We start from the raw sequence: 72,089 nt of genomic DNA, 5'->3' as shown, positions 1-72,089 counted from the left end.
ACAAGGTCCCACAGAGGAGATGGGGAATTAAAGGAAAGAAAACACAAACACCATCAGAGAAAGGGGAAAAAGAGACAAAAACAGAGGAAAGGAGATGACAATTGCAATATAATAATACGCCATGGCATTGCTAGCTATGGTCCAATTCTTTATCAGGCTTTTAATACCCTCTATAATGTCACCTCACATGAATTTCCTGTTGGAATGACATCCTTCACGTCCGTCAATTTGGAAAAATTTAAATTAAAGCACCATCTTGGAATGGGAGCAGTTTGGAAGGAAGTACCTCATCCTCTTTGGCATCCATATTGGCAGGCTTTGTAATTGCAGTGCTTTTATTGCGATGGCATGCACTGTGAGGAGAGGAAGACCTATTATGAGGACTGGATGAGTAGGTTCACCATCATCCACCCAGAAAATTAACAGCCATTTGTGTACATAAATTGATGAAGACTGATACTACTCATGATCTTAGACAAAAGGCCGAGACGCGATACGGCATTTGTTTACCTTCTGCTGTTCCGGAAGAACCTAGAGTTGGTAGGTGAAACATATTCCATATAAAATCCTTTCTATTCTTTTGTAACTTGAATGGTATCCCTTTTGTTGCTATAATAATTATATAGACACAGTTTAGACAGTTCTCAAATCATTTTCAAAAGGTTTATATTTTGAAAAGAGAAAAATAGCTCCTTTCACTACTTTTCCTAATTACTTTAAGTGTAAAGGACATAAATATACAGGTCAAGGCAATAACATAGCTGCCCAGTGTCAGCCTTAGAAGGTGGTGCAGGTCTCCTGGATATGACCATTATGATGCAGGATCTCAGATCTAATGCTGGCTATCTGAAGGTCACATAGCTGTTGGAAATTGGTTTAAATGACGGACAAAGCCCATGCATGAGAGCCAGTAGCATCTGGTTGCCATAACAGCAGTAAACACAACCTCTCTAAGTTGCAGGAGCTCTACTAGAGAGGTGAGCTCCTCCATTTCACCATCCAACTGATGCACGGGGAAAACAATGACATTTGTCTATTTATGATCTGACTTGACAGCGCCGATATCCCCATACAATTATATGAGAACCACCAGGAGAGGGGCTTTGGCCCCGCCTACATGTTGGGAGTCAGGAGTACATGTTTTGATTAAGCAGATGTGTGCATCCACAAGGAAAGTGCTTGCCCTCCACTAAGCTCTGTTCATTTTGTTTATTTATCCAGATGCTGGAAGTTGAACTTTCAGGGGAACACACATGATCTCTGCACACATACCTGCACATGTCCTTACGTTTGTGAAGAGAACCGCCAAATCAACCTCCTCTGTTTTGTAGCCCCAGTTTCTCTGAGCCCTAAACAGCTCAGTGAGCAAGGACGAAGGGAGTTGATAAGAACACAAACATTTTGTTGTGTTTTTGTAACTCTAAAACTGTTCTTTTCTTCTACCCAAGACTGCTTAAATTTATCTCATGGTTTCCATTCAATTTACACCTTTAACACAGCTGTTTTCTTCAACCCGTAACTGTTTACATATTTCTCATAGTTTTCCCCTAAACTGTGCTAATGTGATTACATGCGATTACAAATGGACCATTCCTGGGAAAACTAATAGAAAAAGCAGCATTTACCCAGATGTTGCAATTCATTGAAGATAACTCCATAATCTCTGACTTCCAAACAGGATTCCATCCAAGAAGAGGCACAGAATCTCCCTGCATCACTATCTTGAATGACCTTCAAAACACAGCAGACAAGAACGGGGTCACTGCACACTTCTTTTGGACCTTGCAGCTGCCTTTGACACAGTTCATCATGGCTCTTTAATCCAACGATCCTATGAAACTGACATAAAAGGGGACTACTCTCATCTGGATCACATCCTACCTTAAAAGTAGAGCAAATGTCAGCCATACTCCACTTTTTATTATACTTACCATACTTCCCAAAAGCAGGGGTCCTTCAAGGCTCTATCATCCCACTCATGCTTTTCATCATATACATTTAGTCATTACCAGCAGTGATGATTGAATTTCATGTCACATGCTACAACTACTCAGATGACAACCAAATGCTTCTTAAAGTGAAAACATTTGACAGCATCTCTTACCAATCTTTATATATTGTATGTCCCAGAGTATGAGGCTTGCTTGTTCATTCTGTGTGTCTTTAATATTGAATCCCCTTTCTCCAGACGCTTTATGGCTTTTCAACATGCTATTTTGGCCATTTTTGGTCAGAAGCAGCTCCTGCACATTGCTTGCACGTGTTATATGCAAAACCGCCTCTTTTAGGCCAACTAGCACCTTTCAGAGCCAGAAAGACTTGGCCTGGGTCTGCATGGCTTCCATCCTCAATCTTAGCCTCTGATGTCCTTTTCTGGCCTGAGCATGCCAACTTTGGCACTTTGCTCATTAGGATTGGGGCTGGCACTGGGCATTTGGTCGGTACCTGTATCTGTACCTCTGCCAGATTCAATTCTGCACATACTCAAGATTATTGATGGAGAGTACTTCAATCCCCTAAACTCAACAACAGTCTTCTTCCGGACTCTCATTCTGATAGAGACTTCTAGTCGCAGATTCCTTGTCTTTTGAATATTCCCAGACACCAGACTAGATCTGGAAACGTTTACCTTGATGCACCAGTAGGTTGCATCATGTGGCTCTGCACTGACGCCATTCCACTCCACGGATGTAAAGGCACCACCCCTCTGCTCAGTTGTCAGTTCCTTTCTTTCCTCACCACCAGCAAATTAATCTAAAGCTCTATTGCATCTTTCAGAGACACATTGTTTAAAAAACATTGTAAACAGCTTACAGGGTGCAAGGGAACATTGCCCAAAAAAACAACGTATTTTTAAGCCCTGTCGTAAACAAATGTCTGTGACAGATCCCCTTCAGCTATCTAGCTCTGGGGATGAGTCATGACTCTAAGGCCTGCAGAGGCTGTGTATGGATGAACCTGAAGACAATGCACGACGCAAGATGAAACTCCACATCTCCAAACACAAGGAAAATCCGCAATGAGACCTGTACAAGTGGAATGTTTGGTCCCGGGTTCATTCTTGCTCCAACAGTCAAATAAGCGTCCCAGAGGCTGATCTTCGTCAGGTATCTAAATCAGCAGGTAAGTCAAATAAAAAAAAAAACTTGGCCCCTTCGCACCGCTCAGCTGAGAAGACATGGGTGTGGCACCAGGGCTCCTGATCTTCCTCCAGGAGTCAGTCAACTTCAGATGTGATCCCACAACTCGTCCTGGCACAAACTAAGTTTCAGTGCCTGTGGAACACTCCAAAACAGATCAAAGAGTTCTGCAAGGCCATGCTTTGACTCTTCGGATCCTTGCTAACTCCCTCTGGTGTGCATTCTGGCCTCAAGGAGCCGAGAGACCTTACATCGGGGTTACTGCCAGCTGGTTTGCACTTGGTACAAGTTGGTCCCTCCAAACCTATCACGCTGGTTACTGGGACATCAACACCTGTGCCAAATCCATTGACACCAGATGAGTTGGTACCTATAGCACTCTCCAACTCAGAGTTGCCGCTGGTTTGACCTCAGCCGAGGCCACACCTAATCACTGTTGTGAAACTGCTTCCCCCACTTGATCTTCTACCCCACAAGAGAGAAAACTAATTATACACTCTTTTTCAGCAAGGACTCAGACACCGGTTATGATGCTGGTGATATGTTCGCTAAGCCCTGTCTCAGGGCCAATTGTTATGATGACTACAGGGGGCCAGTGGTATCAAAACCTCCCCTGAAATGGGTCTTCTCCCACCCCGTAGACCACCCATCACAAAATCTGCTTCCTATGCCATGGTAATGCTTAGGTTGCCAACGTCCTTGACCTCCCGACTTTGGAGGTAAAAACAAATGCATTGCCTGAAGTTCCACAGCTGGGATACACATCCTTTGAGCCCCCTCTGCCACCCAATGGGGCACTAACTGATGCCTTGTTGAGGAACTGGGCCATACCTTGCTCTTGCCCCCAGTCAACAAATTGCCAGATGCCATCACTGCAACCCAGGTGATCCTGTGTTCCCGTCTCAGCAGCTCTCCCCCCAAAAGCTTGGTGGTGCAGGCAAGCACCAGCAGATCTAACCGCATCACTTTTTTGGCTACTTTCCCCCATAAAGAGTCCAAACTGGTGGGGATGTTTGAGAAGAGTGTTTTCTTTCCCCACAAGTGTGTCTTTCTGTCTCCTGGGACGGAATTCCCACTCCGTTTGGGACTCAGTGGCCCATGTCCTGTCTGGTGTTCCTGAAGGTCTCCTGCCTGACCTTACCCAGGCAATTCAGGATAGATGCGATGTGGCCAAGTTCACAATTCGTATTTGGCTTGGACACCACAAGTTCCATAAAGTGGGCTAGTGGCAACAGTATTGCTGTTTTCTGCAGTGCGTCGCTGCAATCTCATGTGATGCCCAGTCCTCCTTTATGGACATGCCCTTTGACGGGACTCACCTGTTTGGGGAGAGGCTGATTTCACTTCAGATCGATTCAAAGAGAGCAGTGCCACTGCATGCTCTCTGGGATTATTCTCCCCACCTCTCCAGCTGCACTAACCCTACTGTTCCTTTTGCAGCCTTGGTGGACCAGTCCCATGCCGCCATCCTGTCAATCCTCAGCACTATTCCCAGCAGTTTTGTAGTCAAGGCAGTGGTTCACACCGTCTCCTCTGTCAAGGTCAATAGGCCACCCAATCTACTGCCCCATGTGCTGCTGCTCTAACAAAAGTCTTTTAGCGTGCATTTAGTGGAGCACAGCCACCCAATGTGAGACAGGAGTCAATGATTATTACAGGACGGCAAGCCAATACATGAGTCAAGTGGATCCTGCAGATAGTTTAAAAGGGGTATTTCTTACCCTTCCTCTCCTCTCCATTGCTCCTTCCACCCACCCAGCAATGACTGAGGGGGACCACATGTCCTTTTTGCAGCAGGAAGTACAGACCATCTTGCCCAAGGGGGCTATCAAGAGCATGCGTGCACCCGAAGTAGGTTGTGGTTGCTATTCCCTCTACTTTCTAGTGCCCAAGTAAGGCAGGGGACTTCATCCTATTTCAGACATGTGTCCTCTCAAGCTGTCACCCTAGCCCAAGTTAAGCAGCTGTTAAGGGGCATTCTCGGACCCCTTGCCAAATACATTTTTTTTTAGAAATCTTTGTTGTTACCTTCTGGCAGAGTAATTCTAGACATCTGTCAGGCAGCTATGTGGGCATCCCTAAATTAATTCACAAGGCACTGCCATTTGGGAAGCCAGATTATGCTGAGAGTGGCATTTTACCTGCCCAGTTCTGCAGGACGTTTTGGTCTGGGTCCATTCACAGATCCACCTCCAAATAGGTACTGCTTTGGTATCTATTCAAAAAGTGAGGAACTAGCAGTGCAAAGTCTCAGAAGAAGTTACTTACCTTTGGTAATGTTTTTTTTGTTAGAGACTAGTCACACCAGTTTGCTATTTGGCCTCTGCGTCTGGGGAGTGGACAGCCTCGAAAAAAATCAGCTGATGTTAGCGCATTGGAGTTCTGTCCATGTGGGTTCCACGTGTCACTTCTGGAGCCGAACGGTGTCAATGCAGAGGTACACGGCACCACCTACAAGCACACAGATGTCCCAATTAAAAAGTTTCCGGATCCATTTTGATGCCTTGTAAGTATTCAAAAAGTGGGAAATCTGCACCTAGAAGAATTGCTGTGTTTGCAAAAACTCAATGTGGGTCAAATGAGCATAGATCCCAAAACAAAATGCCTACTTTCAGGGAGGCGTTTAACTGTTTACAGAACATCACAGCAGTGGCGGCCCGTCCTTTAGGGCGGAGGGGCCACGCCCCCCCACCCCATGAAGAGTGTCTGTCAGGCTGAACAAAGGTCAGCCTGACAGACACTCTTCATGTTCAGGTCAGGCAGCCAGGAGCAGACATGCGCGATTTGCGCAGACTTCTGGCTGCCTGAGCTGAACTTTGCTGGGCTGAGGAGATCACAGCTCCTATGGGCGTGACCTCCTCGGCCCAGCAAAGGTGCCTCGAGGCCCTCCCCTGGGTGACGAGGAAAGCGTCACCAATTGACACTCTCCCTGGGCCCTTCAGGTTTAAGCCCTGAAGCGCCCAGGGCAAGTGTCAATCAGTGACACTTAGTCACAGAGTGGGGTGGGGTCAGCAGTCTCACTGACCCATCCCACTCTGTGACGAGGCTGTGACTGCTGCCTTCCCTCATTGGCTGACCTCTCAGGTCAGCCAATGAGGGAAGGCAGCAGTCCCAACCCTCCTGGGACCTGGAGGCTAAAGGTAAGTGTGTGTGTGTGTGTGTATGTATGTATGTGTGTTATGTTTTACATTGAATGTTTGGTGCGCACATGCATGTTTGAGTGTTATGAATGTTGTTAATGGATGTGCGTGTGTGTGAAAGAATGAATGTGTGTGATCTTGTAAAATGAATGTTTGGTGCGTGCGTGCATGTTTGAATGGAATGAGTGTTGTTAATGGATGAGCGTGCGTGCGTGTCTGAAAGAATGAGTGTGTGTGTGTGTGTGTGTGTGTGCCCTGCCCGCCCCCCTCCCAAAGCTGCTGGCCGCCACTGCATGACAGGTAAAAAAAAAATTTGCTGGTAGCCACCAGCTATTAAATTATGACATTAGACCCTTATATAAAAAAGCCCTGATCACAAAATATCCAAAAGGTAAGTAATCTCCAGCTAGATAAAAGTACGTTAATGATGAATAAGTAAGTTTTTCTTTGGGTCATGCTTGTGTTGTATTCTAGGTGGTTCTCATTTCTCAAATAGCCAAGGTGCCTGTGATAACCCACAGAAATAGGTATGTGCATTAAAAGAATACTGTTTCTTTTTAGGAGACTGTTTTGTTGCTGGTAGATGTTTAGATCCGTGGCAGAGGTAAGAATAAATTTTTCACTTTTACAATCTGGTGCAGTATTTGAAACAGTTTCTCTTTAAAGTTTTCAGCAATAACACACACTGTTTAAAATATGTGATTTTCTCCTTTCCTTCTTCCCTATACCTTTGTTTTTCTGTCAACATTTGTTGCATGTTACCTTGTTCTGCTGTCATGCATGTTTATGAATATCCCAGGATGGAGAAAAAACTGCTATTTTCTGATGATATTGGTTCACCTTCATATGTGCTTTAATTCAGTTCAGTAGCACCTTGCTAGCTCCCTGAAAAGAACCAGCAGCTTTAACATGGAGAAAACCAATGCTTGAGTCACAAATGTTTGTTGTGTGAGTAGCTGCAGATATCTGCCGATTCGCCAGGAGTTAGCCAAACATACCAGGGAAAAATGTTTGTGTAAATCAAGCCCTAAAACCTGCCCTTATGGATAGCTGAAACAGTTAAGTGAGATACCCTGACCATGCACTGGTCTGGGAATCAGCCTCAATGCATTAAAGGGGCAGTGTCCTCTTTTCCACTATGTTTCCTTAATTATTTATTTACCCCCTTCCTTCAGTAGGGGCCTTGGAAAGAGATTCATTTGGCACGTTTAATCTTTACCCACATTCTTTGTCTTTCTGTTTTTTAGAAACTTTGTTTAGATTTGGAAAGCCTTAGATAGCTGTTGTGGTTCATGGACAAATCAGTTGACACTTGATTCAACTGATAAGTATCACATTTCTTCATATGTAGAGTTGCAGAAACTTTCATTTTCTTCATACGTATGTGTAAATGGGATGCATAAAGTTATCATATAGTAGGCCCTCCTTGTACTATGTTGTGGGAGCATTGGCACCACCATCAGTTGAGGAGACATTGCACGTATTTAGAAATGGCATACAATGTTGAACATTATAGCAGGACCTCCTCAACACCTCAGTTCTTTCCATATAGATAACAATTGAGAGCCATACTCTTTCAAGCTCATACACCCTTTCGTAAATATTAGCTGATATGGTTTCCCCTCACATAAATGGGACATACTTTTCCACACCATAATTTAGTTAGGGATCTATTGGTTGTTTCCACGTATGAGCCAGGGCTAGTCTGTCTGCCAACAGGAAATGTGACTTTAGACTCCCCTCACACCCTATCGGGATGGTCAGCGGGTATAGATTGATCTCTTCTTGGTCCCCAATTAGGAGTATTATAGGTTGAAGCAGCAATTACATTCTCGTTATAGACCACATTTCCCACAAACATGTCTGGATGTGAACAGAAGACCAGTGCTTACAGAGCAATGTACCTCGCTCCGCATACACTTTCCAGCAAGTATCAGATCCTCAAACATTGCCTTTAATCATGTGAGGGGTACAGACCACCTGTCAAGAGGTGAGTATATAGCAATTTTCTTAAGATGTATATATATCGAGGTTATAGCAGACCTTTACCAGTTTGCTTTCCACGTTTTCTCAGAGACCCCTAAATCTCCCTCATATCTCAATATGTACTTGAGTTTGCTTTGTGGTCTATGCTCCTGTCTATACCGGTATGTCCATGTGATCCCTTTACACCTTGCTCCGTTGAGGATCATGGATTGTAGTTGCCTTTTGTATCTAGCACATGATCCCTGAATTTCTACTTTGCTAGTCCAGTCTCTCACTGCTAAGAGAGAGGATATTCCTCTTGTTGAGTCATTGAGAGATTCTATTTACTTTAAAAAATGTAAATCCAGAAAACCATCACTGTCAATCTTCTTTTAAAAACATAAATCTCTCCTTTAAAGTCTTCCCCAATAATGCACATAAGTGGTGATGATCAAAGTCCATAATGATAAATCAGATTTACAGGTAAATTACTTTTCACTGTCCTCAGGATATTCTTCTGATTTGTCCATTTGCTTTCAGTTGTCCATTTTCATAGATCATTTCATACCATGCTTCCAGTTGTCCATGATCATAGACAGTTTGATGTGATTGCTTTCAGTTGTCCATGATGATAGACGGTTTGATGTGGTTGCTTCCAGTTGTCCATGATCATAGACAGTTTGATGTGATTGCTTTCAGTTGTCCATGATCATAGACAGTTTGATGTGATTGCTTTCAGTTGTCCATGATGATAGATGGTTTGATGTGGTTGCTTTCAGTTGTCCATGATCATAGACAGTTTGATGTGATTGCTTTCAGTTGTCCATGATCATAGATGGTTTGGTGTGGTTGCTTCCAGTTGTCCATGATCATAGACAGTTTGATGTGATTGCTTTCAGTTGTCCATGATCATAGATGGTTTGATGTGGTTGCTTTCAATTGTCCATGTTCATAGATGGTTTCATAGGTTTAAGTCCTGGTTATAAGCAGTAACATATTTTAGATAAGATGTGTGGAGGTTTATTAACGTACCCTTAATAGTAATGTTGGTTCGCTGCACAAACCTCAGTTTTCTTCTGTCTCACCATTCGGATCTTATTCAACACAGTATTTGTCCACGTTTGGTTAAGGTATTTCAGTTGCACTCTATTATTTTTTATTTGAATGATATTAGCTAAACATAAAAACAACAAACAGAATCTATACAGCTCATCATTAAAAAATGCGTCATCTTATGGCCAAATCAACATCACACAATTTTCTCTTTCTGAAGTGCCAACTTCAGAAAGCTTAATAAACAAAAAGTTATATAAACAGGCCAAGCCCCAATCAACCTACTTAAATGAATGCTGAAGAATGTTTAGCACTGTGCACTTATGTGTCAGATCATAAGGCAGAAGGCATCCTTTTTTCATTCTTTTATTACCTGAGCCACATAAATAATGGGTACAAACCTACATGGTTTATCTCCCTACTCAAGATTTGCTGTGGCATAGGTGCAACAACGTGTATCAGATTAAGGACAGTGTCCCATATGATAAATCACTGCTTAAGGAGGAGGGCTTTAGGTAAGAGACTAGACTCTTTTCACTTCTCTGCGGCCGTGGCAGCCACAGAGCAAACAAGGAGGGGCAAACAAATACACCCTGCAAAGAGGAATGCTTTTTATCTTATGATATCCATTCCTGCGTACATCTATGTACTCTTGGAAGGTGAGCTAATAAATAGGTCACTTTATGCAATTGTTTATAGGCATGTGAAGACAATAAAGCAGAAACGGTTCTGTTGTCATTATTTGCTCCAGTTTCCTTAATGTTAATGAAATGCTATATCTTATTGCAGCAAATCAGAGGTGGAAGATAAAAGATGTAATATATACTGCATGGACTGACACTTTGATTTCTAGAGTCTGTTCCTTGAAGCCCTACATGGAGTTCCTGCAGTAGGAAGTGGAAGTTGGTTTAGCCTCGCTTTAGTTGTATACTCTGTCTCATTGATTCATAACTATCTCATTATACAATTCTTATTAATCCTTGTTTGAGGTAATAAATGTAATGTATTCTTTTGTTGATTTAATGACCACAGTCTTCTAAGATTGTGTTACAGATTTTCATTTCTTATAACCATAATTTCCTAAGATTGAGGTACTTTCATGATCCACATAAGATTCCTTTAAAATAACCATGAATTCAACTGGATATAATACTTTACCCAAGGGATTTTAAAGCTATCACTACCGGATAAACATCTTCACTAGATTAGTAATCTTATCTCTATCACTAAATCCGAAGAACATATACATCTTTCTGTTATAATCCCCCCTAATAGTTGTAGGTAGAGGTCTAATGGGCAACCAATGCATTTATTTAAGATGGCATTCCCAAACCATTGTTAGCCATTTGTTCAGTGCAGCATCTAAATGCTGAGTCACCTTCTTACTCATATTTTGGCACCCTGAATGCCCTTTGCACATGTGCTAGCTTGCAAAATCCTTCATGGTTCTGAATAGGACGTCTGACCATTTTCTAATAGAAATCCAATTATCTCACTGGTCTAGGCTAAACCAAAGCAGTTTTTACAAAACAGTCTTATGTTTCCGAAAACTTAAGGTCTTAAAAATTATATACCAAAACTGATTATTAATGAGGCATTTCAAGTAGTTTTGGAAACCCTTTTCTTGTAGCCGAGAGCAACCATCCTACTTTTTTACACATTTATGGATAAACTTGTCATCTGAGAGATAACTTCAAACTATGTTTTCTGTAGCAATGCGGCATCATCAGCAAAGAGCAGCATTAAAAGTTTCATGCCTTCTACCTTTGGAATGTCGGATTTTATGTCAAACATCATTTTACTCAAACTATTGATTCAGAGGATATACAAAGTTGGGATTGTGGCTCTTTGGCAAATTCACCTGTCAAACTCAACACTTGCTGATTTCATGCACCTGTTTTTCAGTCATAAAAAAGCTGTATTACTTGCTGATAGCAAGAATTATATAATTGTATCCAATTATGGTGGAGAATTCCATTATATATTTGTGTCCTCTTCACATGGGCCATCACTTCCTGATCTAGCTTTCCTACTGGAATTGTTAGTTGTAACAACAAAGTCCAATCTATCTTCCTGTATTTCAGGCTAATGTCAAACTCCCATTTGAAAGCATCCTACAAACATTGTCTCATGCTGGCAGCTCTGATCACACAGCCAAGAGAAAACACAGACTGATCGATTGTCAATCCTGGTGGAACTTTATCTTGGCCATCCATGTGATCATTTTCTAATTGTCTATTGTAAACTAAAAACTTGTTCCAGTTCATGTAAGTTTAGATATAAATTTAATGGACATCCTCATGAAATTATCTTTAGAAAAATCGACATCACGGAGACATGTTCACAGTGATGGCTAGTGTTGTTTGTCGTTTTTTTGATGCTGCAGTACACTACGGGGCTCATTTACTAGAAAATAGGCCCATCGGCATCGATGCATCAGTTTTCTTGCTCCAGCCCAGACCCCTTAACAACGCCATGGTAGCACTGATACAACGCTCTATGACGAACGATTCTACAGGTGCGCCAGCAATTCTGGCACATCTGTTGGTGCAAAAGTGGTGCAGTGCTGGAGTACCATCAGTAGGTAATCTAACGCTACTCCAGTAATGCAAGGTGGGTCCAGTTTTACAAAGCCCAGCGTCACTTTAATGCCTGCTCTAAGCAGGTGTTAAAAAAGTGATGTTATGAAGGCGCGGAATGGCACAGTGAAATGTAGTAAATTTTACTGTGCAAGTTGTGCGTGACTTTGGACGTGGGACGCCCACCCTGCATACATTATACCTGGTGCAGGTAGAAGTGATGCACAAGTTTACAATCTGGGGCAATGGTCCCATTGTGCCAGTTTGTAAATGTGGAGCAGTGTAGAGGACTGCTTGCGCCTCTGCAGCATCACAAAAATGTGATGCTATGATAGCGCCAGGGACTTGTAAATAAGCCCCGTGTATTTTATAACATGACATCCTTGACTTGAAAATGTGGGCTGTTGCCGCAAGCCACATGTTGGCTGTTTTGTTAAATTTTATCTCAACACATTGTTCTATGGTTCTGCTGTGTCTTTGTGAAGCACTTTATCGAAAACAAGATTCTATCCAATAAAATATATTTGTCTTCTGTTATAGTTCCTATAGGTTTTTATGAGTATTTATTAACTTTAAACAAAGGTATGTCAAAATCTGTGAAAGGGTAGCCACATATATATATATATGTTCTGGAGTTAATTCCAAACCCCTGACTTCTCAAGATAAAAAAGCATGCAATAAGAAATTCATCCTTAAACATAAAATGTTTGAAGGGGGAAGTCATGTACTTTTCTCACATTTAGGAATCATAGGGTATGCTCTAATATTTTGATTTATGAATTGACTATGTTTTACCAATTCACTTGCACCTGTTTTCCTGCAAGATCACTTCTACATCTTTCCATTTAGGCAGGCTTCCATATTTTGTGAACCACCCAAATCAGTATTTGCATTCAAGTCTCACATTATCAGAGTTTGATGGGTGGGCGTATAACATAGATTATTGTGCAAAGAGACTCAAACAAATCAAGCAAGCATCACTCTCCTCCTGTGATGAATTATGAAGGGATGGATAAGGCCCAAACTGAATCCAGAAACTGTATGCAATTATCATCTCAGATGTTCTCCTTATCTGAGACCTGAAACTGCTTGTTTGAAGATGATTGAAGTAGAGATGCCTGGTAAATAACAAAGCCATTCACCACTTAAAAGTATTTGTTCAGCATTCAAGATGTTAATATAAGTTTTAAAGCTTATAAATACCATCCTCCTGGAGAGCTCTGCTACATCTGGTGCTGATGTGGTATCTTGGGAGAACTTGGCATAGATTTGTCTTGTCAGCTTTGAAAATAATTGCACTTAGCCATTTTAAACAATCTGAAACATTAGGGTCAAGTATATACTGGAGTTCTGGTGAGAGTGGAGACCCCTGCATGCCCCCACAGACCAGGACTATGCCTTTGGATAGTTAAGGGCGTAGTGAAATTCTTGGATATTGATAATTCTGGAAAAAGTGCAGCTATTTAAGCAAGGCTTCCTTATCACCCACCAGCATGGTCAGCATCCATAGCAGGATGGTACATAATGATGAATGCTATTGAGAGGCCAAACAAAAGCAAGCACCTTTGGCACCTGGTGGATCATGAGTGGTAGTTTGACCTAGGGGTCGCACAAGGTCCTTTTATGAGTGAGGCAAGCCTTAGCTCGATCTGTTTGCCACTGCTGAGAACGCTCAATGCCAACACTTAGCCACACTAGAGTTTGCTGCTGACACACGCTTAGAGATGTTTTTCCACTAGAACAATACTGCTCCTGCTGCGAGTTCTCAAGAAGATCAGGAATGATTGAGCAAAACTAGTGGCTCCAGACTGGGCACAGACAGTATAGAATTCAAAATTACTGGGCTTGGGTCTCTGTCTCTGATCAGACTGGCACTCAGGAGGATTTGCTGTTGCAGCAGCTGGGTACTTCACCCTGGCCTGCTTAATCTCCACCTTTATACATGGAGATTGCGCGGCAGAAGCTGAATGCCTTAGACCTTCCTCCGGAGGTAGTTGATATCATCTTGGCAGCCAGGAGTCCATCAACAAAGGCTGTATGAAAGGTACGTAACTTGTTCTTTTGGTGTATGGGCACACAGTATCTGGCTTCCCCTGTGGCTAAACTGATCAGTCTTTATTACAATCATATTTGCACACCTATCTCTGATATGCTTTCTCCTATCACACCTTGCCCGGCATTGCGTCCCATAACACAAAACCCCATCTCGGTATTTATCATGCACTACATGAAAACACTTCTCACATAGGCTCAAAATAAAAGCACCCTCCCAACCATACTTCCCACATGATGTAGGTTGCTAAATTAAGCTATCCATGTGGGTAAGCGCTTCATAGGTGTACTAAGCACTAGACAAGAGCTACAGTACAATACAGTGCAATTTTGTTTTCTTAAAAGCTGACCACTGAGATGGACATTCATTTATTGAGCATGTTGTCAGATTAATTGAGTTCTGAGTCTCTCCTCTGCACACTTCCTGCAGGGGATGCCTTGCTTGCTCCTAGTAAACTCTAAGTAATGTGAGGTGGGGTTATTCCCCCAATCTGCATAGGTGCGCAACCATCAGGGTTTCTGGGATGTGCTTCCTTCTTTTTTTGATGCACAAACATTACCCTGTGTAAACTTCTGGGCCTTTCCACTTTTCTTTTTCGTGCGCAATTTAACTATCACGTCAATAAACTCTGTGCACGATTCTGTGAGACCAACAATTTGCGATAGTGTGTTCTATAGCTCATTGTGCTGTGATTAATGAAAGAGGATGTATCTTTTATCTTCCGGGCAATTGGCCTCTGATACTAATCTATTCAAATTTGTAATAAAAGCCGGTAAGTCTTGGTTTCTTTGCTTCAAATTTAAAAGCTTGCTGTCACTAGCCTGCATGAATATATGTCAGGCGAACGATTTTTGCATGCTTTCCTAACATTTGTAAAATCAAATAGTTAGGAGTCATTTTTTTCAATCAATAACATCTACCATGTTGCAGCTTCATCAATTAAATAGGAAGGACAGAGGTGTCCCTGGAGGCATTGTCAGGTAAAGCCGCAGGTTCATAAACCAACTGTCGTATGTAAGGAAATGCCTCTTTATGCATCATCACCCCCAAGTTTTGGGATTGGTGCAGATGGCTTTTCAACTCTGAAGGTGCACTGAGTCCTGCCAGGCAGGCCTCAGTGGCAGTGCTCTGATCCTTTAAAAAGTATGTTCATTGGCATAAGTTAACTTACTTACAAGACCCTCGTACATGATACCGAGGGTACCCTGGGCCTCTAACTTAAAATATCTCTCTTGGACTCCAGCATTTATTGTGCGACCACATCCGAGAAAAAGCAAAGGATGACTCTCAGTCTGCCATTGCTGGCTGCAGAGGAATTTTTGACTGTTAACTCGGTTTTGCCACTTAAAGTATTAGCAAAGATCAGACCTTCCTTTGTAATACTTATAAGTCACCCTTAAGACAGGCCTCCTGAAATTTAGTGGCAGAGTGCATTATATTAAAATGTTGGACGCGTTTCTTAACTGTGGAAAGGCTAGTAGCTCCATTGACACATATAGGGTTACACGCTGAACACTCAGCAGTGCTAACTTCTGAATGGGATTACTATATATAATGCTCCAAGGCAACAAAGGTATCTCTGCATTAAACCTGACTCGATCGTCAACTCGGATTTAAAGTAACTTATGCAGAAGTGCCAACTTTAGTGAGTAGCTACCCTGATGCCCACAATTTTCCAGTAACCTTTTACAGTTGCTGGCCACAAGACAACCTTCTGCCCTCTTGGGGAAGCTGTGAACGACTCTCCGGAAGAAAAACAAAGAGCCTTCTGATGGAAGAGGTGCAACCTCTTCTTGACAGTAAGGCTAAAGAGGATGTGAGACCAAAAGGAGAGCTTCAAAGGGAAGCAGTCTTTGAAGCGCAAATGGTGGACATGCATGATAGAAGCTGCTCTTTTTCTCATGCAGCCAGGTTGGTGTTGAGGACAGAGAAGGGGAAGCCACTGCCAATGCACACCTATGGAATGGCCTAGGGAGTTGCACACCCCAAGAGAATGGTTCTGACATCCGGTGAGTGGGCAGAATGGTGCCTTCTGGGCTAGCTAGATCCAACACTTCACACTAAGGGGCATATTTACAAGAAATTGGTGCAATGGTCCTGATGCACCACTTTTCTTGTATCGCCCCTGCCGCACCTAACGACACCAAGTCAGCGCTATATTTACTATACGGCGCACCATGGACAATAGTGTCTAAATTTTTTATGCTGATGTAGTGCTTTGCTGTACTAGCATCAAAAATGTTGATGCTAGTGCAGCAAAGCACAGGGAGGCCCATTGTTTAAAATGGGTGCGTCATTTTAACACCTGCTCTGAGCAGGCATTAAAATTGACAGAAAAAATTGCTCAGTTAAATGTTGGAAATTTCACCATGCCATTTTTTTGGCCTCCCTGAGTTGGAACACCCCCCGTTGCATACATTATGCCTGATGCAGGCATAATGTGGTGCAGGGGGTTGCAAAGTGGCTCAATGCAAGCATTGCACCACTTTGTAAATATGACGCAGGTGTAAAAACCACCTTAGAGCTGCCTTATCGTAAGAAATAATGACGCTATGGTGGCTCAAGGTGGTGCTAGGGGCTTGTAAGTATGCCTCTAAGTTGTCACTACGTGGGAGGGGACCTGGTGGCCCACTGGTTAGTGGTGGCCACATCCCCAAGAGAACAAACTGGGAATACAGGTGCTCTGGAAGCCTCCGGTGGCTTTTTGTCGTTGAGATATCTAATGAAGGATGAAAACACAACCTATTTTTATAAATTGTCAGATTTTTGTAGAGTCTTGATTCTTTCTTATTCATTTGTTTTGGGGCTTCTTAATGCTTTACCTTGTTCATTTGATAAAGTCTGCCTGCTTAGAACCACAGCTACCCAGGATGAGCTAAGGCTTTTCACATGAATCTGACTGGACCCAATACAGGTAGTAGATTTATTACACCGTGAGGTCTCACAACCACACCATACAATAAACCTCTTTCCTCATATGACAGAATCAAAAAGATATGATACTTAGTGTTATCTCCATTGAATCTCTCAGGACTGTAAGCAGAACAGGAGAGTGTATCAAGACCTTCCGTAAAACCCCGGGAGCTTTTTGGGGTTTGTGCTTAACTAATTCAGATCTTGGGACTTGATTTTCCTGAGGTGGATTCTGTAATGCAGCCTATACTGATTTCAGAACCTGTGCCATTTTTGCTATGAACGTGAGACCTTGGGGGTCCCACCGCGAGTTGCTCCTATGAGTCCATGTCGCCCAGACTGAGAACTCTTCATAGGTTTGGCTTTCTGTTCAGGACTGCCTACATTTGCAGAATCAATTCAGAGTCAGTCCACCACACTTTCTGAGAACCAGACTCCAACTCCTATATTGAAATCTGGGGGATTGAAAGTGACTCCCTGGGGATATGGGGTTGATTTCACACATGTTGTTTTCTTGAATGTTGGGATTTGCTGACAAGGAAGGTAGTTGCATGTGTTGCTGTAGGAGGAATCAGTTGATATTTGGGCTTCTGGCTAACTTCCTAATTCACCAAAGGATGGCTATTTTGGTCTTTTTCCACTAACACTGTGCACTACAAAGGATTCAGTCTACACAGAAATCTTTTTTTCCAAGCAATCAGTAATCTGTCTTTCACCACTAAATTAGATTTTAGTTCTATATTCTACTATGGTCTCAACTGCTTAATCACTTTGTCTCATTCTTGAAAACGTCTTATTATGTCATAAGATTTTTCCTTTGAAAGAATATTTCTTTTTCTTAAACTGGGCCCTCTGAATAGGTCTCTTCAATCCTTATTTTATTGTTCTTCGAATCCTTTTTGAAAATTGATTCTTTCTTTTTTTTGTTGCTCTTAATGTTTGTTTCCTTAACAGTGCACTATCTCCAGGATAAAGTATATAGCGATTGGAACATTGTCATCCAGATCGTTTCCTTAGCTCTCAACAAAACTGACATTGTTTCCTACACAGTCATAATATACCATGAGGAACAGAAGTTTGAGGTTCCAAAAATGTGCGCAAATAAAAATCCTGAAATGAGTTCTGTGCTTTAACTTCAAAGTTGCATGATTGTGTCTTTTCTTTCTTATTTGTAAAAGATTTTCGCTCACTTTCGTCTTTTTCTTAACAGTCCTGAGCTGGAATAGACCCTGTTGATGATTGGAGTTCCATGTCTGAAATGAGGTAAGTGCCACTTACGCATGTCTTATTTCAAGAGAAAGGAAGAAAGAGAGTGTGTGCTTGCCCAAGCTTGTGCCTCCACGTGTGACCTGGCTCAGATCCTGTTGCAACAATCTTGAGATCTCATCAAAAGAGCACCAAGGCAGTACAACAGGCAAGGAGTATGATCTGAGGGCACCTTCTGTCATGTTCATGCCACAAATTTTGAATATCAGGAATATTTCTTGTTTTTAAGGAGTTAAAAAATGGTGGGAGGGTGCCTTCGTCAGAAAGTCGGTGCAAGGGTGACTGGATGAGGGGAGAGCCCAGGAGCAGGGATTTCCTTATGAATTCATACATGCAATGAGGTTTTACAGGGAATTAAGGCTGCATATTGCACATGCCATGACAAAGAGAAGCATGTACATCTACGGCTATGCATGGAGGTATGTGGCAAAGATGAGGAAAGGGTGCATAGGCGGAATTGGAACGTCTGGGGTGGTTTCGCAGTCCTTATTTTCCTTGGAGGGCAAGAAGCCAGACTCACTAATTGAGGGTGGATGCTGGTAACCCTATTTTTGTTACTTTTATAGATGTTATGTTATATGGTATGGTGTGGGCCAGTGCTGTGCCAGAGGACAGACAGTGTAAGGTCGGTCCTGTTGACCTTGGTTTGAGCTATTCCTTCTATTTCTATAGCTGCCACTAGGCAAAACCACACAAGTTGCACAGCGTTTTTATTGGCACAAGAAGAACAATTCTACGTTGTAGAGTTTTTTGTGGACTACTGCAGATTCTGGAAGTTTTCTTCACAGAAATGTAAGGACAATGTGTCATTTCAGTCAACGTTTGAGGTCTGAAGCGTAATAAAACCTCATGGAATTTGCATAAAGCACACCTCCATGGAATCCCCTGCTTGTCTACTATTCTAAAATGTCTGTGATTGGTAGGCTAACACGGGGGTGGCTGAGCATGGACTTAAATCCCATAGCGATCCCTATTGCTGATCTCTACACATAGCACTTTAGGGCATTGTGTCAAGGTCTCTTGGCCCACCTACACAAGTGAGGTACAGTTTTTAAAGAGACTTTGGGGACATGGGGTATGATATGTGGCAGGGGAAATGTGTCGCTCTCTGTGGATTTCAGAAGTTTTCCTCACAGAATTATTTTTAGTCAATGTTTGAGGTTTGTAGGGCATTGCGGGTAACAAAATGGTGTGGGATGCATGTGAAGCATATGACCCTGGACTCCCCTAGATGGCTAGTTTTCAGACATTTCTGGGTCTGGCAGGTATTTCCAGGTGGCAGCCTACCTAAGCCCAAAAAGTGCAGCTGTCCACCATTGTAAGTGGGATGATACTGGGAGTTAGCCAAACTCTCCTGGCCCATATGTAGAATCAACACCCAAAATAATTAAATGTCCTCTTACTTGCCATTAGAATGTGATGCTTTGGTCCACAGGGGAGCAAAAAAACAGTTGCCCCTTCAGTTGTCGTGGGTGCATAACCATGCCCTTGGTGGGCAGCCCCCGCCCCTCTAATATTTTTTATTATTTTCCCTGGTATCTAGTGAGCTTCATGCTTTCTCTGGGGGCAGCTGGGGGCAATTAACCCCTTCTGCCCCCAGTAAGGGTAAGAATGACTTTGCCGCATTTACTTATTGAGGGGGCATGGCCATGCCCATGGTGGGCAACCACCACCCCTCTTTTAAAAAAAAAACAAAAAAAAACAATTCCCTGTCATCTATGTAGCTTTCTGCCCCCCAGGGGGGGCAGATCGGGGGTAATTATCCCCATCTTCCCTCCAGGGGGGTAGAAAGACTATCCCCATTTATTTGGGGTCGGGAAATAACGAAACCCATGGTGAGCAACCTCCACCCCTCTTTCCAAAAAAATAATAATAATAATTTCCTGGCATGTAGTGGGCTTTCTGCCCTGGGGGAAGGGGGGTCAGAAAGACTCTGTCCCTATTTATTTGGGGTGGCAGCATGGCCAGTCCAGGGTGAGCAGCCTCCCCTTGTTAAAAAAAAAATATATTTCCTGTTGGCTAGTGGAATTTCTGCCCCCGGGGGCAGATATGGGGCAATAACCCCCATCTGCCCCCAGGAGCAGAAAGACTGTGTCCCCATTTGGGGTGGGAGCAAGGCTGGGTCCATGGTGGGCAACCCAACCCCTCTTTTATGTAAAAATAATCCCCTGGTATCTAGTGGTGTTTCTGCCCCCCGGGGGAACACATCTGTGTTAATAACTGCCATCTACTCCCGGGGGGGGGGGGGGGGGGAGGAAGGGGTCAGAAAGACTATAGACTGTTTCCCTTTTTTGGGGGGGTGAAGTCATTGCCATGAAATGATGGGCACCACCCACCCCTATACTTCACTACAATAGAATAACCCTGGTGTCTGGTGGGCTTTCTGCCCACCGAGGGGGAGGGGGCAGATATGGTGTTATTGCCTCATCTGCCCCCGGGGGGGACGGAAAGACTACATTATAAATAAAAAGCCAGGATGAGCACAATGCCTTGCCTCCTCCATCCCTGGTGGCTAGTGAGTGCATCCCTGCTTGGAGATTCCTCTCTTGAAGCAATCCCCAAGCAGGGATCTACTGGGCAGAGGTACCTTTAGAAAGGGGAGATTCTCCCATTACAAAGGGTACTTCTCCCATTAAAATCAATGCACGAAGAATGAGATAGCCCATCCCCAGCACTGAATCACTGAGAGTAAAACAATCCCCTTGGCTCATCTTCCTTTCCCTTTTTCTACAGTGGCATCAGTGAGCCCTGCAAGCTTATCATCAGTGTAGTAAAAAAGAATCAGACTGCTCGGGCAGCTCTTACTGTGCAGCCTGATCAACAAAAAAAGGATGCCCTCTGGTGCTGAGCACCAAAGGGGCTTTTAGGTGCTTCCCCTGTGTCAGCCATTGGACGACACCCACACTTAACAAGGTTACGGAACCTGTAGAGCACATTTTCAAATCACTAGTTTTAGAAAAAGGTTTTACCTCACTGTTGTCTTTTTCTTTGCAGGTTCTGAGCTTGAATTCCCAGCGATAGCCCTCGTTGAGCTTCTAAGTCAGAAACGAGGTGAGTGACACTTGATGAGTGTGTTCCTTCAAGAGAAAGGAAGTCAAGCATTGAGCTCATGCTTGGCCACTGTATTTATCATAGTTCATCCAAAATGGCCTCTGCACGTGGACCTGAGAGAACCGTCTGAGCCTGAATCTATTAATTGGGCTGAGTTAATTGCTTTTTATTTTCAGTACAGCACTCTGCACTTTCAGCTTTGGGGTGCCTTTGGGTCAGAATGCACACTTAAAATCTTATTGGGAAATACGGTGCATTGTTTTAAACTTGTTTTTAACTTTGTTTTAGTTACAACTCTTGCTCCCAGGTTCAGGTGTCATTAGAAATTGCAGTGCTGCAACGTTTGGCAAACAAGGTGGGAAATGATTTCCCCACCTCTTAACTTGACACTTGGGCATGGATTTGCACAGCAGACATGTCACTGATGCGCCAATGGTTATTCTGTGCACATCATTCCTGCATCCGGCTCCCGTCCAGCACCGTCCATGCTACCTAATTGTGTACTTGTGGAGAGAAGGAGAGAATTGTCTATGGGCTGAAAGATCTCTATGCGCCTTGAGTAGGTATTCGCTGTCACAAACATTTAAATTTACCAGATTCTAACAGTTCTACCTCCTGCCATGGCTTCCATTTAGCACTAACTGTACTCACAGGGGGAGGTAAGGAAAGTGTACTAGAGGAGGCTGCTGGTAGGCCAGGCAGTTATGAAACAGATTCTGCTGCAAAGAAATTCCAGGTCCCTACTGAAACATGCTCTTGACATATTATGTCTCTTCTGCAAAAATAGAGGGCATTTATATTTTCTCATGGATACCTGTCTATGTGACTAGTCTGTGCCGAAGAATGCCTGAGCTCTTCCTAACAGTGCCTCTGTATTACATTTCGACCAGCCGAAACCAGCTGGTGAGAAAGTGGCTATGATCTTTCGATCCTATCTCTGGTGCAGAAGCTAAGCTTGGTGGCTTGCAAGAGGGAGAAGGCCTGACCTTTTTTTCATCACAATCACAGCCAATTATTACCTTTTATGCCATCCTCCAAAAACTCTGCACATTTTGAAGTAAGCTCAAAAGAAATATTAGCAAGGTTTATAGCCCCATACACATCCAGTATTCTAACTTTGTTTGTCTGGGAGATTTTAAAGTTCACATAGAAGAGCCCAGCTGTAAGATAGCAGGTTGGTTAAGAGAAGCCTTATCTGATTTACATTATCCACAGTACATATGAACCCCCAATCATAAGGCTGGCCATACACTGGATCTAATATTTTTGTATTTTCCTACAGTTCAGCCAGGCATCCCAGAATGCTTGATTAAGTCTGACCTGATGTTTTTTCTTCTTGAGTCAGGATTAACACCCCTCATTTGATAGCTCAGTCAAGCTGTTCCGAATCTGGCATAGAATATCAGAGATTAATCCCCCACTTTTCCTCTCCTGGTCGGTAAGGCGGATGTTACCTCCTTTAATATCTGCCTTCTTTAGGTCACTAATCAAATTGCACCTTTAATATGCCCCTTCTGAAAGAGCTGCACCACCCTAATTATAGTTCTCCCTTGAACTTCAAAGCAGTCAAACATCACTGCAAACAGCTGGAAAGGAAATGGTGAGATCCTGAAAAAAAGTCTGTGCCTTAACACCAAAGTTATGTGATCTTTCCTTGTTTTTATTGGAAAAACGATTTTCACTCATCTTTGTGTTTGTCCTTGCAGGTGCTAAGCTGGGATTCAAAGTGAAAGACCTCATTGAAGCTTGGGACTTCCATGTCAGAAACAAGGTCTTGGGAAGAACACCAGCCAGTAAAACAGGTAAAGATGTTCATCCGATGGGACCTTCTCTCATGCTCATGCCACAGCTTTTCGGTACCAGAAAAATCACCTCTTTTTTTAAGGAGTTAATGAATGAACTTGTATTGGGCAGAAAGGCAGTGCAAGGATGACTGGATGACGGGAGGATCCATGAGCAGGATTTCCATCATGAATGCCCCCATCCAATGAGGTTGCCAGGGAGTTTAGTTCACATATTGAGCAGGCCATGATAAAGAGAAGCATGTACGTCTATGCCTATGGATGCAGGTTCTTAGCTAAGGTGAGGAGATGGTGCATAGGGCAGGACTGAATATCCAGGGGCAGATTCCCAGTCATAAGTTCACTCAGGGGGAGTAAAACCAGACCCACTCTTCGAGGGTGGATGCCGCAACAAGCAGATTTGTTTCTGTGTCACTGTCAGAGGGCAATGGTATGTTGTCTGGTGTAGGCCAGTGCTTAGCTAGAGGCAAGACAGGGATACCAGAATTGCAGATAAATCTTGAGACATGAGTTCTCAGCTCCCCTTTGTTATCTCTGCCATATGACCTGCGATTTTGGAGGTACGAATCTGAAATGTTGGAGTGATTGGTCTCTATTGAAGTGGGTCATCTTTCAGACAAACTCTCACAAACATTATTTTCGTCTACAAACAAATTTGAGCCAATGTAGTCCCTCAGAGGAAAACCACAATTAATTTGTTAATTCTACAATAGAGAATAGCCTCAATGAGATGTCAGAGGTTAACAACCTGACAAATGGCATTAATGACCAACTGTGGAGATACACCAAATATCTGGGGGATAAGAAAAACTTAGAGTCCCCGTAGCTATCAGGTTGGAACAATAGGAGAGATTGAACCCCAAACCTATACAAGGATTGGGAAAAGCACATACTACTTACTGACAACATCATAATCAATAAGCTCCAAATAAAAGGCAAAGCACTAGTTACAACTTTGTTGTCTAAGTTTGTACCACATTGGAGGTGAAAGAATACAGCTGTAGGAGTACAAGTTAGGACAATCTTCATTGAATTATTGTAGGAGGCTGGCCTGGTTTGTAGTGGATACCTTGGGCACTTACACCTTATACCAGGTCCAGTTATCCCTTATTAGTGAAATGTTGTAGTGTTCTAGCAGCTTAGGCTGGTAGAGGTAGCTATAGCAGAGCAGTTTAGGCTGAACTAAGCTCATGCAATACCACTTATAGTTACACAGTACTTATACACAAGCAAAGACAATACTCAGTGTTACCAAAAATAAAGGTATTTATTTGGGTGATACAGTACCAAAAATATCTTAGAGACACTGCTCCTTCTGGAGGTAAGTATTATACACAATATATACAATAGACACCAAAATCAGACAAGTAAATAGTCATAGAACAATGCAAACAATAGGAAATGCTATAGAATGCAACAGGAGAAATGGGTCTAGGGTGGCATGCGAATCACGAATTCCCCCCTAGAAAAGTATAGTGTGTGCAGAATCGCTGGGGGAGTAAGAATACAGTAAAGGTAAGTACATTACCCCACCCCAGAGCCCAGAAAAACAGGAGCAAAGTACTGCATATTTCCTTAGGACACAGTACAGCTCGTGATTGGGATTTTGCAGCAACCAACCAAGTCTACAAAGAACAACTGCTGGATTCTTGGACCTGAAGACCTGCAAAGGAAGGGGACCAAGTCCAGAAGCCGAAAGAAGTTCCAGGAAAGGGCAGGAGCCCCTTCCAACCCAGAAGTGGGTGCAATAGAAGAGTCCCTGCTTAGTCGAAGACTGCAGTAATGCACCCTAAGAAGATGCCAGTGGATTCCTGCATGATGCAAAAGATGTCCCACGGTGTTAAGATTGTTGCAGATGAGATTTGGTGATGGAAGTCACCAACAAGCCTTTGGCTAAGACAAAAGTGCATTTTGTATCAAAATGGCGCTGGATGGACCCAGGAGGGAACTGGGGCCTCAACTTGGTAAGAGGAGGAAGAGGGGGCTCTCAGCACTTTAGAGAGCCCTCAGGGTGCCTGCCAGCACTCCCAGAGGTCCCAGGACATGGGGACAAAGGAGGTGCAAAATGTGGTAGATGCAGCACAACAAAGGAAGGTCCCACGCCGCCGGAGAACAACTAAGCGAGTTGAGCATCACAGGATGGAGTGCTGGGGACCTGGGCCAGGCTATGCACGCAGGAATTTTATAAATACTGCACAGAGGCCTAGGGAGGTGAAAAAGATGCAGAACACAGGGGTACCGTCGCTCTCGGGGAAGGCAAGGTCTTACCTCCTCCAAGTTGCATCAGCAGGACCTCAGGACAGTCTATGTCGATGATGTCCACCCTCTGTCGGGAGATTTCTTCGACCCTTCTGGTGCAGGATGAAGACAGGGAGTATCCAGAGCATGCACACCATGGAAACTGTTGCAGTTGCTGACCTGGAGCTGAGGTTGCTGGAGTAAAGTATCTCTTGTAGACACTTTGTAGCAGTTACAGTGTTTCTTGGAGCAGGCTGCGGTTGATCTGAGGTCAGAGGAGTCTGTAGTTGCTGCAGAGGATCCCTGAAGGAAACTTGCAAGCAGAATCTGAAGAGTACTCACCGGAGAAACCCTAAATAGCCCTGAGAGGGGGATTGGCTACCTTATCAGGTATGGATCTATTTGGAGGGGTCTCTGACGTCACCTGCTGGCACTGGCCACTCAGAGCCCTCCAAAGTGCCCCTACACCTTACAAGCAAGATGGCTGAAGTCTGGAACACACTGGAGGAGCTCTGGGCGCCACCCCTGGGTGGTGATGGACAGGGGAGAGGTCACTCCCCTTTCCTTTGTCCAGTTTCGCGCCAGAGCACGGGAGAACCGGTGTAGACTGGTTTATGCAAGGAGGGCACCATCTGTGCCCTTCAAAGCATTTCCAGAGGCTGGGGGAGGCTACCCCTCCTCAGCCCGTAACACCTATTTCCAAAGGGGGAGGGTGTAGCACCCTGCTCTCAGAGGAAATGCTTTGTCCTTCCTTCCTGGGACTGGGCTGCTCAGACCCCAGGAGGGCAGAACCCTGTCTGTGAGGTGACAGCAGATGTAGCTGCAGTGAAAGCCTCAGAGAGCTGGTTTGGCAGTACTGGGGGTCCATGGTGGAGCCCCTAGGATGCATGGAATTGGTTCACCAATACCAGATTTGGAATGGGGGACAATTCCATGATCTTGGACATGTTAAATGGCCATATTCAGAGTTACCATTGTGAAGCTACATATAGGTATTGACCTATATGTAGTGCACGCGTGTAATGGCGTCCCCACACTCACAAAGTCCCGTGAAATGGCCCTGAACTATGTGGGGGCACCTTTGCTAGTGCAAGGGTGCCCTCACACTTAGTAAATTTGCACTTAACCTTCATCAAGTGAAGGGTAGACATATAGGTGACTTATAAGTTACTTAAGTACATTGAAAATGGCTGTGAAATAGTGTGTGCACTATTTCACGCAGTATGCAGTGGCAGTCCTGTGAAAGGGTTTGTCTGAGCTTCTTATGGGTGGCAAAAGAATTGCTGCAGACCATATGAATCTCCTGGAACCCCAATGCCCTGGGTACGTAGGTACCATATACTAGGGACTTATAAGGGGGGGTCCAATATGCCAATTGAAATTGGTAAATGAAGTCACTAGCCTACAGTGACAAATTTAAAAGCAGAGAGAGCATAGGTACTGAGGTTCTGGTAGCAGAGCCTCAGTGACACAGTCCAGCACTGCTGACAACACACACATTAGGCCACAAACTATGAGTACTGGGGTCCTGGCTAGCAGGATCCCAGTGAGAAAAAAAAAACACATTGACATATAAGGTTTTCACTATGAGCACTGGGTCCTACCTAGCAGGATCCCAGTGACACAGTAAAAATGCACTGCCATATAGGGTTTTCACTATGAGCACTGGGGTCCTGGCTAGCAGGATCCCAGTGACACAGTAAAAACACACTGACACACACACACTCAGAAACAGGCCAAAAGTGGGGGTAACCATGCTAGAGCTACTTTCTCACAAATATAATATTAAAACCTGTTATTCTAAAGAAGTACTGAATCATCAGATTATGACACCAGATAATGATGGTCCCTACTGTACAAAGATTATGTTCCTCAGGATACCCCAAAATAAATAAGTGGATATCAGTGAATGTGCTAGATAATGACAGAGCCTCTAGCGTACAGCGTCGACCAAATATGATGAGACTATGCTCTTCATGGTTCCCACAAACAAATAAGTGGGGAATCCTGTGATGACACTATAGTGTCACAGAAATTGCACTGAAGCCCTTCCACAGCATACGAGATGCTGAAAAAGGTAAACACAAGGAGATACCCGCGATGAGTCATACCATGGTGGCTGAAATTGAGGATGCCGCAGCAAGGAGAGGTCCCGAAATAGAAGTAAAGAAAAATACCCAATATTGAACAAAATTTAAAGTAAGAATCCTGGATAACAGGTTCATATGGCCCAAGATATGTGTGAAGTATATGGCAGTCTGACCTACACTTTTTTACCTCCATGTCACAATTTTCCATAGCTTTCATAACTCCTGAATAACAAGGTAGGAGAGCTAAGGGCTATCACTTTAGGGTGATGGGTAACAGGTTCAAGTTCCATTGTAACACAAACACTGATCCTAGTCTCTTTTGATCATACACGGAACACAACGTTAATGGCTCGGCCCAAAGGTCTGACTAGTTTTTAAAGAAACTGAGAGCAAGAATGAAGATCTCAGTGACTAAAGTCTCCATCAACATCGCAAGCGTAGGCACTGCAGTGTTGTGTTTTGGTGCGATGCATTGATGGGATTTGTTGAAAGAAGGGGCACTGAGTAGCACACACAAGGGGGCACTCAAAGCACTGCTTACTAGAATAAAATGTCAAGACTGATTAATTACAAGGGGAACTGATACTCTGACTCTAAAATGCAGATTAAATGAAAGCACTAAGGGCCTCATTTACAAGGCCCTAGCAGGGCATTGCGCCAAAGGAGCAGCATTTTTTTGGTGTTCCAGTGTGGTAGTGTGCCAGCCCATATTTACAAGGCTTTTAAATATGGACCCCTTTCCCGCACAACACTGCGCGAAAGGGGCATTCCATGGGTGTTGTTTGGGGTGTTCCCACACAACACGCATGGGACCCGAAAGAATCTGATGCATTCCCAGATTTACAAGTCTGAGAATGCATCAGCTTCCTACACCACCTCAGGGGTACCGTTAGAATGAGGAGAAATATCTTTATTTCTCCCTGTTTTTTCCTCTTTCTGCATTCTGCAGCACACTTAGAAAGAAGTAAACACCTCTTATGGTTGTTTTTGTGCAGGAAAATGTACCTTAACGCACAAAAACAATCATCCTGTAGGAGAGTACCCTCTTTTTGCAATGGTTACCCCTATTTTCAGCCTGATGTCAGTGTGCTTGACTGTGTTCACTGGGATCCCAGTGATTATGCTCTCTCTCTCCTCTAAACATTGTCACTGCATACTGGTAACTCAGTATTTCACCTAAAATTGGCATACTTGTGCCTCCTTATAAGTCCCTAGTGTATGGTACCTAGGTACCCAGGGCATTGGGGTTCTGGGGAATCCCTATGGGCTGCAGCATTTCTTTTGCCACCCATAGGTAGCCCATGCAAAGCCTTCTGCAGGACTGCCATTGCAGCCTGCGTGAAATAGTCCATGCACCCTTTCACTGCCATTCACACTGCACCAGGTCACTTGTAAGTCACCCCTATAGCAGGCCCTTCAGTCCTAAGGGCAAAGTGCAGAGTACCTGTGTATGAGGGCACCCCTACACTAGCAGAGGTGCCCCCACGACCTCCAAGACCATTTTCCTGGACTTCGTGAGTGCAGGGACGCCATTTTACGATTGTACTGAACATAAATCACTGCCTATGTCCAGCTACATAATGGTAACTCTGAACATAAGCATGTTTAATATCAAACATGTTGGAATCATAACCCAATGCTTTTGCACACATTGGTTGTATGATTCTATGCACTTTGGGGGCTCCTTAGAGGACCCCCAGTATTGCCATTTCATACTTATGAGGTTTTCCAGGCAGACCCAGCTGCTGCCACCTCTCAGACAGGTTTCTGCCCGCCTGTTGCTTGAGCAGCTCAAGCCCAGGAAGGCAGAACAAAGAATTTCCTTTGGGAGAGGGGTGTTACAATATGTCTTACAGACTTGGGAGGGATAGCCTCCCCAAGCCTCTGGAAATGCTTGCACAGATGGTGCCCTCCTTGCATGATCCAGTCTACACCGGTGCATGGACCCCCAGTCCCTGCTCTGGTGCGAAACTAAACTGGACAAAGGAAAAGGGAGTGACCACTCCCCTGTCCATCACCACCCCAGGGGTGGTGCTCAGAGCGCCTCCAGAGGTTCCCTGGCTTTTGCAATCTTTGATTCCAAGTTGGCAGGGCACTCTGGGAGCATCTGAGTAGCCAGTGCCAGCAGGTGATGTCAGAGCCCTCCCCTGATAGGTGCTTACCTGTTTAGCTGACCAATTCCCCTTTCAGGGCTATTTAGGGTCTCTCTCTTGGGTTGGTCTTCAGATTCAGAATGCAAGACTCCAGCAGGAATCCTCTGCATCCTTTACTTCTTCTTACCGAAGAAACTGGATCTGGACCCTCCAGGAACTCTATAAACTGCAACAAAGACGCAAAGACGACTTCTGCAACATTGTATCTTCAGCTCCTGCCAGCAACTGCAACTATTTCCCGGTCGTGCATCCTCAGAGGACGACCTGTCTTCAGCCAGTACCAGAAGAATGAAGGAATCTCCCTTGTAGAGAAGGAGTGACTTCCCTGTTTCAGCAGGCACCTCTCTGCCACGATGACCAGTTATGTGGGACCCCTCTCCTGACAAGTTGTGCTGATCCTGCATCATGAGTGAAGGACTGAAGTGGTCCCGATGGTCCTGACGTCGACCATCCAACTTAGTTGGAGGTAAGAGCTTGTCTCGCCACACAAGACAGTACCCCGTGCACCATGTGTTTTGCAGTTGCCAAGGCTTGTTGGCCTCATTCCATGAAGTTCTTCATGCACCGTGCAGCTCCGGCCCCCAGCACTCCTTCCTGTGACGCACAGATTCCTGCATGGTTCTCCGCCGGTGTGGGACCCTTTGTTGTAGTGCTGCATGAGCCTCCTTTTGCACCTTCTTTGTCCTCATGCTGTGGGACTCCTGTGCACACTACTTAGTCTTCTGAGGGTTCTCGGAATTGCTGAGAGCCCCCTCTGGCTCTCACTCCTGGGTAGAGTCCACCAGGTCCGTCCTGGTCCGGGCAGCATCATTTTCCGCTACCCGTGAGCTTTGTGTCTGCCAAGGCTTGTTGGCAGAATCCAGCGACGCAAACCAGACTGCAATTATCCATCCGGCGTGGGGCATCTTCTGCATCAACCAGGAACCTGCATCCATCTTCTTGAGAGCAGTACTGACTGTTGTTCTTCACCGGTGGTTCTTCTTTTCCACCTTCATCCATGTCAGCAGGGGCCCATGTTCTCCCTGGACTCTTCTGTGCTTCTTGGACTTGCTCCCCTTCTTTCACAGGTATTCAGGTTCAGGAATCCATTGTTGATGTCTTACAGTCTCTTCTGGTTCTTGCAATATCTTCTATCTCATTTTCTTGTGTGTTCTCGGAAAGTTACTGTGATTTACTCCTGCTTTCCTGGGCTCTGGGGTGGGTTCAATTAATTACCTTTGGTGTTTTCTTACACTCCAAGCACCCCTCTACACACTACACTTGCCTAGGTGGGAAACCGACTTTCGCATTCCACGTTCTTAGTATATGGGTTGTGTTCCCCCTAGGCCAAATTCTAACTATTGTGATTTTCACTATTTGCAGTTTTCTAACAGTTTTTACAGCTATTTCTGCACACTAGTTTATATAATTTGTGTATTACTTACCTCCTAAGGGAGTATAGTCTCTATGGTATTTCCGGCATTTGTGTCACCAAAATAAAGTACCTTTATTTTTGTAACACTGAGTATTTTCTTTCATGTGTCTAAGTACTGTGTGACTACAGTGGTATTGCATGAGCTTTGCATGTCTCCTAGTTAGGCCTTGGCTGCTCATCCACACTACCCCTAGAAAGCCTGGCTTCTAGACTCTGCCTACATTTCACTAATAAGGGATAAATGGACCTGGTATAAGGTGTAAGTACCTTAGGTACCCACTATAAATCAGGCAAGCCTCCTACCTATCCCCACAATGGAGAAACTCTTGCACCATGGTGCAAGGGTGCCTGCATTGGTACTATCAGCAATTTGTTTGCCAGCGCAGAGGGAGAGGACGGAAATACACTGTGGGGGTCATTCTGACCCTGGCGGCCGGTGGCCGCCAGGGCCACCGACCACGGGAGCACCGCCAACAGGCTGGCGGTGCTCCCACGAGCATTCTGACCGCGGCGGTTCAGCCGCGGTCAGAAGCGGCAAGTCGGCGGGCTCCCGCCGACTTACCGCTGCTCGGGGGAATCCTTCATGGCGGCGGAGCGCGCTCCGCCGCCATGAGGATTCTGACAGCCCCTACCGCCATCCTGTTCATGGCGGGAAACCCGCCATGAACAGGATGGCGGTAGGGGGGGCCGTGGGGCCCCTGGGGCCCCCTGCCGTGCCCATGCCAGTGGCATGGGCACGGCAGGGGCCCCCGTAAGAGGGCCCCGCAAAGTATTTCAGTGTCTGCCTTGCAGACACTGAAATACGCGACGGGTGCAACTGCACCCGTCGCACCCCTGCAACTACGCCGGCTCAATTCTGAGCCGGCGTCCTCGTTGCAGGGGCATTTCCTCTGGGCCGGCGGGCGCTCTTTTGGAGAGCGCCCGCCGGCCCAGAGGAAATGTCTGAATGGCCGCCGCGGTCTTTTGACCGCGGTGCGGTCATTTGGCGGCGGTACTATGGCGGGCGGCCTCCGCCGACCGCCATAGTCAGAATCACCCCCTGTATCTTGTAGATACAGCACATTTCTGCCCTTTCCTGGTGGTGCAGGGTGGCACAGCAAGGCACTTGTTGCAGCGCCCTGTGCCACCAGCCTCATAAATGAGGCCCTAAGTTCTGTTAGTGTTTGTGTTATTGATTAGCAATCCACTTTTTATTGAATGAACTGTGTAGTCACCACTTCTGCTATTGATTAGGAAATAGTTTACGATTCAGCTTGATTTATATGAATCCTTTAATTAAAACCAAAGCAAGAAAATAAGTTTAGAATAAATAACTTGTTAAAATATTATAAAAACATCTCAATACATGTAACATTCTGTCGCCTCATTTACAGAAAACTAGCACATCGGAATCGGTGCACCAGTTTTCTTGTGCCAGTTCTGGAGCCCTTAACGACACCATGGTAGGCTTTTACTTATGATATAGCACTCCATGGTGAATGTTTTCACAGATGAATAAGAAATTCTGTGGTGTAAACGGACGCATTGCTGGACTAGCATCAAAAAATGACACTACTCCAGCAATGAGTGGAAGGCTTCCATGTTAAGAAGGCCCTGCATCAGTTTAACGCCTGCTCTGAGCAGGTATTTTTTGACACTGTGAAGTCGCACAACAATGCAGTGAAATGTGGTAAATTTCAGTACGCCAGTTCTGAGTGGCTTTTTACGTGGGAACGTCCACCCTGCATACATTATACCTTTGCACAGGTATAATGTGGCGCGGGGCTTTACGAACAGGCACAATGGCCCTATTGTGGCAGTTTGTAAAAGTGGAGCAGTGTAGGGGACTTCTTGCACCGCCACTGCGTCAAAACAAAGTGACGCTAAGGTGGCGCAAGGGGCCTATGTTTCATTACAAACCAAAGCATCTGTGCTCCCCTCACCACACCTAGGCCCTCATTCTGACCTTGGCGGGCGGCGGAGGCCGCCCGCCAAAGTCCCGCCGTCAGGTTACCGTTCCGCGGTCGAAAGACCGCGGCGGTAATTCTGACTTTCCCGCTGGGCTGGCGGGCGGTCGCCTTCAGACCGCCAGCCAGCCCAGCGGGAAAGAGGCTTCCACGATGAAGCCGGCTCGGAATTGAGCCGGCGGAGTGGAAGCCGTGCGACGGGTGCAGTTGCACCCGTCGCGTATTTCACTGTCTGCGCAGCAGACAGTGAAATACATGTTGGGGCCCTCTTACGGGGGCCCCTGCAATGCCCATGCCAGTGGCATGGGCACTGCAGGGGCCCCCAGGGGCCCCGCGACCCCCCCTACCGCCATCCGGACCTCGGCGGTCCGACCGCCGGGATCTGGATGGCGGTAGGGGGGGTCGGAATCCCCGCGGCGGTGCAGCAAGCTGCGCCGCCGCGGAGGATTCAATGGGGCCGCGGTACACTGGCGGGACCCCGCCAGTGGTGCCGGTCCGACCGCGGCTTTACCGCCGCGGTCGGAATCCCCATTGGAGCACCGCCGGCCTGTCGGCGGTGCTCCCGCGGTCCTCCGCCCTGGCGGTCAAAGACCGCCAGGGTCAGAATGACCCCCCTAATGTCCAAGACATGTTGGACCTTAATAAGAAATTTGATGAAACAGAAGGTCAATAAAAGGTCCTCTGGATTTAAGTAGGCAAACATATCCTGCCCACTAGTTCCGATGCCTGTAGAATGAAATGCTTGTTTCAATAAGTCTTGTTTAGCATTCTTTAGACAAAGGGAGATACTGACCAGGTGGAGTAAGTCTTCCTCAGGTGCACTGCAAAGAAGATACGCATTGCCCTGTTTCACTAGCCAGCATGGTTTCTCTGCCAGAGAAGGGATGGAGGCATGCCTGTAGATCAAACACTCCCATTTTATGAATACAAAATGTGTGGAGCTCAAATTAGGTGCTGGTTAACTACTGACTAGCATCCAAGCATGTGATAGTTTTGACACATTTTACCTTTGTCCATTTGTTTAAAATCCTTTTAAAAGTCTCATATGGTGTAGCTGCTGGCCCCATAATGCTTTCACTTGCAATGTTACTATTGCACTTTCAAAGAAGGTGTTGATGGACCACTGTGGGAACTGCTATTCTCTTTACTCATGGCGCTTTCACTTTAATGCTCTCATTTAAAACAACAGCTTATAAAGACACACTGTCAGTGTAGGAAAGTACCATCTTGCCTGGCATGTTACCCCCATGTTTACATGTTTGTCAGTTTGTTTTTGCCTGTCTCACTGGGATCCTGCTAGCCAGGGCCCCAGTGCTCATAGTTTGTGGCCTGAATGTGTATACCTGTGTACTGACTAATTGTGTCACCGAGGCTCTGCTAATTAGAACCTCAGTGCTTATGCTCTCTCTGCCTTTAAATACCACTATAGGCTAGTGACCACTTTTAACAGTTTCAATTGGCATACTGAAACACCCCTATAATTCCCTAGTATACGGTACCTAGGTATCCAGGGTATTGGGGTCCCAGGAGATCCCTATGGGCAGCAGCATTTCTTTTGCCACCCATAGGGAGCTCAGACAAACCTTTCCACAAGACTGCCATTGCAGGGGGGCATGGTCTGGCCACGAACGAAGATGGCCGCCTAGGAGCTGAACTCTGCTAGGCGGCGGGCTGCCGGCTGGGGGTGGCGGTGCCGTGGGGGTGCCGAGAGCCCCCCAAACCATCAATAATATCGAGCACCGAGGACCGGCACTGGGGGACGAGTGGACGATGCGCCGACTGCGGAGGGGGCGCGCTCTCCCCCTCCGTGCGCACAAGGAGCGAGGAAGATGGCGCTGAGGCCTGCGGTGGAGTGCTGAGCCACGGCCACAGGTAGTTGGATGACCCGGGCCGGGGACCACACCTCCCCCCTCTGCTCACCGGAGGAGGTGGGAGCCTGGAGGCTTCCACTGCTCGCCTCACTCCTCTAGCCCCTCCCCTCTCCTGAGGATGAGGGCCCCCCTCGGGCACGCCAGAGACCTGGGTGGCCCGTGGAGAGAGAGAACAACAGCAACATTGCACGACCCTCCCTCCCCCCCCCACTGCAGACCCCGGGACCCGGGAAGTCCCTTTCTCTCCTCCACCATCAACGACTGCAATCCCAGGGCTGCTGCTGCTTCTGAGAGAGTGGGGGGCATCGCGAGTGGCACCCCGCTTGCCCTCCCCCACTCCACCAACTGCGCAAAGACAGTGGCCCCAACGGGGGCGGGCGGACCGGAAGACCGGAAATAAGGTGGGGGAGGGACGGAAGAGGAAAGAGGGGAAAAGGAACAATAAAAAAGGAGAAGGCGCACTAGTAACTAAACATATCTGGCCCTGCAGCAAAAAGTGAACAGAAAGGAGAACTCTTTCTTTTCTTCCCCACACCTAACTATGTCAAATGCCCACCGGACCCCCTGACTGACAGGGGGCAGGTAGCGCAACCCCCCCGGACGGGCGAACGGTGAGGGGTGGAGAGCACTGCACAGGCCCCACAGCGGCACGGAGCACCACAGGAGCCATCCTACTGGGACACTTGTTCACTCGCCTACACCCCCAACCGCCATTGGGACCAGAGATGAGAGGGCCAGTCGCTGCCTCACGCATCCAGGAGCACGGACGCCTCATAATTTTCTTTATGGTCTTACGTGCCCACCTCACCTGGCGCGTCGTAGTGGACCCCTCTCTCGACGGCCACAGAGCTGGCGCCTTGACGGCATAGAGGGAACAGAGACAGCACTGGGGACCCCCCTCTCTCCCTCTCCCAGCCGAGAAAACACAGGACCACAGGGCTTCCGCCCCCTCTCTCCCCCGGTGACCACGTATGCTCCGGGAACTCTGGGTGAGTGTGGAGACCACCGGTGCCTACGTGGAGAATCCATATGACCCCCACACTTACAACCAACGCCCACCCGGACCTACGGCTGCATCGACCCCCTCCCTCCATACGTCGGACAAGTGGGGGAATGCCAGGGTCTGTACCTGTGCCTGGATCTGCATGCTGCCCGGACGACCAGAGGTCCGACTCTTGAGACTTTGTCCCAAGCACCAACCGCGTCACGTCCGACACCCTTTGGCTCCCTACCTGAACGGGGGAACCCGCAATGCCCAGGGGCAAAACGACGAGCAAAGTAACGGGTAAACCAGCCCGCCAACTACTATTCTCTGAAGCCCTTCAACAGCAGAAACATCCCTCAGTAGAGATCTCTCCACCCCTTCCTCGCGCCAACATGCCGGATGACACACAAGGTGCGACAATGGACCATATATTGCAGGAGATATTGGCGGTGAGCTGGAGAGCATGGACAACGCCATGGTGGCGCTGACAGCGGAGACGAGATCTATGCGGCTGGACATAGCCGGTTTTCAATCGCAGATGTCCGGGCTCAATCAACGAGTGACAAAGGTGGAAACTCAAGTAGCCTCCTGGACCGACAGACACCTAGAACTCTCACACCTTCGTAGCAAGCTGACGGACTTGGAGGACAGGAATTGCAGGAACAATGTTCGCCTCCTTGGATTCCCGGAAGGCGTGGAGGGCGCAGACATATTCTCCTACTTCCGAGACATATTACCCAAGCTAACAGATATAACATTTGATCCCCCTTTAGAGTTCCAGAGGACACACAGGTTGGGCCCCAAGAGACAGGATGGAAATGGCCGCCCCCGCCCAATTATAGTCTGCATGCTGCGACACTTGCAGGCCCGCCAACTACTACAGACGGCTCGCACACAAGGGTCGTTTCGATCAGGTAACCTGGAGATCCGGATGACAGCTGACTTTTCCAAGGAGACCGCTGATCGGAGGAAAGCCTCCCTGTCTATTTGAGCCAGCCAGGATGTGGATCACCAAAAATGGGGAATCTCTGAACTTCTACGACCCGGAGGACTTGGGAACATTCTTAGAAGGACTGCAAGATCAAACCCAGTCCATGGAAATGGAGCCCACTCCAGAGTACTAGCTACCCAATACCCGCACCTGAATCTGAAATGCGCCCTACCACAGATCCCCAAAGCAGGGAAAAGCTACGACGACAGGGGCCAAGTACTCCAAGCAGTGGTGATGCACACACAACTAACAGAAAGAGACAAATCCCGCTCCCCCCTGAAGCCCACGATGGACCCCTCCGAGGACAAAAAGAACAGTAGACCCGTCAGGACCCTCCCTACAACCAATCAAGAGCTGGCACGACCGCATCGACGAGCCCTGGCTGCAGAGAAGACAAAAAGGAGTGATGAGTACCTGTTTTTTTTTTGTGAACCCATAGACATATTGTCATAAGGGGCTAAAGCCTCTGCTTGTTCTAGATAGTGTTTGAATACTCTCGCTTATTACTACATGCTTTAGCGTATCCTCCTTTGTTCTCCCTCTTTTTAGAGACCTGGTAAAATGTCGTCTTTCAATAGCATAACCCCTGTTTATCGTTCAAATAGATTTTGAACATTTCCTCAGAACTGTTACGCTGTTTTCATCCATTAATAATTTGTTTTAATTTAGATTACCTTTAATAACGGTTGCTAAGTGTTTACTAAGATGGACAAAGCATCATTGTGTTTGTGTTGAGTGATTTACAACAGTAGCGTGGCACCCCTCTTTTCCACAACAACAACCCAACCGTACCTCTACCCCCACGCCTCCTCCCCCCGCACCCCGGCTCTGACAAAACTCAGAAAAACCGTCAAAATTGGCTCACGCTTCCCGCTCCCTTCCCCTGGATGCAAACAAGGTACAGACACTGCCTCCCAAAACTGCAACGGACCCATACAGCGATGCCCCCCCGTCCCCCGCACCCCACATAACACATTGCGTAAACCACACGCATCCCACACACGGCCCTTCTCCCCCCCTCCCCTCTGCTTCCCGCTTCCTGCCCCCCTTCCCACCCCCCCTCCACCCCTATACGCCAGGATCTACAGGTAGATGGGAGAGCCAGATTATGGGGGCGAGGCGCTGCGCGTGAGCCACCTCCCCCAGTCCGGGGCCTGCCGGTCGGGCAACGAAGCTCGATAGGCCTAGGTACTAGACCCGCAGGTTCCATCTTAGATCGTCGGGACTTGTGTCCCGTTTTCTCTTTCCTTTCTTATTCTTTCTTAATTCTCCTTCTCTCTTTCAGCTCCGTTTACCTGTCTTATCCTTTAGAAGTTAATCCCTTTCCTCCTCCCTCTACCACTTCCCACTTGTTTCCCGTCCTCTCCCCGCCTCCCGCCTCCCCCCATCACTCATCCTCCCCAGCTTTAGAGTCTCCGTCAAGTCCCTTCCCCTTCTCTACCCAACCCTCCTCCGGCACCTCCTCTCTGCCCTGTCTCAAGTGCTCCTACACCCGGGTAGACCACAATAAGGCGCAAGGATGTCCGTCACAAGCAGAGGACCAGCACCAGCCCTGCGAATCATATCTTGGAACGTAAATGGCCTTACCCACTTCATAAAGCGGAAGAAGGTTCTATCCTATTTCAATTCCAAACAGACTGACATTGCCCTCTTACAAGAGACACACCTAAATGGTCTGGAATCCGATAAATTGAGACGCGACTGGGTGGGCACCGCCCTGTTTAGTTGTACCCCTCCTCCCCTAGCACAGAGACCACCCCAAGAAAATGCGGCGTGGCGTTACTAAAACGCAAAACCCTCCCTTATACTGTTCTTAAGTCATGGACCGACCCTGAGGGCCGTTACGTGTTTGCCAAATTAAAGATGGGTGACTCCTCGCTGTGCGTGGGTTCGATCTACGCACCAACGGGCCCAAAACGCCTCTTTTTCTTACAAATCAATTGACTCTTGACCGAGATAGGGGCATCCCGCTACGTAATAGGAGGGGATTGGAACATAGCCAGAGACCCAATACTCGACAGAACGGGCCCCATAGATGTTAGTAACAATGCAGATAGAGCCCTACAGACCGATATATTATCGGACAATGGCCTAGTGGACCACTGGAGGCTGACCCACCCTACAGAGCGAGAATTCACTTTCATCTCACCGGTACATGGCACCCATTCCCGACTCGATTACTTTCTCCTGTCCCACAACCTCGTGGCCCGCACCCACGATACTCGCATATTGGAGGGCGGCCTCTTGGACCACTCCCCAATTTGCATAGCCATCCACCTGGGCCTTGTATCTCCGGGCCGTAAACCTTGGAGATTCGCAGTCCACCGCTACCGTTCGCCCCAGGGTAAACTGCAGTTACAGGACCATGCTACCTCCTTCGCTCAAAATAACTTAGGCTCCGTGGATTTTAGCCGAATTATGTGGGCCGCAGCCAAGGTCTCGGGGTGCGGGGGCAACTTATGCGAGACGCAGCACTGGCAAATAGAGACAGAAGAGAGAAACAGGCAGCTCTAGAACTTGACATACGCCAGTTCACTAGACAATACACCGCACACCCCTCCCTCCTGGGGCGCTGAAACTTAGAGCGTGCCCAAATGGCCCTCAACGAGCTGTATACCTCTCAGACAGAGTATGCTCTACAGAGATTACAAACAGGGAGAGAAGGCAGGGCGCCTGCTGGCAGCCCAGCTTCGGCAGAGGACAGCTGCCCTTGCCATCCCAGTCATCCGCGCCTCCTCTCGAGAAATACTAACGCACCCACAAGCCATCGCTAATGAATTTGCGTTGTTCTACAAACATCTTTATACATCGGAGAATACATTCAGCCCAGCGCAGTGTACAGCTTTCCTGGAGGGCATTGACCTAACATCCTTGTCTGAGGAGGGACGCAACCTCCTAGAAGGGGAAGTAAGCAGGCAGGTAGTAGAAAAAGTCATCTCCGACCTCCCTTACCACAAATCACCAGGGAAGGATGGATTCCCGGCGGAGTTTTATAAATGGATAGGGAGGTACGCAATTGACATACTACACAAGGCCCTGAACGAAGCTTGCTCAACACAGACCCTGGGGGTCATATCCAACAACTCCATGATAGCCGTCATACCAAAACCCGGGAGAGACCCCCTGCTGTGTGGCAGCGATCGACCCTTATCTCTTTTAAACAGTGACATCAAAATCCTAGCGAGTATCCTGGCCAATAGATTACGCAAAGTCATACCATCTCTGAGCCACCATACACAAGTAGGGTTCGTATCAGGTCTCGCCTCAAGGAACCACTTGCACACCCTATGCCATACCCTATGGGCCTCTAGATACCTACAAGAGGAGGCACTGGCCCTATCTCTGGACGCGGAAAAGGCATTTGATCGCATAGAGTGGTCTTATCTGTTTACAACGCTGGAGAGATTTGGTCTGGGAGACAGTTTTATCTCAATGGTACGGCTACTCTACGACCAACCCGCGGCAAGAGTCAATTGTGGAGGCTTCCTCTCAGACCCCTTCCCTATCTGAAGAGGGACACGACAGGGCTGCCCCATCTCACCACTCCTGTTCCTGTTAGCAATGGCTATTCGCTCCTCCCCCTCCATCAGAAGTCTCACGCTACCGGTCGGCAATTCTAAAATCTATCTATATGCTGATGATGTCCTACTAACTCTCACGGATCAGGAAAGATCCATACCAGCCTTGCTGGAGATTATCGATGGATTTGCAACCCTCTCCGGCTACAGGATTAACTGGTATAAGAGTGAGGTGCTCCCCCTCTTGCGGATGACTACAAGAGCAGCTCTTCTAGGCTTCCTGTTCCGTTGGACACCAAAACGCCTCAAATACCTGGGAGTGCTATTCAATCCGGGCCTAGCGCACATGGTGGCGGACAATATTGACCCCCTCATAGCGCGGACGAAGCTTGATTTTGCAAAATGGAGCCAACTGGGCCTGTCCATGTGGGGTAGAGTACAAGCGGTAAGGATGGTCACAGTGCCCCGTTTCACCTATATTCTAGGGCTTCTCCCCCTACAGGTGCCTCTCCATACGCTGAGAAACATAGATACACTCATCAGATCATTCGTATGGGGTTCAATGCGACCACGCTTATCACCCGCTAAACTCCTAGCCCGACGCTCCCACGGGGGCATGGGACTACTGTCGGTAGAGCATTATTCACTTGCACTACACCTATCTCAGCTGTCGCACACTCTGTCCGGAGTGCCGGACCCACCCCAATGGATAGCTGTGGAGACACTACTGCTATCCGCGAAGGAGGGACTCTGAGGGCCTTACCGCAACGACCTTCCATCTATCGGTTCGGTGAACCCCGTCTTGAAGGTGACACAAGCGGCCTGGTGTAGGGTCCACCACCTGCTCGGGGTCCACCCTCTTCTTCACGCCCAAGCACCTCTGTGGCGCAATAGCGGACTCCTGATAGGCGGTGAAGTGCTGGACTGGCCACAGTGGAGGAGGGCTGGTATCCATACCATTTCCCAGATTCTGGAAAATGACACGCTTCAATCTTTCCCCAGGCTACGGGAGGATTTCAATCTCCAACATAGCCAAGAGTGGCAATATCTGCAACTCAAACACTGCATATGTCGGGGACCGAGGTTACCCAGTGGGCATCCCGGTCTTCACCCATAGCGGCCTACTTACAACAGTGGGGGCAACATAGGGGAGTTATGGGGGGTCTCTATGACCTAATCACCCGACAGCTCTACTCCCAACCCCTCTCAGACATGATAGGTTTAAAATGGCAAACCCGACTACAACAGACATTAGACCCTGAAGACTGGGAAGACATCCTAGAGGCTTTGGACAGAGGTACCCGAGAGGCACGTTTAAGGTTCTGCCTCTTAAAGGTCCTACATGATTGGTACTGGTCCCCAGCAAAACTGCACAGGACAGGACTCCTCCCACACGCAAAGTGCTGGCGATGCCCAGAGCCATACTGCGATCTCAAACATATCTTAATAGATTGCCCAACAGTCCGATCACTGTGGGATACAGCGGGCTCTATCCTGGCTGAATCCATGGTACTTCCGGCACCATTTCCCCCTTCCCTCATACTTCTGCACGACACGACCTCTCTCCCAGACTTAACCAGACCGTACAAGAGGCTGCTTCACACAGCGTTAGCCACTGCAAAAATATGCATACTACGCCACTGGCGATCGGCCACTCCTCCAACTCCGGAAGAATGGATCATAGCTATGACCCGCATCGCCACGCATGAAAGAATCATCTATAACCTGCAAGACAAAGACCAAATATTCAGCCAGGTGTGAGCCCCCTTCCTCACTGGGGGATGTCCGTAGGTCGCTTGAAACCACCCACCTCTTCCTCCTCCCTCTCCATTTTCACTTTCATTCTTCCCCCCTCCCTTTCCCATCTCCCACCCTCCGCTCCTCCTTTTTCCCCGTGACAGATTACCTTTCTCCCTCTCTTCTCATTAGCCTCTTCTTTCTTTTCTCTCTTCTCTTCTCTCTCTCTGTTCTCTTTCTCCCCCTCTCTCTTCCTCAGCTCCTCCAGGGGCATGACCCAGGCCTCCTATACTCTTATCAGTAACCTTCGGTCGCAGACCCACACATCAGAGTCGGCATAAGAACATGAAGTAACAAGCATGAGCGGTGCCGAGAGAAGCCAAGGAACTCAGACCATCATATCCAGATTGACCCGACAATTCACTACCCAGGCGCACACGACTATTCCGATAGGCCACTCCCCCCCACTGTAAAGATACCTGACCGCAATCTGATAACACATTGTAGGCAGGCGCTGCGACTTGCCTACAAGCCGCATACCGGCACAGCGAGGAGCAAACTCCCCACCCGAGGGGTTAGACGACATTATAACCTAGCTCCCACCACCCTATATAAGGGTCTACCCCCCCACCCCTCTTCTTCTGCCCCCCATACGAGGATGCCCTATAGCACAAAGTACTGCTTATCCCCCAGCCCGACCCATATTTCCTCTCCCCTCTACTCTCCGTTCTCTCTCCTGCTTTTTCTGATGGTTGTTATCATTATGACTACTGTGATCATTATGGCAACGGTTTCGTAGAACAACTGACAATGTACCATTGTACCATCTGTTGCCTATATACTTTGACTTATTATGTATTATTGTTTATAAATGTTGGGACCTTGGTCCCTCTTGGATTGTGTACCATCTTGCAGTGCTTACAATAAAAAAAAATTAAAAAAAAAAAAGACTGCCATTGCAGCCTGAGTGAAATAACGCACATGTTTTTTCACAGCCATTTTTACTGCACTAAAGTAACTTATAAGTCACCTATATGTCTAACCTTCACTTGATGAAGGTTAGTTGCAAAGTTACTAAGTGTGAGGGTATCCTTGCACTAACAAAGGTGCCCCCACATAGTTCAGGGCCATTTCCCCAGACTTTGTGAGTGTGGGGACACCATTACACACATGCACTAAAAATAGATCAATACCTATATGTAGCTTCACAACGGTAACTCCGAACATGGCCATGTAACATGTCTAAGATCATGGAATTGTCCCCACATGCCAAATCTGGTATTGGGGAGCCAATGCCATGCATCCCCGGGACTCCACTATGGACCCTGGGTACTGCCAAACTAGCTCTCTGGGGTTTTCTCTGCAGCTACCGCTGCCACCATTAGTCATCTTGAATTCCTAGGAGTGGGGACACTCTGGAGACCTCTGAGTGGCTAGTGCCAAAAGGTGACGTCAGAGACCCCTCCTGATAGGTGCCTACCTGGGTTGGTAGCCAATCCCCCTCTGAGGCCTATTTAGGGTCTCTCCAGTGGGTGTTTCCTCAGATTCAGCTTGCAAGACTCCTCCAGGAATCGTCTGCACCGTCTGCTTCAGCTTCCGACCGTCTGATAAACCGCAGACTGCTCCAGGAACCGCTGTAACTGCAACAATGTATCCAGGACGACTCATGTGACCTGCAACTTCAGCTCGAGACAGCTTTTGCAACAGTTTCCAAGGTGTGCATGCTCTGAGGACTGCCAGTCTTCACCCTGCACCAGAAGAACAAAACAAATCTCCCGATCACTGTGGGATACAGCGGGCTCTATCCTGGCTGAATCCATGGTACTTCCGGCACCATTTCCCCCTTCCCTCATACTTCTGCACGACACGACCTCTCTCCCAGACTTAACCAGACCGTACAAGAGGCTGCTTCACACAGCGTTAGCCACTGCAAAAATATGCATACTACGCCACTGGCGATCGGCCACTCCTCCAACTCCGGAAGAATGGATCATAGCTATGACCCGCATCGCCACGCATGAAAGAATCATCTATAACCTGCAAGACAAAGACCAAATATTCAGCCAGGTGTGAGCCCCCTTCCTCACTGGGGGATGTCCGTAGGTCGCTTGAAACCACCCACCTCTTCCTCCTCCCTCTCCATTTTCACTTTCATTCTTCCCCCCTCCCTTTCCCATCTCCCACCCTCCGCTCCTCCTTTTTCCCCGTGACAGATTACCTTTCTCCCTCTCTTCTCATTAGCCTCTTCTTTCTTTTCTCTCTTCTCTTCTCTCTCTCTGTTCTCTTTCTCCCCCTCTCTCTTCCTCAGCTCCTCCAGGGGCATGACCCAGGCCTCCTATACTCTTATCAGTAACCTTCGGTCGCAGACCCACACATCAGAGTCGGCATAAGAATATGAAGTAACAAGCATGAGCGGTGCCGAGAGAAGCCTAGGAACTCAGACCATCATATCCAGATTGACCCGACAATTCACTACCCAGGCGCACACGACCATTCCGATAGGCCACTCCCCCCCACTGTAAAGATACCTGACCGCAATCTGATAACACATTGTAGGCAGGCGCTGCGACTTGCCTACAAGCCGCATACCGGCACAGCGAGGAGCAAACTCCCCACCCGAGGGGTTAGACGACATTATAACCTAGCTCCCACCACCCTATATAAGGGTCTACCCCCCCACCCCTCTTCTTCTGCCCCCCATACGAGGATGCCCTATAGCACAAAGTACTGCTTATCCCCCAGCCCGACCCATATTTCCTCTCCCCTCTACTCTCCGTTCTCTCTCCTGCTTTTTCTGATGGTTGTTATCATTATGACTACTGTGATCATTATGGCAACGGTTTCGTAGAACAACTGACAATGTACCATTGTACCATCTGTTGCCTATATACTTTGACTTATTATGTATTATTGTTTATAAATGTTGGGACCTTGGTCCCTCTTGGATTGTGTACCATCTTGCAGTGCTTACAATAAAAAAAATTAAAAAAAAAAAAAGACTGCCATTGCAGCCTGAGTGAAATAACGCACATGTTTTTTCACAGCCATTTTTACTGCACTAAAGTAACTTATAAGTCACCTATATGTCTAACCTTCACTTGATGAAGGTTAGTTGCAAAGTTACTAAGTGTGAGGGTATCCTTGCACTAACAAAGGTGCCCCCACATAGTTCAGGGCCATTTCCCCAGACTTTGTGAGTGTGGGGACACCATTACACACATGCACTAAAAATAGATCAATACCTATATGTAGCTTCACAACGGTAACTCCGAACATGGCCATGTAACATGTCTAAGATCATGGAATTGTCCCCACATGCCAAATCTGGTATTGGGGAGCCAATGCCATGCATCCCCGGGACTCCACTATGGACCCTGGGTACTGCCAAACTAGCTCTCTGGGGTTTTCTCTGCAGCTACCGCTGCCACCATTAGTCATCTTGAATTCCTAGGAGTGGGGACACTCTGGAGACCTCTGAGTGGCCAGTGCCAAAAGGTGACGTCAGAGACCCCTCCTGATAGGTGCCTACCTGGGTTGGTAGCCAATCCCCCTCTGAGGCCTATTTAGGGTCTCTCCAGTGGGTGTTTCCTCAGATTCAGCTTGCAAGACTCCTCCAGGAATCGTCTGCACCGTCTGCTTCAGCTTCCGACCGTCTGATAAACCGCAGACTGCTCCAGGAACCGCTGTAACTGCAACAATGTATCCAGGACGACTCATGTGACCTGCAACTTCAGCTCGAGACAGCTTTTGCAACAGTTTCCAAGGTGTGCATGCTCTGAGGACTGCCAGTCTTCACCCTGCACCAGAAGAACAAAACAAATCTCCCGTGGAGTGACAAAGTTACTTCCCTGCTTCTGCTGGCACCCTTCTACGATGGCGATCGGTACTCCTCTCTGGGACTCCTCTTCCGACAACAAGCATGCTCCCTGGAACACAGGTGGTGGACTGAAGTGACCCAGACTGTCCATAGGTCCAGCTGTCCAAATTTGGCAGCGGCAAGAGCTTGCCTCCCCATGCTGTGACAGTACCCCTGTGCACCGTATCTTCTGCAGCTTCTTGGGCTTCTGTGCACTTCTTCCAAGAATTCTTCGTGCACAGTGTAGCCCATGTCTTCAGCACTCTATCCTGCGATGCTCAACTCGCTGAGTTGTTCTCCGGCGGCGTTGGACACTCCAGTGTAGTGCTGCAACAACCACATTTTGCATCTTCTTTGTCCCCGTGTTCTGGGACTCCCGTGGGTGCTGCCTGGTCTTCTGAGGGCTCTCTGAAGTGCTGAGAGCCCCTCTGTCTCCTCCACTTGCTCGAACCAAGGCTTGTTGGTGGAATCCAGCGACGCAAAGAGCCTGCATCCAACAACTCGGCATGCGACATCACCTGCACCAAGCAGGAACCCACAGCCATCTTCTTTGGTGCTCTTCTGTACTTTTCTTCTTACCAGAGAATCCACTTTTGCACCATCTTCCAGGTTGGCAGGGGCTCCTGTCCTTCCTGGATTTTTCTTCGACTTCTGGACTTAGTCCCCTCACTCCACAGGTCTTCAGATCCAGAAATCCATTGGTTGTTGATTGCAATCTTGTGTGGTTCTTGCAAAATCTACTATCAGAATTTGTAGTGTGTCCTGAGGAAACCTGCTGTACTTTACTCCTGTTTTCCTGGGCTCTGGAGTGGGGTACTTTACTTACATTTGGTGTTTTCTTACACTCCCAGTGCCCATCTACACACTACACTTGCCTAGGGTGGAATCCAATTTTCGCATTCCACTTTCTTAATACATGGTTTGTGTTCCCCCCAGGGCCCATTGCAATCTGTTATATTTTCTACAGTTTGCAATATTCTGTTTACTAGTGTATATATTGAATATAATACTTACCTCCAGAAGGAGTATTGCCTCTAAGATATATTTGGCCTTGTGTCACTAAAATAAAGTACCTTTATTTTTGGTAACACTGAGTATTGTCTTTTATTGTGTATAACCACTGTGTAACTATAGAGGTATTGGAGGAGCTTTGCATGTCTCCTAGTTCAGCATAAGCTGCTCAGCTACAGCTGCCTCTAGACAGCCTAAGCTGCTAGAACACCGCCTACATTTCACTAATAAGGGATAACAGGGCCTGGTATAAGGTGTAAGTACCTTAGGAACCCACGACAAACCATGCCAGCCTCCTACATCCCCTTGTTTATTCTAATCCTTTAACTTCAGGACTTGTATCCTCTAATCAATCTCTGTATGAGCCGATACTTCAATATGTGATGATAATGAAACATACACCGCAAGGCCTCCTTTTGGTCTTCAATGTTATTTAATTAAAGCTATTTTGTAATGCATGTAACCTCTAATTGGTAGATGAGTTAATGCCCAGGTTTCTGGTAGGTTCTCAATGTCATAGCTCTTCCACATCAGTGGTGTATTCCCATCCACTAAATTAGATGATGCCCCTGTGATGTTCCATGAGCAGATTTTTAGACACCTATGTTCTTTTTGAATGGTGAGCTTCATCGTCCAATTCATAATGTTAAAGTTTTTTGCAGGACCAGTGGGAGCCAGCCCAAATCAACCTGGGCTCCCTTAAGGTTTTGCCAAGTGAAAGGGCGTTGGAGCATCACTTTGTTTCTTTTCTCCTCTTTTGGGTGATCTACTGATTGCTTCTTTGAGTTTTGAACACACCTGTGATTGGTGCCTCACCACAAATAAGGATAATGGGGCTAAATGTAGGGGGAGATGGTGATTCCCAGAGATTCCACGTGGGTTTTTCATTTTAATACCATTGTTGCTGTGGCTTAAAACGCCCAATGTACAAGGGTGATTTTTCGTGAGTTGTTCTTATGCAACAATAATATTTTCACTATAATTATATCCATGGTGGTGAGGTTAGCCAACAAGGATAAAGCTCTGAGCAATTCCAAAATGTTTCCTCTATTTAACATGGTGTGTTGCCCTTTGGAGTCATATTGTGAAGCGATGTTTCTCAAGCATCCTTGTACAATAGACAATCCAAGAACCTGAGATATATTTAATTTGCCTTGATCTGAATTGGAGGACATGTGTTGAGGAGCAAGTATTTGTTTATATATGTATTCCTGTAAAAAAAGATTGCATTACACTATGCAAGCATTGGGGAAATGAGTGACATAGCCTTATTAGCTGAAAATAACAATGAATGTTCAAGTAAAAGAAACAAGTCTATGCATGGAGAAACGTGTCCACATTTCTGTGTTGAAAAGTAAGTCTACAACTGATTGTGAACAAGGGTTTTTTCGGCTATTGCCTCTCTGGTGTTAGAGGCACTGATTTCTCAAAAACTACTGAAGGGTTTTTGTCCAGCATCTCATGGAGTACATGAAAGGGATACACAAGGACATCGGATGCACAAGATATAGGGGGTGCAGAATCAATATCTGGACTCAGAAACATTGAAAGCATCTGTTGAATAGCCACAACCCTCTGCAAGTGGTGTCCATCATCACCCCGATGAAGGTCAGCTCTCCTGGGTGTCATTCCAATAGCCATCAATGTGGGCGATCAGGATGTAGTTTAGTAACACCTTAAACGTTTTTTTCCAAGTGAAAGAATTCAGTAAGGTAAGTTCCAGGATTGGCCTCAATTCGCTGTCCATCTTGGGGACTAAAAAGCAAAATTATTAAATTCATGTGCCCCTTTCGTCCATGGCCATAAAGTGCCTGTTTGTATATCAGAGCAAGAACTTCTACCTGCAAAATTGAGATGTTTCCTGAAGAAGGACTGTCTGCAGAGGAGGGGGAGCTTATAGGGAATGTTGTGATAGTCCATTAGGATTAGCTGGATGGTCCAATGGTCATTGGTAGTCATCTCTCAAATTGTAGAAACATGGTAGATCCTACCCTCTCTTTCAGATTTTTTTAAGGTGAAGGAGTCAGAAAGAGTTTGATACAGCAGAGTCAAAGGAAGATGGTAGAACTTAACCTGCTGCTTTGTTCGTGATGACGTCCCCTAGATCCATTCCTGCCCCGAAAGGAGCAGAATTGTCTGTTGTAGTGTTTTATGTTGCTGAGATGGCTCAGTCCTAGAATAGCTTCATGGTTTTCTGTAGTGCTAAGCCTTCAGGTCAGCTGTAGCTCAGTTGTTCTTAAAGAGTTTCAGCAAGAGGTCAGCCTTTTAACTAAAACTGTGTGTACCATCAAAGGGAACATCCATAAGAGTAGCTAGGACAGCACTGAACAAGGTTATGGAATACATTCAAGAGTATGTCCATGGATCTAGGCACACTGTCTGCAGAACCCAGGCCACACTTCAAGATCTGTTTAAAAGAATCTAAACTATCACTCAGAAGGAGTTTTTCATATTGTCTGAGAGACTGCTAACAGTCAGCTTTGTCAGTACTCATGAGCTGTGGTCAAGGTGATGTGGGAGGCATGTGGCATTCACTGTGTGTAGGGCACAGCTTCTGAAAGCCATCACTTTATTTCATATAGAGTTCTCTAAAAATCCATTTGTAGGGGCAGCGGGAAAGGCAATTTGGTTTAATTTTTGAGCAATCGGCTTGGACCACTTAACTTTCTAACGAAGGTTATGGCAATAGCAGAATGTTTTATCCTGTGGCACCTAGAATGAGCTCAAGAAATCCCTCATTTAAGGAATTACTTTGTAAACTGTAGAGGAGGGTAGCAAAAACTCTGTGAAAATGTTACATTTAATTTCTACAATTTATGCTTTTATTACCATTGCAATGAATGAAGATTGTTTTCAGAAAGAGGGTGGGAGTGATGAGGGAACCCCTCCTATGATTAGAAGTCATCCTGAATCAAGCCTCCATGGCCAGAAGTCCTTGGCCCGTATGCTGAAGGCCAACTGAGTAAGAAAACAAAAATCAAGGCTTCATCTTTTTTAATGTTCCATTGAGACTCTAAATGGTCTGAGTAGCAATACCGTTTTCTTGAGGAAGTAGAGGAGTTTGTCTTCTTATGGTGCTTTTAATGATTTTTATGGGAAGATCATTTGGGAATTCATATCAGTGAGTTTGACTCTGAGGCTACTGGTATTGATGGCCTCCCTCATCCTGCTACTTGAGCATGCTAGGTAACATATGTGGGCTCTGCATTGAGAGCTCAAGTCCCAGTGGGCCCAACATCAAGGGGAGCTCTTCAACCACGTCCAGATTTTGGAGGAGACAGCGAAAAATCTGCAGTGGTGGCTACTGAGCACAACTGGGTTAGCGGCAGACCCTGCCGAAGAGTTGACAGTGCAGTGGTGGTTAAAATGTCACTGCTGTACTGCTGTGGTCACTTGGAAGAGGTGCAGATTAGAGGCCTCGAGCCTTTGGTCTAGTCCAGGCTCCATATCAGCCTTCTGCAGCTGTGGACCATTTGCTTTGTGCCTTCCTACTGTCCATCAAGGGGAGGTTGAAACAAGTGCTCATGGACAACACTACTGCCATGTGGTACTGCAAGAAAGAGCTCTGGGTGGGGTCATGGACGCTGTGGTAGGTGGCCTTGTGTCTCTAGAAATCGCTCAACTATGAAGGAACCACCTGATGGCCTCATTGAATGCCAAGGCAGACAAACTCAGTCATTGGCACCTTGGTGTCCATTAGCGGCAGTTGCATCTAGAGGTAGGACAATGTCTCTTCTACGAATGGGGAGAGTCTTGGCTCGACCTGTTCACCACCGCAGAGAACATACTGTACAATGTTGCACTGCAGTGCATTTGAGTTTCCATGGTGTCTATTGTCCGGAAAAGTATTCCGCCTTGAGTGGCCCTCAGGACACCTGTTTTATTTTTTTCAGCTCATAACACTCCTGCCCTGAGTTCTCATGAAAATCAGAACAAACCGGGCCAAAGTCATCCTTCTGATTCTGGACTGGGCACAGAGAGTAAGGTATCCAGAACTCCTGGGCTTGAGCATCTGTCCCCTAATCACGCTGACCCTTTGAAAGGATCTGCTGTCCCAGCAGCAGGTCATGGTTTTGCACCCAGCGCTTCACTGTCCACCTTCATGCTTGGCACTTGGGCTGTGACAGCTGAACACCTCCAACCTAACATAGAGGTGGTTGATGTCATCGTGGCAGCCAGGAGACCCTCAATAAAGTCTGTATGTGCATGTCACTGGGCCAAATTTGTGGTTTGGTGCAGCACTTGCCAGAATGGCCCTCTCCAGGCCAACCAGCCTGAAGTTTTGCTATTGGTGCTGCCTCACTCCAACCCTGTTTATTTCAATCACCCATTGGGATGCTCTTTTTTAAATAGTAGCAAGCAGGTTCTCTTTACATATGCACCCTTATTGCCTAAAGTTGTGATGCTATTCCACATAAGTCAGCACATCCCCTTACTTGTGTTCTTTGCTCCGCCTCACCCCTCTAAGGAGGATGAGAGACTCCATTGCTTGGATCCCAAAAGAGCACTCAGTTTCTACATCGACTGTATCAATGAACCGTGGGTGGGCAATCAGCTCTTTGTGGGGTACGAAGGAGAGAAAAAAGGAAAGTCTGTGCAGAGGCGTACCATCTCACGCTGGATCATGCTCTGCATTAATATCTGCTACGCACTGGCTGAGAAGTGGCCTCCAGAAGGACTGCAGCCCATTCCACCAGTGCCAAAGGCGCTACTACTGCACCAGCATGTGCAGTCCTGTCCTAGGTTTCTGCCACACAGTTATGTGGGCATCCGTTCATATGTTCAAGAAGTACTACTGTCTGGACAGCCAAGTCTGCTGAGAAGGATGCTTGGTTACTCAGTACCAATGGTCTTTCTGGTTTATGTTGATTCACAGACCCGCCTCTAACAAGTACTGATTTGGTATCTATTCAAATGGTGGGCATTCTTTATCAGAAGAATAAACTACTTATCTTCAGTAACACTCTTTCTGGTAGAGACTGTATCTCACCGCAGATTCCTCATTGACCCGTCCTTCATCCACTTTCCATGATTGAACTCTACTAATGATTAAGATCCCAAGTCTAGGAATACACAATGGTCTAACAATTTGCTTTTTGCTTTGGGGCTACATGTCTAGGGACTCCGGCTGTCTTGAAGGCAACTGACTTCAGTAGACAGGAGTGACACCTAAATAGGCCCTGCACATCACTTCCAGCGCCACTTTCTAGCATGCAGAGTACTGTGGAAAAGTCCCCCGATCCAGTCAGACAACTGGAGAATATTCAAAAGGTGAGGAATCCACGGCTAAATAGATTCCTACCAGAAACTCTGTTGCCTAAGGTAAGTAACTAGTTCTTTAAAGCTAGTCATTAAGCAGAACTATTTTAATTTAGGAACGGCAACACCACCTTTAGTGTTGGATGCAGTGAACACAAGGTGCAATAGATGAGTAACATGAAACTCAGTTCCTAAAAGTTGAGTAATGTCAGAAGAGACTGGTTCGCATAACTATTACATTATTTAATGTATCAAGGCACATGATTATCATGCATATCACTTTTATTAGTTTATTAATGATCATTATTTATTTTCCTGGGGTGGGCATTAGTTTTTAATTAAGGCTTCAGAAAAATAATCATAAATTAATTTACGTCCATTTATTAAAATTCTAAATGAACAATTAACTTAATAGTGCAGTAGAAGTATCTTAAAGTAAATATATTAAATGCTTTTAAATTAATACTTAATACAAAGCTATTGTAATATGTATTTAAGTTAAATACATGATTTCTGTTTGTTTTCTACTTTACCATTAGGAGGCTCTGGAGTTGAGGTGGCAGATTCCACATTGTACAGTATGGGGGAAAACAAACAATAGTATTATTAAATTAATTTAATTCAAAAGTGTAAGTGACCTTTGTGAATCAGGTCCAATACATGCATACAATTTAAGCAATGTGTAATTTTGACAGCTGTAGGAACAAACCACAGTGATAGGCAAGGAAATTACTCCATGCACTAGCCACATCACATATGCATCTTCAGCAACAGAAAAAGGCGTGCTCTCTCTTTTCAATTGAGAGAAGTCTACATGATGCTTCCTTTTTATCTGTCTTTCAGTGAGAATGTAAGGAAGAAAGTTAAACTTTCATTGATCAATGACCAGTGCACCTTATGCGATTTGTTTGTTCTATAGTGTCCAAACTGCGTTAATGCATGCGTTTCAGAACAAGTATCTGGAACAAACAATGTCAGACTATAGCTCAAATCCTTAATCATCCAACTCAATTCAGGATCGGTATTCCCTTCAATTTCCATTCTTCTAAATTTGAATTTTCACATTTCTGATTATGCAAGTAGTTTTCGGTACAGTTTTATAAAAAAAGATCATTTTTCTAGGGATTAAGTCCCTCATTACAACCCTGGCTGTAAATCCCACTTACCGCCGTACAGAAGAGCACCAACACACCGCTGCTGTGGCGGAATACCGCTACAGCTAATATGACCCACAGCTTGGAATCCCCCAAAATCCAGACACCCACACAAGTCCGCCACACCAAAGGTCAGTGATAAACTGGTGATAACAAAACCTCCACCGTCACGCCAACAGGAATACGCCCACAGTATCACGACACACGAATCCACGCAGTGGTCTTTCAACTGCGGTATTCCATTGGCGGTACACACCGCCGCGCTCAAAATACACACACATTTACAAAACACAACCACATTGGACAAATCTAAATACACACACCTGATACACATACACACACCACTCCCACACCCAATCCAATATCAAACCCACAAACCCTTATGAACAGAATTGCGATAGAAGGCCAGAGAGAGACACCACCAGAAACAACACTGGCATCCACAGGCACACAACATCATCACTCACACAACATCCACGCGCCTCAGACAACACATACAAACACATCCCCTCACACATCACAACCAACACCACCTCACACATCACCCACACCACATCATGGCACCTCAACGACACCCCAGGTTCTCTGAGGAGGAGCTCAGGGTCATGGTGGAGGAAATCGTCTGGGTAAAGCCACAGCTATTCGGATCACAGGTGCAGCACACCTCCATTGCTAGGAAGATGGAGCTATGGCGCAAAATCATTGACAGGGTCAACGCAGTGGGACTGCACCCCAGAACACGAGATGACATCAGGAAGAGGTGGAACGACCTATGGGGGAAGGTGCGTTTTGTGGTCTCCAGACACCAGATTGCAGTACAGAGGACTGGCGGTGGACCCCCACCTCCGCCCCCACAACTAACAACATGAGAGGAGCAAGTCTTGGCAATACTGCATCCTGAGGGCCTCGCAGGAGTAGCAGGAGGACTGGACTCTTGTAAGGCAACTCTTAACTATAATATCCCCCACCCTACCTGCCTGCCATTACATACCCCCACCCTCACCCCCATCACTCCAACACCTCACATAAGTCCCACTATCACAACCCACACATCCCAACACCAAGCCCTGCATGCAACACCAAAGCATGGACACCCATCACCAAAGCATGTCCACAACAGATACCCACACAGACCCCAAACCAAATATCACACAAGGACCTAGACAGGAATGCAAGCACTGGAGTACAGGGTCACTCACCCATTGCACACAATGGCACACACAATGCAATAATCATGCCTTTACACCCCTGCAGGACCCCTACCCAACATCACCAGACAGGAGGTTCCAGACATGTCAGTCCCCCCACAGAAGGGGCCCACAGTGATGACAGCAGCTCTGCACAACTGGATCAAGATGACCAGCCCGGCCCAAATGGGACCTCAGGACAGTCGGTTCCCCTGACACTGTCACAAGCCACCACAGAGACTCCCCCCTCAGGAAACACCAGCACAGCACCCACCCAGCGGGCCCATCCCTCTGTCCCCAGGACATGTCAAGCAGCAGTGTGTCCACCACTACAGGGAACCCAGGCAAACCCACCACCCCAAGAAAATCAGGGACCTGGCGGCAGTGGCAGTGGGCACACGGTTAAGGGGACAGAGAAACAGGAAAACAGGGGAACTGGGAGGACTGCTGTGCGACAGGGGGAGGACAGGCTGAGGGAACCAACTCTCCACGAGGCCCTCTCCAACATCATGGGAGCGTACCATCATCCCCAGGAGATGATGGCAACGGTACTGGCCAAATTTCAGGTGACCCAGCAGCTGCAGGAGGAACACTATCTGGGGATCAGGGAGGAACTCAAGTCCATCAACGCCACCCTGGTCACCATTGTAAGGGTGCGGCAGGACCTTGTCAACACCAGGAGGGACACTGTGGCAGAGCAAGGGGCCCCTGACACTAGCCTGGTTGATGAACAGCCTACCACCTCTGCCGGCGCTAGTGGACAGAAGGCACCGCCACAGGACCACGACACCAGCACCACACCCCCTGCAGATGGAGAGCCACCCCGCAAACAGTCCCTGAGATCCAGGAACAAGACAGAGAACAGAGCCAAGACCCCGGCCAGGAAATGAGACCCCCCTGAATGTCACCCTTCTGTCCCACTTTGTCACCCTTTGGACAATGCATCTGTGAAACAAATAGACTGGACTCTGCCATGGACATTCCTCCACCATCACCCCTGACCATTTTACAACCCCCTCCACTTATTTGCACAAAAATAAACACACATCAATCACAAAACATTCTGGAGTCAGTCTGTGCTTTTACAAATGTGTAATTGCAATAACTATGGAATATAGCAATGTCAATTTAAATGTCTACATACCTATGTAACACAGCTCTAGCCCATGAGGAAATGTAGCAGAGGTCACAAAGTGGGACCCACATCTGTTAAATGGAAAGGCAAAGTGACAAGTCAGGGTCTATACACTGGGTGAAAATGACAGACTAATGATAGGTCAAACAATAGTATGAGATGTGGGAGGCAGTGATATCTTCTTACCTGTGTCTCACTGGAAGTATTGCTGGATAACGTTGTTTCTGTTGTCGATATCCTCTTCTTCTGCCTCCTCTTCTTCACTGTCCACAGGCTCCGCAGCTGCCACAAGACCTCCAGCTGGACCATCCTCCTGCAGAAAAGGCACCTGTCATCGCAAAGCCAGGTTGTGCAGCATACAGCAGGCCACCATGATCTGGCACACCTTCTTTGGTGAGTAGTAGAGAGAACCGCCTGTCATATGGAGGCACCGGAACCTGGCCTTCAGGAGGCCGAAGGTTCTTTCTATAATCCTAGTTCGCCCATGTTCCTCATTGTAGCGTTCCTCTGCCCTTGTCCTGGGATTTCTCACTGGGGACAGTAGCCATGACAGGTTTGGGTAACCAGTCACCTGAAAATATTGAGGGGCAACTGTTAGACACACACTAACCCGTAGGGACAACCCCAGCCCCAGACAACTATTCACAGGGTATAGGGTTCTTGTCCTCACCTATTAGCCACTCACGGTGCCTCTGGAGTTGCTCCATCACATAAGGGATGCTGCTATTCCTCAGAATGTAAGCGTCATGCACTGAGCCAGGAAAATTGCCATTCACATGGTAGATCTGTTGGTCGGCCAAACACACCATCTGCACATTCATCGAACAGTAGCTCTTCCGGTTTCTGTACATCTGTTCACTCCTGCGGGGGGGGTACCAAGGCCACATGTGTCCCATCAATGGCACCTATGATGTTGGGGGTATGTCCCAGGGCACAGAAGTCCCCTTACATTGTAGGCAAATCCTCCACCTGAGGGAAAATGATGTAGCTGCTCATGTGTTTCAGCAGGGCAGACAACACTCTGGACAACACGTTAGAGAACATTGGCTGGGACATCCCTGATGCAATGGCCACTGTTGTTTGAAAAGACTCACTTGCCAGGAAATGGAGTACTGACAGGACCTGCACTTGAGGGGGGATCCCTGTAGGATGGCAGATAGCTGACATCAGGTCTGGCTCCAACTGGGCACACAGTTCATGGATTGTTGCACAATCAAGTCTGTAGGTGACTATTACGTGTCTCTCTTCCATTGTCAACAGGTCTACCAGCGGTCTGTACACCGGAGGATGCCGCCATCTCATCGCCTGCCCCAGCGGATGTGCCCTAAGGACGAGAACAGCGAGCAGAGAGTCAGCCAACACTGAGGTATCACAAAATGTCATTTGCACACATTTATTAATCTGCAATGTGCCTATTACTGTGAGTATGCAAGGCCTAGATAGGTGTGACGCAGTTATTATTAATGCCATGTGGCACCCTGAAATTGCGGCTGCCTGACCTGTAAGGTGGGACAAGGGGATATGAGGTAACTATGCTGGCGTTCAACACCATTGCGGTAGGCGATCGAAGACCGCTGCGCAATCCTGCATTGGTTAACATTGGACCCTATGGGTCCCAGGAGCCAATGACGATGTACCCCGGCGGTGACGGTACGCACCACCGCGGTCGTGACTGCCATTTTCTGTCTGTTCACTCACTTGATACCTGACCTTCAACAGGAGAGGACCTACACTGCAAGTGCTGCCGTGACCTGTGTCTGGAATCGACAATGACTCATGTGTCTGGGGAAAGGGTCCCTGCCTTCACTTCGGAGGAGTTGGAGAACTTAGTGGATGGGGTCCTCCCCCAGTACACGCTACTCCAGACAAACAGGTGAGTACACTGTGAGCATGCTGCATGGGAAATGCCTGTTTGGAGTGGTGTGGATGGAAGATACATGGGGGGGAGGGACTGAGGCCTGCATGAGTAGACTGTGAGTGTATGTGCGTCAGGGCAAGGGTGGGAACGTGGGCCACTGCGTATGATGGTCTGGACAGGTAACGTTTATCTTTTTCCCCTGTACTATTCCTCTAGGTCAGCGCCCACCAGAAGAAGGATATTTGGCGTGCCATCGCCAAGGACGTACGGACCCTGGGAGTCCACCACAGACGGATCACCCACTGCCGGAAAAGATGGGAGAACATTCTCCGCCGGAGCAAGAAGACGGCGGAGGCCCAGCTGGGGATGGCCTCCCAACGTAGGAGGGGTGCCCGTCGCACCATGACCCCCCTGATGTTCCGGATCCTGGCGGTGGCGTATCCGGAGTTGGATGGGTGCTTGAGGGCATCACAGCAGCCACAAGGGGGTGAGTACAGTCACAATCATCTGACTGTGCGCGCATTACAAGGTGTCTGGGTAGGGGAGGTGGCCAGTGGGTTCCCCTAGGCCAGGGCGAGCTTGGTAGGCAAGGTCCCTTGTGAAGCAGGTTCAGTGGCACCCCAACCCCACTAGTGGTTAGTGCCATCTACACCTAGTCAGGCTCCTGTGACTTCCATGTGTGCAGCAATCAGGCATGGGCCTTGTACCCCATGGCCCTGTGAATAATCTAGGAACTATAAGTACATGGGGTAGTGCAGAGGTCTGCTGTGTCTGTAGTATCTGCCAACAGTAGCGGTCTTGCATGCACTGAACATGTTTTTCTTCTCTCTTCCCCCCTCCCTTTTTGTGGTCTCCCTGTTCTTGTGTGCAATAGCATCATCAGGCGGAGGAGCAGTGGCACCGGAGCAGGAGGGAGCTGCATCCCACTTGGCCCTGGAGGGAGAACCAACGGAGTCTGAAGCCACCAGTGGGACGGAGGGCGAGGGGAGCTCCACGGCGGGGACAGGAGGTGACAGCATTGACAGCGACTCCTCCTCTGATGGGAGTTCCCTTGCGGTGGCGGGCCCCTCTGTGCCCTCCGCGTCAACAGATACAGCCGCCACACCCCCTACCAGCACCGCCCTCACAGCAGCCCCTCAGCGTGTGTCTTGTGCCCGCTCACCCAGGAGGGTGGGCATCTCCTTCGCCCTTGGCACCTCAGGCCCTGCCCCAGTCAGCCCTGCTGCCCTCAGTGAGGAGGCTATTGGCCTCCTGAGATCCCTCACTGTTGGGCAGTCTACTATTGTGAATGCCATCCAGGGTGTTGAGAGGCATTTGCAACAAACAAATGCATACCTGGAGGGCATTCATTCTGGCCAGGCAGCCCAACAGAGAGCATTTCAGGCTCTGGCCTCAGCACTGATGGCAGCCATTGTCCCTGTGTCCAGCCTCCCCCCTCCAACTTCCTCCACCCAGACCCAATCCTCTGTACCTGAGCCTATCCCAAGCACACCATCAGACCAGCATGCACACACCTCAACACACAAGGGTGGCTCAGGCAAACATAAGCACCACACATCCCACAGGTACCATACCCATGCAGACATATCAACATCCACTGCCTCCACTGTGTCCCCCTCCTCCACGTCTCCTTCCTCCCTCCCAGTCCCGTCTCCACTCACACCTGCATGCACTACATCTTCTGCCATGACCTCCATCACCAGCACGCCCATCGCCACACACCACTCAAGGCACTCACTACCCCGACTACCATTCACACATCCCCTGTGTCCTCTACCAGTGTGTCTGTGAGCCCTCCTCCCTAACTACACAAATGGAGGCACACACCCACCCAACATCCATCCACCTCACAACAGCCTCCAGCCCATGCACCTTCACCCAAATTCAGCAGACGTACACCTCCTACAACCACTACCTCTTCCTCCACTCCCAAACACCCTCCATCTTCCTGTCCCAGTGTGTCTAAAAAACTTTTCCTGGCTATTATTGACCTCTTCCCTACACCTACCCCCCCCCGTCCGTCCCCTAGGGCCAGGCTTTCCAGGTCCCAACCAGGCACCTCAGGAACCACATCCCAAGGCGCAGTGGTGCGAGCAACTGCGGGCTATTGGAGTGCACCAACCATCAGGGCTGCCAGTGTGCCACGGAACGAGGGCAAGGACATTCCGCCACCTGCAAAACTTAAAAAGTAGTTCACATCCCGGAGGGAGAAGCAGAAAACACCTGCCACCAAGGGCTCAGGGAAAACAAAAGGCAATAGTGGCAAGACAGCTGCGCCACCATCCAGGGTGGGGAAGGGCCAGAAACTGAAGGGCTGGTCAGAAGAGGGCATGGTGGCACCGACTGAGGGACCAGTGTCACACCTTCTGTCCATGTTGACGCCAACCTGTACGGCGGAGAAGACCGCCACCTGCACCGCCGCCACAGAGCCCGCCACCAGCACGACTGTCATTGAACCCGCCACCAGCACCGCTGCCACAGAGCCCACAGCGAGCAGCGCTGCAACAGAGCTCGCAGCCAGCACCGCTGCCACAGAGCACGAAGCCAGCACCACTGCCACAGAGCCCACAGCCAGCAATGCTGCCACAGAGCCCACTGCCAGCACCGCATCGACTGACACCGCCGTGAGCACCACCAGCGGCCCGCAACATCCTGAGCCAGTGGCGCCACCGCAGACATGGCTCCCATCCTCTGTGGTCATTCGTCCGATTAAACACTCTGGGCACCAAGCCCCCTCCAGAACCAGTGGAGTATCACATCCACTACCTCTGTCCTTGGCAGGATGAAGCACTCTGGGCCCCAGGCCCCCTCCAGAACCAGTGGAGAGATACATCCACTACCTCTGTCCTTGGCAGGATGAAGCACTCTGGGCCCCAGGCCCCCTCCAGAACCAGTGGAGAGATACATCCACTACCTATGTCATTGGATTGCCAGGATGAAGCACTCTGGGCACAAAGCCCCCTCCAGAACCAGTTGAGAGATACATCCACTACCTCTGTCCTTGGCAGGATGAAACACTCTGGACACAAAGCCCCCTCCAGAACCAGCTGAGAGATACATTCACTACCTCTGTCCTTGGCAGGATGAAGCACTCTGGACACCAAGCCCCCACCAGAACCAGTGGAGTATCACATCCACTACCTCTGTCATTGGCAGGATGAAGCACTCTGGGCACAAAGCCCCCTCCAGAACCAGTGGAGAGATATATCCACTACCTCTGTCCTTGGCAGGATGAAGCACTCTGGGCACAAAGCCCACTCCAGAACCAGTGGAGAAAGGCATCCACTTGTAATACTGTGGCTTTGCACTCCCCAGGATAAAGCAGTTGGCAACCCACCCACTGAAGAGACTTGAGAGACTGTGGCTTTGCACTCCCCAGGATAAAGCAGTGGGCAACCCACCCACTGGAGAGACTTGAGAGACTGTGGCTTTGCACTCCCCAGGATAAACCAGTGGGCAACCCACCCACTGAAAAGACTTTGAGAGACTGGCTTTGCACTCCCTAGGATAAAGCAGTGGGCAACCCACCCACTTGAGAGACTGGCTTTGCACTCCCCAGGATAAAGCAGTGGACAACCCACCCACTGAAAAGACTTGAGAGACTGTGGCTTCGCACTCCCCAGGATAAAGCATTGGGCATCCCACCCACTTGAGAGACTTGAGAGACTGTGGCTTTGCACTCCCCAGGATAAAGCAGTGGGCAACCCACCCACTGAAAAGACTTGAGAGACTGTGGCTTTGCACTCCCCAGGATAAAGCAGTGGGCATGGAGCCCCCTCGTGGAGCAGTGGCGTTGTGCGTTCATCAGGCTGAGGTGCCTCCCCTCCCCCTGAGGTGCCTGTTTATTTTCCATCTGATGCCCCTCCAGTGTTCTCTCCGTTTAGAGTCAGGTATCTAGTGTGGGCCTCGCCCATGCATTTATGGCCCAGTGGTCCACGGACAATGATTGGTGCACTATCCAGACTTGTGTAGTTGGTGTACATAATTGTATATACTGTAGTGTTTTGAGTACTGGATTTTTATTGATCACAATCGTTCAAATCAATTCCTTTTGTCCTTGCATTATTCAAGGGGGAGTGGGGGTGTATATCTAATGTTGCAGCATGTATTTTTGTGTATAGTGTTGTGGGTGAGGGTGGGGGTGGGGGTGTTGCGTGTGTCTGTCACTCTCTTTTCCCTCCCCCCTCCGCTGTGTTGTAGGTGCAGTACTCACCGCGGTCTCTGGAGCTCCTGATAGAGGAGCAGGAAGACCATCGCCGGCAGGATCTGCAGTTCTGGCTACATGGCGTCCTGGTTCCTCGTGAGGTGTGAAGAGTTGAGTGATTTCCCCTTCTGTGTACTGTTTCCGCCATGTTTTTGTTCGCATTGGTTCTGCCCCGGAAAAGGTGGCGGATTGGCATCTTGTGATAGGGTGGATGTTACATTGTCTTCTGCGTGTCTCTTGGCGGTTACCGCTGCACTGTTTGTTTGTACCGCCGTGGCGGTCGGAGTGTTAAAGTGGCTGTCTATGTTGGCGGTTTCCGCCGTGTTCGTAATCCCTTTTTTTTTCGCCGGCCTCTTGCCGGTATTACAGCTGCTTTAACACCGACCGCCAGGGTTGTAATGAGGGCCTAAATCTGCTCTAAAGAAGGTAGCAGTTCCCTGAACTTGCTAATATTTGGTTCCCCAACCAATTTTTTCATTGTTACTTCCCTTCTAATATGTATAAACTTGGTCTTGAAATTAATTAATAAATTGTGGTGACTATTCATTTATAAACAATCATCAGCATTATGAGACATAAATGGTATGCAGTGAAGATCCAAATGCAAGATTATTGTGGATTGATATACCTGTTGGGGACCCGGAAACAGGTAAGATTCCAGCTGTAGCATTCGACTAATGGTAGGACTGGATGTTTTTTGGATGGACAGAAGGAAAACAGATCCAACTTCATGGCTTGGATTAGGATTGTTTCGAGTCAGTGGAATTTATTGCATCAGCATCATTTCAACTGATACAGATTCTGTGATGCTGTAGGTGCTGCAGATAAACTTGCAGTTGTAGCAGTTGTGGTTGAAGTTACAGCAGTCTCACTTGTTTGAGATGATGCTTGTGCCTCGTATGTATCAGTACTTGATGATGGGTGTAAAGCTGTGTGGAGAGAGGGCCTCTTTTAGACATAGTTATCCCCCCACGTTTTGCCTGATGTTGATGTGTTCTAGAAATTGTAACCAGGTTCCAAGGGCCAGAGCTCTTTCCCTAAATCTGTTGTGATGCATTGTCACAATTGGATACACTCTTAGCTACCACTATAAGTCCCTAGGAAAGGGAACATAGGTGCCTGGGGCATGGGGTACTATGGGTGGGCCCCTGAGGGCAGCAGCACTGCTTGTGCCACCCTCTAGGGACATGCATCCAGATGCACCCAGCACTGCCATTGCAGGCTGAGTGTCCTGGTACAAACCTAAAATACAAACTCAACATGGCACACTGCATGTGTGCCCTGTCCACCATACACTGCACTTACTATGGGTAAGTCACCCTTCTGGCAGGCCTTACAGCCCTCGGGCAGGGTGCTCCATATTATATGTGAGGGCATAGCTGCATGAACAATATGCCCCCACTGTGTCCTTGCCAAATCTGGAGCATAGTGAGTGAACAGAGCAGCCATTTTAATGCATGTGCTGGACACTGGTCAAACACAGGTTTCTCAGGAACATGATGGCCACTCTGAACCCTGGGTTGTTTGGTATCAAACAACTCAGAATAATACATCCAAACTGATTCCAGTATGGGATTTATCCCTAAAAGTACCAGGGGCAACCTTAGAGGTTCCCCCTGCAAAAGCTAATTATCCTGGTATGTTGCTGACTGATCATATCCAGCTGCCACCTCCAGACAGCCAATATACAAACCTTGGGGGAGAGGCCTGCCTCTCTGGTTTATAAGACAATGCCCTTCGTGGGTGGAGGAGCTAACACCTCCACCTTAGGGAATATGCACTGTCCTGGCAGAGAGCTTCAAAGGGCTTACTGCCCTTGAAACTCGACCTCCAAGTCTGCTGCTAGCTGCAGCTGCTATTCCCCTTTGCAAACCCCCACTTTTGGTGGGAGCAATGGCGGGAAACCTAACAAAGTGTAGGAGGAGTGGCCTCACCTGGCATGCACCACCCCTAAGATGTTGCCTACCAGGTGGACCCTCAAATTCAGTTTCCTCCATCTTGGAATCAAGGAAAATAGCCAATTAGGTTTAGGGCAGTGACCCTTCCCACAGGAAGTGGTCTCTGTAATGGGTATAGCCACCTAGAGGTAAGTGTCCCATTGGACACTACCAGGTTCCCCCTAAAACGTCCACTAAATTCAGTATTTAATGGGAACCCCAAGACCAAGAAATTGGATTTGAAAGGACAAAGAAGACCAGCACCAAAGAAGATCCAAAGCAAGAGAACTGTGCACCTGCTGCTTCAAGAAAAGGTGCCAGCCCCTGCCTGCTGCACCCAGGACAAAACAAGCGCCACTGCAGAGGAGGTGGACACTGGGATGCCCCAAGAAACCTAGGGGACTCTAAGCTTCACAAATCACCCCAAATCTCCCTTCTGAGTGGAAGCACCACTCAACCACAGAGCAAGTACCAACAAGCCAGTGAGGTTCACTTCACTGACCGGCTGATATTTCTGCAACTAGAAGTCACAGTTGGACCCAAGGTCACCCCGACAACAGCCCGGATGAGACCTACAAGTGTGCCAACTTTGGCGGCACTGCGCTCTCCAGTGGCCGAGTCGTGCCAATACCCCAGGTATTGGCAAGTGCACATTGAACTACAAAGAAAACCAGCTCCCCAGACCTGCAAGTGGGCCAGGAGCATGCCCCAGTTGAGCAACTTCAGGAACACCCTGGACTTCTTTCCAGACTGCCACCATTGTCCTGTGAGCTGCTTTCAAAGAGACTTTCCTACAGCTCCAAAGAGTTGGGATGCGCATAGCTCCTGGATCACCAAGTCGCCCTGCACCCGGCCACCCTATCCCCGCAATGAGAAACCAGCTTTGCTGTATGGGTCCCAACCCCTGGCGACCTCGACAGCCCAAGGGGACCCAAAGGAACCACCTTTAAATTTGCAAACCATCTCTTTTTCTAGGTGGCCCCTCCAAGTGCCCCTGTGTCTGTGACAAGAGACTTTCCAGCTCTGCTCCTGACAGCACCGGGAGCAACCCGAGGCTCTCCGGCTGGCACAAGTTGCCCACTGACTGCTTCGATCATCCTGCAAAACAAGAGAGTGGTAACCCAAAAGAACGATTGTTAATGCATTTTTAAAAGTGACTGCCTATTGATTCCTATGGTGCGTAATTATGCACAGAAAAACTAACTTCATTAAAAATTTGAAATATCATAACTCAAAAAGTTCTTAATGTGTCTTGACCATCTTGGTCTTAAAAATTATATTAAAATCTGAAGCATTTTTATAAAATAGGTCTCAAGTTATTTCTTGAGTGTGTGTGGTGCATGATTGATTCTGTGAGTACAGCAAATGCTTATCACTTCTCCGAGATTAGCCTAACTGCTCGACCAAGCTACCTCAAAAATTAAAGCATTAGGTGATCTAGTTGTTGCCTCTGAAACCAATGTGTGGCTCTCTGGACCCCCTACACAGTGCACCTAGTTTTGTGCACCACATAGAGGGCCAGCCTTCTACAAGCTGGAGACACAGCAGGCTCATCTGTGACCAGAATGGGACCAATTATTTCATTGTGCCTGGACTCTTCTTAGGGTATCTCCATAGCAGGTAGGGGTTGCACTGGACTAATCTGGAGGCACTTTGGCATTGGCAGCAGCCATAGAACAGAACTGACCACATTGTGCTTTTAGATCTGATCGATCAACACCTTCCTGTTTTCATTTGCACCAAGAAGTGGCAGTATTACAGTGCCTTCTACCTTAAGAACTGTAACATAAGGGTCCCGATTCATAAAGGTAAACTTAGAGGTTTGATCTAAACTTAGACCAAATGCCTAAGTTTACAACTTTGGGAATTCACAAATGGCATTTATGAGCAGTATCTTCAGGTCCACACTCGGGCGGACATCTGCTGTTTAGACCAAACTTCAAATTTTACCTTTGTGATTCAGGGCCATGGTCTGTAAGATGATGGAAAGGCTTGCTTGTCTGGAAATGTTCCAGAACAAGTTATTTTGCTTTGGGGAATAATCCCTTAGCACATTTCTTTGCAGTGGAGAAGTTGGAGAGTTACTTATTGGAGAGTGTTTCTCTCACTTGTTGAATATTCTGTAACAAATTTAATTGCAAGACAGTGTTAGTTGAATCAAATTTAGGGCTGGATTTCAGAACAGTGGTGCTGCATCCAATGCAGCACCACTTTTCTTGCCCCTGTGCGCCCCACTAGTGCCATCATGTATGCACCGTATTTAAGATATAGTGCACCATGGCGGTAGTTAGAACAATAGGGTCAAACATTTTAACGCTATTGTGGCACTTTCCTACACTAGTGTCAAAACGTTTCACGGTAGTGTAGCAAACTGAAAGGAGGCCCATTGATTTAAATGGGTGCGTCATTTTAACACCTGCTTTGAGCAGGTGTTAAAAAATGACAGAAAAATGGCGCAGTGAAACCTTTTAAATTTCACTGCACCATTTTTTCGTGCCTCCTTATGCCAAAATGCCCCCCTTGCATACATTATGCCTGTTGCAGGCATAATGTGGTGCAAAGGGTTACAAAGTGGCGCAATGCATGCATTGGACCACTTTGTAAATATGGCATGGGTAAAAGGCCACCTTTGAGCCTCCTCATTGTAAAAAAATGACGCTAAGGTGGCTCTGAAGCGGCACAAGGGGCTCTGAAATCTGCCCTTTAGACTCCCCCATCTGTCCATGAAGTTCAAGCTCATGTACATGCACTGGTCAAAGAATGGTTATAGGAAGTTCGGCCACTTTATTGTACTTCTAGAAAGTTAATGCTAGCTGAGCCTCATACACATTAGGGTAACACAAGAAATCTGAATCCAATACCCTAGCAGTTAAGTCGTACTATATTGTACATTTGGCTCGCTCAACACCACCGTTTGATTCAGGACAGAAGGAATGCATGAATGCAGATATAATATTGATAAACACCTTAGCAACAAAAGCATAGCCATTGTCTGAAAGTATGTACTTCTGTGGGAGACACTAGGTATACCGCTCAAGTATGCAGTCTTTTGTGGCCATACCCAGAGGAATCTAGAGAAGGAATTGACCACAACCAATATGTATGTCTATTGATTGACTGCTGGCAGTGTGCGAACATGATCAGTGGCATAGCACTGAAGGTTTTTATGAGGGGAGCAGTAGAATGCTTCATGTGTCATCAGATGTTGCATTGTTGCACATGGCTTTTACACTTGTCAGCTAATAAGGCCACCAGTATCTTTGCAGAAAACACTGACAGAGTATCAGTTGCACCAGCATGAGCTGAAGCCAACCCTTCATGCTCTGCCCAACTTAGGTCTAGCCTAACTTGCTTGTTCGGTATATAGTTATCCACAATTGCAGGTATAAAAACCATTGGAAGATTTCTACTGGTTAGGCTATAAAAATATAGCCTTGTGGGACCGAAGAATTTTGCTAGTAAAAATGGAAATATACATGGCAATGGTATTATACGCAGCAAAAGTCGCCATATGGAGATATCTCTTGCTAAGACTGTTCAGTCTGCAACATACGCACAATAGATATACAACCTTTGGCAAGGATGAACTATTAAGCAGGCATCTAATTAATGTCAAAGACCCTAATGCCGCCAATATGGCAGAAGGGCTTAGTCTGAAGGTCACCTAAAGAAAAATAAGCATACATGCCTCGCATCCACTTGTCCCTCCATCTTATCTTCTCAGAATCTTTCTATTTCGGTTCCCTTGTACTTCTTGTCAATAACTTTGACACCCGCGGCCCTGATGCCAGTGGCTTCTTTTTCTTTCTCAGTTGCCAGATACATGCCTGAAACATTACCCAGACTTTCCTCTCCTGCATTAACTCACCGCAAGCACTTTATGTGTTGTATTGATAAGTTGAGATGGCTGTACTCTGTGGTCTTTCAGCTCTCCAGATTTTCCCTGTGTGTTTATATATACGTTAGAGCATCTGTCTAAGACATAATAGCAAAATACTTCAGAAGATTTTCTATAATGGAGATGATAGATGGTTGAGAGTTGTTAGAAGGCCAGGGTCACTGCCCTGCCTTCGGGCTGTCATGTAGGCTCTCATTATTTTAATGAGACTACTGGAGTTTGAGCGGCAGAATCGCCTGCGGTGTGCGAGACTGAGTATAACCCACTGTGGGTGACACCTGACGCTCCAATCCGGGTTTTGCTCCGGCCAACTAGCATTGCCTCATCCGTACCAAAGCATAGTGATGAGTGGGCAGCCGAGCGCAGGACATACTGGGCTTCTCAGGGAAGTCGTGGTCACTCAGGTTGCATCCGGTTCTCTCATTTACAATTCAGTCTCATATATAAATGACGAACAGAGGCAGTATATATTTCAATAATGAGTTTAATAAAATGACTGCATCTTAGATAGCAAAGCGTGAGCTGCAATAACCAAGACGACACAACATGACAGTATTAGAATTTTGACAAGAAGAGCGAAGCATAAAAACAACGCTATCATATTGTCACTATAATCAAGGGACTATTTCCTATCTAGGTTGTAATTTGAGCACAGCATGTTAAACTCTAATTCTGACTTTCCCATGGGAAGACATCAACCCCCATACCTGAGCAAAGGCCAGTGGTCTGCGTTAGCATCTGTAGCGAAGAATTCAGCAATCAGCATACAGTCGTGGTTCCCTGGCTGGAATCTCCCTCTAACGTGTAAGAGACAAGGCAGTGTTTATATAATAACACAGCTGATGTTCTGAGAAAATGTCCCTATGTAAGGATGTGTATTATCTACGAACATTTGAGACTAAACTTCTACCATGTTTACCAGCAATGTACTGAACTGCAGCCTTGAACGAAGCACAGAGTGATCAAGAATGTCTTGTTTGAGAACAGAGTGCTGGCCTAGGCAAAAACAGTTAGGTAGATGAAAATAAACAAGACCGTAAAAATGGTTATTGTAATAATAATAAAGCGAAGCTGAATAAAATATATCTAGGTTAGAGTGCGCAGCTGCCTAGTGTGTTAAACTAACGTGCATGGAGCTATAACTAAAATGGCTACATTGGTCGGTTGAAAGTGGTTCAAAGTGGTTCAAAGCCAAAGCTGAACTTTTATCGGTAAAAAGCCCAACCTAGGATATATAAAAAAGCGAAGTAAAATCAGACAAGTTGAAGGGACACATAAGCATCCTACATGACAATTTAAAACATGAGCATGTGGCATAAAACCAAATTTAAAGGGCAGTACTGGGGTCCATAGTGGAGCCCCCAGGATGAATGGAATTGGCTCCCCAATACCAGATTTGGGGTGGGGACAATTCCGTGATCTTAGACACCTTTTATGGCCATATTCGGAGTTACCTTTGTGAAGCTACATATAGGTATTGACCTATATATAGTGCAAGTGTGTAATGGCGTCCCCACACTCACAAAGTCCCAGGAAATGACACTGAACTTTGTGGGGGCACCTTTGCTAGTGCAAGGGTGCCCTCACACGTAGTAACTTTGCACCTAACCTTCAGCAAGTGAAGGTTAGACATATAGGTCACTTATAAGTTACTTAAGTGCAGTGAAAATGGCTGTGAAATAACATGTACATTATTTAATGCAGGCTGCAGTGAAGCTCCTTATGGGTGGCAAAAGAAATGCTGCAGCCCATAAGGATCTCCTGGAACCCCAATGCCCTGGGTACCTAGGTACCATTTTCTAGGGACTTATAAGGAGGGTCCAGTGGGCCAATTGAAATTGGTAAATGAAGTCATTAGCCTATAGTGACAGATTTAAAAGCAGAGAGAGCATAAGCACTGAGGTTCTGATTAGCAGAGCCTCAGTGACACAGTCAAGCACTGTACAGACACACACATTAGGCCATAAACTATGAGCACTGGGGTCCTGACTAGCAGGATCCCAGTGAGACAGGCAAAAGGATACTGACATACAGGCAAAAATGGGAGTAACATGCCAAGAAAGATGGTACTTTTCTACAGTTGTATACTTTGACTTGCAGTCTTGGAGCAATTGTGGATTAATGCCATATCCTGAAATGTCATTTGGCTGCACAACTCTCATGAACATAGACCGGTGCTTGAATATCTGGCCAGGCATCATATCTACATTACCTTTATCAAAGAAAGTCAACTCACTGGGCAACGTAAGCAACATTTTTCACAAATATGGGACACTCACTGTGTTATTTTGCATCATATGTAATGGGAGTGGCTATTCTAATTAAGAGAGGAATACCCTCGACTGAATTCATATTTGATGCAAAGAAGGCCCACTATTTCATGATAAAGGGCAAACTACTGAGAAGTCACATCATGTTAGCGAATATTTACGGGACAAATGCAGATTCACCAGCATTCTCTGATTTCCTTACAACTATACTGACAACCATGATACAGAGGGAATGCTCTTGGGGGGATTTCAACCTGACATTAAACTGACTAGCAGACAGACAGGTAGTGAGATTTGCTGCAACCAATATACTGAAAGAAGTGATGCAGAAACATACCTTAATAAATGTATGGTGACACAGATTCCTTAAAACTTGAACATACATGTCACTCTACCAGATGGGATCATATTCCAGATTTGATTTCTAGCTCACTTCACAGAGTATTAGCAATTGGGTGTCTAAAATGATACATTTAGCCCATACTGTCTCACAACCATACTCCTGTATAAATTGAATTGACAGTGCCAGACAGCAGTATACAGCACAAACTGTAGTACTTTCCATTTTGCCGTCACAAAATTGGTAGTCAAGGATTCCCTCTTTACTGAGTGTGACCCTTCTTGATAGATAGAACACAATCTGTCAGCCTGGCTCCTTACTCCTAAGAATCCTTTAAACATATCTGTGGAGTACCTCAATGTTCGTTCCTCAGCCCAGCTCTCGAGCCCACATGGTCCCTTTGCCCAGTGTTATCGACACACATGACATCAACTTCCTCTCCTATAGTGAAGACTGCCTCGTGGACAAGATCCCCCAACACAAGGATTAAGCTCACTGCCTGCATGTCTGAAGTAGCCAAATGGAGGAAGTTCAACTACCTCACGCTCAACACCGATAAGACAGAAGTAGTGATCTTCATCAAGAACAACTCACTGTGGAAATCCTCCTGAGGGCTAGCCAACCTAGGGCTTTCTACCTCCCATAGGATACACGCCAGGCACCACAGGATAGTACACTGCACATGACCACACAAGTCAACAATGTCACCACATCCTACAGTCCACATCCTACACACTAAAGATGCTGAGGAAAATCTTCAAATGGCTTGCTACCAATGCCAGAAAGACTTTCACAAAAAACCCCGCACCAGCAAGCTGGACTACAACAACACCTTCTATGCTGCAATCACCAAGCTATTCACCAGAAGACATCAAACAAGGCAGAATGCATCAACCAGACTAATCATCAACCTCCCTCGCCAATCGCAGGTCACACCATACCTCAGCAAGCTCCAGTGGTTCCTAATACACAAACATGCACAGTTCCAATTCCTTAACCCCACCTTCAAGGCACTGCACAAAACAGGCCTCGCCCACATGAACAGTCACATCTTTTTCCACCAATCATCCAGAGACCACAGCTCTGCCGGTCTCCTACTTGCATTCATCTCATGCATACAAAGAAAAAGATCTGGAGGCTGGGCCTTCTCTTACATCACTCCAAAGTTTGGAACGACTGCACACTGCACATCAGGGATTTCCCCTCTCTTAATTCCAGCAAGAAGACCTGGCTTTTTGTATAATCTCCACCGGCCTTGGTGAGGAAACACCTGCTCAGCACCAGATAGCCTCCTGGGTGATAGCTCACTTTACAACATTTTAAATAACAGAACATGCTAGGTAGGGTATTTAGAGAAGAAGCAGTTAAAGCTAATATTTAGATGGTCATTACAACCCTGGCGGAAGGTGTTAAAGCTGCGGTAATACCGCAAACAGGCCGGCGGACAAAAAAAGGGAATTATGACCGTGGCGGAAACCGCCAACATAGATAGCCACTTTAACATTCCGACCGCCACGGCGGTACAAACAAACATCGCGGCAGTCACCGCCAACAGACAGGCGGAAGACAATGTACCGCCCACAGTATCACAACCCGCCAATCCGCCACCTTTTCTGGGGCGGATTCACCGTGGATAAAAACATGGCGGAAACAGCTTTTGCAATGGGAAAACGCTCAACTGAACATACTCCACGAGGAAGGAGGCTACCATGGAGCACGAACTCCAAATACTCCCTGCGCTTCTCTTCCTGCTCATCTACGATAACCAGGAACGTAGGCGCCGAAGACAACAGTGAGTACTGCACCTACGACATAGGGGAGGGGGGAGATAAAAGTCAGGGGGACACACACGCAACACCCCAGCCCCCAACCCGACCCTCGCACACTACAACACACACACCAATGCAGTTCCAAACAGCACAGTAACAACCCACAACCCCCCCCAGAAGAATGCAAACACAAAAGGAAATCAGTTCAAACATTGTAATATGTCAAAATAGAGTAATCTACTATATACAAATATATATACACTTTCCAAATATATACATCATGATTAGTAGTGCAGGTATGCACAT

Source organism: Pleurodeles waltl, chromosome 8, assembly GCF_031143425.1.
Source record: "Pleurodeles waltl isolate 20211129_DDA chromosome 8, aPleWal1.hap1.20221129, whole genome shotgun sequence".
Classification (NCBI taxonomy): domain Eukaryota; kingdom Metazoa; phylum Chordata; class Amphibia; order Caudata; family Salamandridae; genus Pleurodeles; species Pleurodeles waltl.
The sequence above is the reverse complement of the archived record's forward strand: the minus strand, read 5'-3'. Positions refer to the sequence as shown.